Source organism: Gymnoscopelus microlampas, assembly GCF_963454915.1.
Source record: "Gymnoscopelus microlampas genome assembly, chromosome: 6".
In the NCBI taxonomy this organism is placed as follows: Eukaryota; Metazoa; Chordata; class Actinopteri; order Myctophiformes; family Myctophidae; genus Gymnoscopelus; species Gymnoscopelus microlampas.
Window position 1 is genome coordinate 43,385,083 of NC_139943.1, and position 72,089 is coordinate 43,457,171.

The window sequence follows — 72,089 nt, forward strand, 5'->3', positions numbered from 1 at the left end:
TGTGGGTGTATTAGTGTGCTACCTGTTCCTTAACATTGTGCACCACCTGCTCCTATTTTCCATGAATCTTAAAAGATTTCTGTTCACAGAGGTCTGATTTTCTCGTTAAGTCTGAGATGAGATGAGATGAGAGGGTGGGGGGCTTTGTGTGGGGTGGCTGCTGGTGGGTCTGGATCGAGATGGGGTGGGTGGGGGGGCTGGGGGGGCGGTTGGTTTCCCGAGGAAAGTTGGGAAAATGTGGTGATAAAATTTGTCAACCGCTGGGGGAGGCCATGTCCAGGGTCACGGCTAAATCTGTGTGCCGCGGGCAGGAGGCTAGCCCATAATTCCAGCACAGACGAGCAGAGAGCTGACCTGAGCAGAGCTGAGGCCAAGCCACACCGATTTCTGCTCACCCACAGGATTGTCAATGGGATAACAATGAAGAGACGGCAGGTCTCACTCTTCCTCTTCCTCGTGGCCTGTCTGACTGACTGGGTCTGTGTGTCCTTGTACACTATCTGCTCTCATCTCACTGCCAGATCCGTCTGCTCCATGGCTCTTTGCGACAAAGTAAATTCCTCAGTGTCAACTTGACTCTGATGTGTCCAGGTCAACTTATACATTCTTAGAGATAAATGGACAATGAGAATTTTATTGTGTAAATTGCTGCCATCTCTTCATTTTTTGCCCCCAAAAGACTGCAAATGTTCACACCATCCTCAGGCTGAGGCTTTTCTTTTTAAGCAGTGAGAATAGTTTTATAGGCATTTTACATTTACATAAAAGTTAGGTTATCAAAGAAACAGCTCGGCAGTGAGCTAATAAGGGAATTGCAATCTAACAGTTGCTTTATCATCTCCACTCACACCTCGTGTTGCCTCTGTATTAAAATGTCGCATCAACAATAACATGCAATCATGTTAATACTTCTTACCTATTGTGAGTCATGGCTCATTCAACTGATAAATGATGTAAATTAAAATGTTTTATAGTTGATAGCTTACATTAATCTCATTTGGATGTCTTAAACCAAATTAAATGAGAAAGTGTAGCACGTAGCAGTTTAGAAGAGAGTGTTGAATTCATCTCTGAATTAAAAAGGAAATGAGCACGGAGCAGAAGTTGCTTTTTTATTACAAGTGTTAATGAAAAATGTTATTGACTTGAACAAATGGAGAATACACCTTGAGATGTACATTAAAACCCCTTTCCAATTTCTCTCTCTGTGTAGTTTGCAATTATAGTTATTTCAACAATAGTGGGGGAATTAATTTTGCGTGGAGACTGATAATGTTTTCTGTGTAAGAGGAATGGATATTGTGTTGGATGGAGGGTCTCTAGGTATTTACAAGGAGTGGAGAGAGCAAAGCCTTATTTAATTGAGAGAATGAATCAATAATAGCAGCGGCGCTTTGTCAGAAAAGGCCGCCTGAAATGAGCAAGTAATTTACTGTGGACAATTCGAAGCTCATAGAAGACCTGATTGAATGAGACTATCCTGGGTGTAGGATCATCAGGGATAACTGGATTCAGAAGGAAACCTTAAAAACGTCAAATGACCAGAGCCTCTTATCATAATAGTCAGTACTGGCAATAGCAGTGTTAGAGGTGATTTGTCAATACTGACATTTCACCTGCCTGGGTTGTGAGTATGTTGGACTCTTTGTCATTTGTTTCTTGCCACAGTCCGACTGGTTTAGGGCTACAACTAACTATTATTAGAGATTATTCTATTGATTACTTTTTGATGAATCGAGAAGCGTGTTTTTCAAATATACTTTACTACTTATTTTTCTTTATAAGTCAACCACTTAAGCGTTATTTTATTCTTTGTCACACAATAGTGGCTTGCAAGAATATTGAAAATCGGAGCTCTACAAGTTTACAACGCGTCGCATGTAGATTGTTTGGCATTTTTGGATTTTTTTTGCCTAATGGCATGCTAAAAATAAGGATCCATTATTTATCGAATATTTTATTACATGATCAATTATTATCATTACATCGATTAGTTGGATTAACTCTTGTGCCTGCAACGGTTGCACTGGTTTAAAGGCCAAATCCATAACTTGAGCATGATAGCTCCATGCAACACTTAAAACATATTTGTGATTAAATTCTTTTTTCCCCTTTCAGATTGACTTGAAAGGAGTTTTGAGGAAGTATGAAAAAAAACTTCAGGGGTGGGCAACCACCTCTTTATGATCTAGGTCTAGGTGATCAGATTGGGCTAATGAGGTGATCAATTGAGTTGAGCAAAAATAACCATTATGGTTTAGTGCATAACAACTTTCTCCCCAGATATTCAGAATATATCTTACTAATATTATCTCATATTAAAGTATTGTCTCATTCTTTGTTAGGTTTTATTATTAAATGATTGAGTTATTCTATGCTTGTCTTATTCTAATTAGCAGCTTATAATAAGATGTAAAAGCAAAGGTGGTTTTCACTAACTGACATATATATTTGCCAGCCTTGGAATAAAGCAAATGATCTTGTGGCCAAAAGGTTTGTGCACTACTACAGTATGCTAATTAAACACTTTAGAGTGAACAATGAAAAGAGAAAATAGTGAGGTAGAGAGGGCAGATGACATACAACATAGCCCCTTTACAGGAATTGAACATGTAAGACAAGTTTTTCAAGATGCTTTTTTTTTTAAATTACATTTTTATTTCCATAACAACCTGTGACTATAGACAGCATTTCAATGTTCTTATCTTGCATCCCCAGTTTGCCAAGTTTTCTGACAAATGTTGTTAAATGTATTTCTACGCGAACTCATGCATCATTGCTCTACACCATCAATGGGATCCTTAAAAAAAAACAATCTTTAAGGTAAATTATTCTATGCATATTGGCAAGCATCCCAATATGCAAATTCATTTGCTAATTCACAACATGTGATTTCATTTCAACATCCTGGTAAATGAGATTTTAATTGAAAATGAGATTTTCTGCAGAGTCTCTCAGTGGAGGACGTGTGGCAGGGGAACAGTACTTCTCACACATTGTTTTAAGAGAAAAGGCAGACTTTTTCTATCTCCCTTTTCCCCTGAGCCATTTACAGAAAGATTGTATCTTTGCCTTTTCTCAACCCCTACATCTCCCCTCTACAACCTGGAGGTTAGTGAAAATGTACTGTGAAATTAACGTTGGGTTTCCTTCTCCTCGGCCGTATCAAGAGGCGGGCTATTAACATTTGTGTATTTTCATTATGTTAATGGTGTTAACACATGCACACAGATTGCCACCAGTGGTGCTGTAATTTTCTCTTGGTGATCATAAAGTGTCCGAGTGGGTCATTTTGATTATGACACGCTAATTACATATTGCCTCTCCTATATTCCGCGCTGCAAACTCAGAGCAACCTAGAATCTTTAATGGTGAGCTTTTATGAGTTGAAGGAACGAAAATAGGAGGGGAAAAACATCTCTGCCTGCGTTCCTGACGGCTATGTTGGTCCCATGCTTCAGTGCCTCCCTTTAAACTTCCTAAATTGTGTTTCACAATAAATAGATGCCCAAGCCTTTAACTGCCAGTATTAGATTAGATACCATTAGATGTAATAGAACATTTTCCCCCTGTAATATTTTCATAAGAGTTTGAGGCATATGATTAATCTGACCACATTTTATTGCATTAATGATTTTTTTCCTCTCCACTCTGCTGTAAAGACATTGTATACAAGCTAATGCTGCAGCCCCCCTTCCTCCTCCCTCCCTCCCTCTCTCCTCGCTCTCATTCATCCTCGCCGTTATTGCAATGCATTGTTGATGAGGTGAGTCGGCGTCTTATGTGCTTTCACTCCTAAAGTCATTCCTAATGGAGTGGAAACCTTATATTTTGTTTCCTAATGAAGCACAGGAGTGGCAGACAGCTCCGCTCGGGTTGTCCTGTGGCTGCCTGCAGGCAGGAGCCAGTGCCCTGAGCCAAGCTGCTCCGAGGGAGCCAGCATGGGGCCCCCTGGGCTGGAGCCCAGAGGTTAGAGAGAGGGGAAGGGCAGCCCACAGCTTACACATGAACTAATATGGACAGGTCATTTAGATTATAATAATCAGGGTAAAACCAAAGCTAGGTTTCACACTGTCAGGAAGCAATTGCTATACCTTCCACTTCACGTTCTACCAAGCTTATACTGTAGCTAAAGAACACAGCACAATCTGGAGTGTTAATACAACTCTCAGAGTATAAAAATGGACCTGTATTAACACTGATTTGACTGTGAAGGTAGGCCACTTTGAGCAACTACTGTATAGCACAGTGTCACCTCCCAGTCTTTTACCTTGATGAAACTATACGTATTTATTCTGCACAAACTCTCTCTCTCTGTGATGGCCCCGTTCACTGTTTGAGTCACTGTTTAATCAGAAGCGGCAGTGATAGGTCTGTGCACCGAGAGTCCACGGAAAACCATCAGAGCTATTCTGAGCGGAGGGTTTCAGAGCAAGGTCACTTTTAAAACAAAATGTCTCCGCTGCTATCTAGGTCACGGCACACTCTACTGCTACTTTCTCCGAAACTTCCTTCCTGCATGGCTTATAATTAAACACGCACAATTATCCCAAATTTAATGGGATTTCAGTACCGGGCTTTTATTTAAGAGGTAATGAATAATATTTTAATTGCATATGTAACTGTGCGATCGAAATGTGCTTCTCTCATCACATTGTAATTACCATGCCATTCTCCAAGACCTGCATGGCATGGTATTCTGGGGATGTGATCAATAGCTGCAGAATGTCTTTTTTCCCTGTGTTTTTTTTTAAGGTAAACTGTGTGACAATTGCTAATTGTGAAATGATCCAGTAGGGGTGAGAGGTTTTAGGGTAGCCACACTTGAGACATATGGAGGATGTCCCATTGTTTATTGATGTCTGTAATTAATGATATAATGCTTGCCACTGAAGTAGGTTGACCCTTGAACCGATCATTATTCAGAGTGTAGAGGCATCAATCAAAGTGTTCTTTTCCCAACTCTATTTCTGTACAGCCCCTCAGGGATGGACCGAGCACCCACTGTATCCTCATTTGTATGCGACTGGCCAAGGCCTCGGCAAGAGTGATTTAGAGTTGTGTTTTTTACAGATACTGAATGAGACTGAGAGAGAAATATGAGATTCATAAGCTGCCACTTGAACTGCATAAAAGTCTCACTGCCTCTCATTTAGAGTTTACAACAACAACAAACCAAAAAAATCAAAGAGTCATTCTCCCTGGCTGAGTGGTTACTGTTTAAAATCTCCTTCGCTTCACCAATTGGAGCATGGATACAACATGTATATTTTCTTGTGACGTGGGTGTGCTTAGTGCTGTATTTTAATGATGGGCTTACCCTCTTCACCCTGACATATCAAAGCTGCCATAATGACTACATGAATGTCTGCCATAGGATGGAGTGTTGGCCAGATTATTTGGATATCTACAAAGGAGGGACACGCAACACTGTCCCGCCTGAGGACGAGAAGTTGTGTGTGTGCGTGTGTGTATGTGTGTGTGTGTGTGTGTGTGTGTGTGTGTGTGTGTGTGTGTGTGTGTGTGTGTGTGTGTGTGTGTGTGTGTGTGTGTGTGTGTGTGTGTGTGTGTGTGTGTGTGTGTGTGTGTGTGTGTGTGTGTGTGTGTGTGTGTGTGTGTGTGTGTGTGTGTGTGTGTGTGTGTGTGTGTGTGTGTGTGTGTGTGTGAGTGTGTGAGAGAGAGAGAGAGCGAAAGAGAGAGGGATGATGATGATGATGATCTACCACTCAAGTAAGTGTCTGAGGCACTCCAGAGCGCAGGCCTATTAGAATAAGTCATTCCATTGTTAATTTAAATGGCTTAATACATCTCTCAGGTAACAGAATCATGTGAGCAGTGGGGAAAGAGCGAGAGAGAGAGAGAGAGAAAGAGCCAGAGTGAAAGACAGAGAGGGGGGGGGGGCGGAGACAGAGAGAGTGATGCCACGGGGTGTTTCTCTTTAATATCAAATGGAATTGAATCCTGCATTACCTCACCTCTTGCCGTTTCTCAAGCAGCTCCCAGGCTATTAATAGAGCACGGGAGTGGGATTGGTTCGGTCTTTCGGTTCTTTAATTTCACAGCAGCTCCCAGACGTTAGGTCTTTGTCTCATTGCTGATCCCCGGCTGATCTATGGTGTTGTCTTTATCCCGCCTCCAGTCCATTGTGGCGGTGAGTGTGTGCGCACGCAGTGTTATTGGGTCAGGTGAATCTATCAAGGACGGAGAGTTGGGCAGCTTAGACACCAGGGGGATAATTATGGGGTGATTGGTGTCCTCGCGCTCATTGCTTTCACTGTCTTTGTCCCCTCACTCTTAGCCCTGCCCTTACATAAACACACACAAACACACATACCTGCAGCTTGTCTGTTCGCGCTGGACATCGACCAAAGGCTCCTTAGTCCCAGGGACCCCGGCTCCTGGCCCGTCGGATCTCTGGGGCCCCCTCCTTGCCAGCTGTGTTTGTTCGATAGAGCATGTTAACACTGCTGTTTACAGATGTTTGTGGACTTATTTACATCAGCCGATTGGCTGGAACACAAGTGAGTGCAGGGTTCAGTACTGTATCATCACCTTAATAGCTATTATTAGCCTAACCTCCTCCCATATATAATTCATCACAGTTACCTTCCAATCTCTCTTTCTCTCTCTCACTCTCTTTCTCTCACTCTCTTTCTCTCTCTCTCTCTCTCTCTCTCTCTCTCTCTCTCTCTCTCTCTCCCCTCAACCCTGCGTCTCTTGCATGTCTTTTTCTGGGTCAGAATGACACTCTCACTAGCTGCTGTTGAACGAATCTAACATTGAAGTGATGGCAGCTGAATTAATTATGAGATATAACCGGGTACATGTGTGAATCATTATAAGCAGTTCAGTGTTATGCCTTTTTTAATAGACCCTGGTCTGTCAGGTGCACGATTTTGAAAGTTTTGTCATGTAACCTTGAAAGCAAAGTTTTGGGCCTCATACTGGTTTATTAGGAGAGGTTTCCCCAATCCCTGGTGCTGACAGGGTTGGTGCACACATTCCCACTTGCCTGTGGTCTAGATGGAAATCTCTGGTACTCTGTCTCACACACACACACACACACACACACACACACACACACACACACACACACACACACACACACACACACACACACACACACACACACACACACACACACACACACACACACACACACACACACACACATACATACACAGCCCCAGCTGTTTGCACTTCCTGACATTACAGAGAGCTGTTTACAGAGCAACAGCGGGGCCATTTCAGTACCCTGGACAGCTCCTCCACAGAGACCAGCACAGAGAGTGTTCAAACTGAAATTTCACCCAAAAAACTCTGGCCGGGGGCGCTGTAAGAGTGAGTCCAACACAGTGATTTGCTATTCACAGACTACGATTGTCCATGGTGTCGCCGAGCCCTTCCCCCACACATAGGCTTCACATATCATCCTCCCAGAGCCATTCGATCTGTATGGAAATTCAGGCTCCACAGCTGGAATCCCACAAAGCACTGTCATCTACTAATAGTTATTATCTCTTTGGCCTTCTCCCGCAGCAAAACCCGCAATACAAGCCCATCGCATCTTTATGGTAATGCCCCCCGATACCGCCTCAAGCTATGGTGCATAGACCTTTGTTATCATTACTATAATTCCCATTCTCTCTCGACTCCTCATTACACTATTGAAACTGCTCGCTGGTTGGATATAAACAACCTCTTGCGTCCCACTTTATTCTGTTATAGCCTAGATGCTAATGCACAAAACGTAAAATGAAAATCGCTAAATGTGGTGGCAGTGTGTGTAAGGTTGAAGATTAAAACAGTGCAGTTGTCATGATGAATAAACAACAAAGAACACTGTTTTGTGAGATGTTGGAGAAAGGGCTTAATTGGTTGTGACTATATGTAAAAGTATGTTTTTTCATTTAAATAAAGCTAAATCTTGATCATTTGTGGAGGGAAATACACGAGAAATCTATATAGTTCTCAAGTAAAGTTTTAGCAAGACTGACATTATGAACTTCTCTTATGGTCAAACAAACTGCATGGTCACTTTCACTTGGATATTCTTCAAAGGCAGATGATTCTTAGACGTTTTATCAATATTTCCATAATCCAAATCAACAGGATGGCAAGCAAGTCCCTGCAGATTTCTGGCCTGTTGTGCGTGGAAGGGGAAGTTGGGAAAGACTTGTCCTTGTGTTGAACACAAGAATGCCCACATCCGACCCTCTGGATTGTATGTAATAGTAATTGTGGAGTGATTGGCACGGGCCGTCCTGTGCAGCCTACATCCCCCACTCATGTAGGTTCTCCTCAGAGCACCCCTCATTGTCACACAGCCTTTTAGCACCTTTGTTCGTCTCTTCCCCCAGGACCCTGCCACTCGGCACTGGCAGATGAGTCCCTGTCTGTGACAAAAGGGTCCCTGAGCCCAGCCTCATTTGATGCAGTGACGAACCCCCTCACTACGCACACATGCACACACACATGCTCGCACGCTCGTGCGCGCGCACACACACACACACACACACACACACACACACACACACACACACACACACACACACAGTCCACTCCTCCATCCACTCCCCCCGTGAGATGAAATGTTCCGTTTAGCGGGGGAGAATGGGGGGGGGGTCAGGGCCCAGGGGTGGGCTTTTAGGAGGCAAATAAACATCAGGCCGGGAGAGGACTGATGTCTTGTTTACACATTAGCAAGCCTTTAGCCACTCTTACTGCTTTCACCATGGTTCTCCGGTGGCCTCTGTAAAAAGCTGATCTTCCCTCTTTTGTTGTCCTCACAGCTCGAGTTTTGGCAGAATCTAGATTGGGCTCAGAGATTTGGACTTGTATCGTATACCAGGCAACAATGAGTCACTTGCAGTAAGTTGCTTGTCTTTCTCAGGCCCCAGTCTGGCAATGCTGACTCACTTGGTCAAGGATCATACACTATGATTTTAAATAATTGGCCAATGACACTCAGGCTTGTTTGTCTCATCAAACGCTATAGCCCCCCCACCCTCCTCTCTCTCTCTCTCTCTCTCTCTCTCTCTCTCTCACACACACATGTTCACGCGTAAACAAACAAACACATGCATTTTAATGCACTGTACATCCATGTATATCACACACACACACACACACACACACACACACACACACACACACACACACACACACACACACACACACACACACACACACACACACACACACACACACACACACACACACACACACACACACACACACAGATAGACACAGGCAAACTGCATCTTTTCAGTGCCATCTAATGAGGTGATGACCAACCACTTGTTATAATTGCTTCAGTCTCCTTTTAATTTTCAAGCTTATTAATCATATGTAGAGTTATTTAAGAATGCATAAATTAATCTTAGATTAAAAAGCCTATCAAAGCCTCAAAACAATTAAAGAGTAAGGTGAGATTTCCCCTGGGCTGGCACTTTTATTTTAATAGAGTGTTCAGGTGATTATCATACTTTGATGCAGCACTGTGATTAATGCAGACACACTTTTAAATTAGCTTTTTCTTTAGCACACAAAAAAAGGTAGTGTACGCATGAGCCAGATAATGACCCCACTGGCTGGCTTCTGCATCTCTTCATACCTTTCCTCATTCCCCATTCCCCTGCCAGGTTCTGGTCCAACTGCACTGAACTATTGTAACACACACACACACACACACACACACACACACACACACACACACACACACACACACACACACACACACACACACACACACACACACACACACACACACACACACACACACACACACACACACACACACACACACACACACACACACACACACACACACACACACAGCATAATCCCTCTCGCTCTCTTCATCGCTCGTGCATGTGTTAGAATGTGGTTTATTAAAATATAAAGTATGTGTGAATGTATGGATTTCATAATGTAATTGTTTATTTATAATCACATTGTAATTTAGGATGTGGTTAAAATTGTAATAAATAACATATAACCTCTTAAACAACTATGCCTATCTTCTTTTTTTTAAAACACATTCAAAAGACCATTTTTGAAAACACAGTTATACAGGGCATTTTGTCCTTTGTTGCCTATTTTTAGTTTTTAATTTATTTTCTGGTGAATAATTTCTATCTGATGATGCCAAACAGTGAAGTTTGTTTGTGATGGATTATTGGCATAGCCTGCTTAAAATAGCTGGTGGAATACCAATACATTTTTTTTCTCCAAAGCTGCAAGACAGAGGACAGATTCTCTCTCTCTCTCTCTCTCTCTCTCTCTCTCTCTCTCTCTCTCTCTCTCTCTCTCTCTCTCTCTCTCTCTCTCTCAAGAATGTCCCCTCTCAAGCAAATTGATTTTGTTTATATCATTTTGAGAGATTTTATGCCCAAATTCCTGTTCATTTGTCTTCTAAGCTGTATAAATTTGAGGTACTGCTCCTGCTCCTGTTTCCTCCTGAAACTTAGTTTCTTAGCCCTGTGTGACAATAATGTGGGATGTTTTACTGTTTAATTTTTACTTAGTATATCATCAATGCTGTGACCTATTATATATATATATATATATATATATATATATATATATATATATATATATATATATATATATATATATATATATATATATATATATATATATATATATATATATATATATATATATATATATATAATGTGTTCATGTTCAAACAAGGTGTTTGTGTTCAAACAAGCGAAGATGTATAGCAGTAAAATGATCATTTCGTTATATTAATATATAGCAACGGCCATATGGGTATCTGTATTGTATCATCTTGGTGCCTGAAAGTTTAAAGGAAGTGGATAAATTGTAATTATTCTTGGAGTGTAGAAGAAAAGTATTCCGTCCACTTAAGTCAATAAGACCAAAGGGACCCCCCAAAGTAATCATATTTGAACTGGGGAGTGGGGACCCCCAACCCTGATAAGCATTTGGAATGTAGGAGTTGAGGCATTAGATGTTCGGTTCCACAGATAAAAAATGTGAAAATAGCAGATCTACAAGCTTGCTTTGCAAGACGTCGTCAGCTTGTAGATTGGCTATTTTTAAAAAAATGCCTCTCTCTTATATTTTACAATTTGGTCAATGTTTGACCAATGTTTGACCAATTGTAATTATTCTTGGAGTGTAGAAGAAAAGTATTCCGCCCACTGAAGTCAATAAGACCAAAGGGACATCAGGCTCCGGTTACCTTCATCAATATTGCATTGGGCTGCGCAATGCATTATCCAAAGACATTTTTGCCTTTTCGAAGTTCTAGGCTTATTTAGTCTAAGACAGTGGTTTTGAACCTTTTTCATATCATATTTATTTGGCATCTGAGGAGCTACGGATTCACCGTTTGATGAGATTTAGACTCTCAGACCCAAGACTTAAAATATTTTGTTATCGTTGGATACGATTTTGTCCACAATTCCATCCATGTTATATTGATGTGGTGCTATAGGAGAGATAACAGGCAAACGTTGATCAAAATAACAATTATTCTATATTCTCTAATTGTGTAGACTTATTGTAAATTAAGTAATGCAGATATTTAACAATAATTTAACACTTGAGAGCGTAAATCATTTTACACTCTCAAGAGTTAAAGACCTATAAGGGGCCGTTTGGTTACCAGCTCCCCATCATTTAGCTGGGGACCACCTAGAACCCCCTCAAGGACCACTGGTGGTCCCCGGACCACTGGTTGAGAACCACTGGTCTAAGACGACACACGTTGATCAACAACGTCATCCTTTTTTTTTAACTCTTCTTTTTCCCCCCAATGCAGGAAAAATCTAATCACAAATAAATAATGACCTCTTGAGCAGCTGGTCACTGTCAAAACCTATTGGCTATTGTTAATGCGTATCTTAAACTGTGAGTCCGTGGGAACCCAACACATGACCAAGGCCTGGCCACGCATTCATCACTGCATGGGCCACTAATGTTTCTTTGTTTTGTTTTTCTCAGCCAGATCCCACTATACAGGCTCATGCATGATATGAACAATATTAGTTTATTAGTTTTACACATTTTATACATTTACACATAGTAACATCAGAAATCAATGACTAATAATTGTTAATATGTGTATACCACACAAGACACAATCCCACATCCCACCCTTATAATACACAATTAGACAGACGATACAAACTAAACAAAGACAACAAAAAAAAACACACCAAAAATCATAAGAATGCATAAAATACAGAATTTTTAAATAAGAAATTGCAGGAAGAATATTTTTCAATCAGCCACACAATTAAGTCCAAGTGATCAAACTAAACTTTCATTCAAACTTGTAGCCTATTTATACTAGTTGAGAATTCGTTTATTTAGTCATATCTGACAATTGAATAAAAGTAAATAAAATAAAATGTTTAACATTTTACTTGTTATAATATGTATTTAGTCATACAGCCACATACATTAATTAGGCTACATTCAAACCAAGCACAGCAAAAATATTAATAAAAACGGGCGCGACCCGATCCTCGTGCTCATATCCCCACTGTCGGCTGCCTGCCTGTGTGAGTGGGAGTGGGAGCCTTGCCATAAGTTTGGCTGTCACTTGATCTCTGTGGAAAGCCTTGGGATGTCATAGAGCAGTGGTTCCCAACCTTTTGAGGCCGTGATCCCCCAAAATAATCATATTTGAACTGAATTTTTTTACTCGGTTCCACAGATGAATATTGTGAAAATAGGAGATCTGCAGGCTCACAAGTCACAACGCCTCGCAACATAGGCGTTGTGAGCTTGTAGATCGGCTATTATCAAAATGTTTGCCTCTCTCATATAATATATGAGAGATAATATTATTATCTGACAATTTGGCCAAAGTTTGACAATTTTGAATAGTATAATTTGTTGATTACTTTTGATGCAGTAATGTTTTTTTTTCTGTCATATCTTTTCTTTTTGAGGTATAAAAAGGTCTTAAAAGTATTTCAATCGTCACTTTACTGTCATCATCCGCCAAAAAAGAATCATGTGGGGACCCCCTTGGGGGTCCCGGCCCACAGGTTGAGAACCCCTGTCATAGAGGGGGCTGTACCAGTACCAGACTGCCATGTGGACACTACTGATCGCACCACGAACCAGGCGCACATAGAGCTCAGCGCAACGCAGAGGACACACGTTTCCTGAGGAGAGGGAGCTGCTTTTGGACAAGCATTGCGTTAAGGGTTATATTATATATTATATTATAGTGATCAACATTTTTCACAAACTGGACTTCGTTTAGGCTCGCCGTGAACTTGATCACTGCTTCTTTTATTTCTCAGAGGAACAAGAGGAGAGCTATTAATACTGAGCGTTCAAGGTGAGTTTATGGGAACTGTTTAACGACAAGGCTTCTGCTTGTATTTTCTTAAAGGAGTAGTTCACCCCAAAAATGACTTATTTTCTATCAATTACACACCCCATGAAGCCTTGAATTCATGGAGATTTTTTTGTTTTTGTCGCATTCCTGAGCCAATAACTTGATGACCGGCGGACTCAAAGAGTTTCGGAGTGTCCTATTGACCGATGACCAGGTCATCAAATTATTCTTAGGAATGTGAGAAAAAAAAAAGAAATCTCCATAAATTCAAGACTTCATGGGGTGTGTAATTGATAGAAAATAATAACTAGCCTACTCCTTTAAGTGTGAAGAAATGTAGGCTATGCGTCCGATGCAGCTATCTCGTATCTTTTAAAAGGCTGCTGAAATAATTAGCCTATAAACGAAAAACACAGACTCTGTATGACCTACATGTTAGGTATTTTTAACGACGAAACGATCCAAAGCACAGTTAAATTAAACTCCTCTCTGGCTTATATTTTGGCTTTATAGCTACTTTAAGTAGGCTATTTCGAATTATATATAGCTTTTGGACTTCTACCTCACTGCCTACCTTAATGATGCGCCAATAAAGGTCAGCCGGCTTTATCCTGATAAGAACAGAGACGGCATATGCAAATAGCCATTTTGGTTATTTGTTTTCTTAATACGAATATGACATTTCTTTGTCTTTCCTAATGACAGATTCTCTAGACAATTTAGTTTCTGGGCCTATCTAAATGGCACAGTGAATACCACTGCAATTGCAGGTCGAGGCTATATTTAAACAGCTCCTGCATGTCAACATTCCTTTAAGCAAAAAAAAACTCAGTTGTTAACACTACACGTTGTCTTGGCGATACACAGGTTTTCAAGGGATGGAGTCGTTGCCTGCAGGACGGGACGCCAGCTCTCCGCCAAGCTCCAAACAAGAACTTTCATATCCAAGCACAAACCTCAAGCCGAACCAAGTCAGCGAGACGAATCTGTACGGAATAAACATCGTATCTCTGGTTATAGATGGCCAGGAGAGACTTTGCCTGGCGCAGATCTCGAACACCCTGCTGAAGAATTACAGCTACAACGAGATCCACAACCGACGCGTGGCGCTGGGGATCACCTGCGTCCAGTGCACTCCGGTCCAGCTGGAGATCCTGAGGCGCGCCGGAGCCATGCCCATCTCCTCCAGGCGCTGTGGTATGATCACTAAACGTGAAGCCGAGAGACTCTGCAAGTCGTTCCTCGGTGCCCACGCGCCCCCGAAACTACCAGAGAATTTCGCGTTTGACGTCTCCCACGAATGCGCCTGGGGCAGTCGAGGTAGCTTCATCCCGGCCAGATACAACAGTTCCAGAGCCAAGTGCATCAAGTGCTCCTATTGTAACATGTATTTTTCTCCTAATAAATTCATATTTCATTCGCACCGCACGCCAGAATCGAAGTACACGCAGCCAGATGCGGCGAATTTTAATTCTTGGAGACGACATCTCAAGCTGTCAGACAAAAACTCAGCAGACGATGTGGCACATGCATGGGAAGACGTGAAGGCCATGTTCAACGGTGGCAGTCGCAAGAGGATTCTACCAATGAGCGGCCCAGAGTCCAGCTCTTCAATGAAATCAGGGGGATCCAGCGGCCATCCCCGACACACACCCGAGATCCCTAACAAAATTCTGCGCTGCGAGGATAACCGGGCATCAGGCCTGAACATAACGGGCACACGCAGCTACCCTGTCATCCCCGTCCCCAGTAAGGGCTTTGGCATGCTACAGAAGATCCCACCACCGCTCTTCCCGCATCCATACGGATTCCCAGCCTTCGGGCTGTGTCAAAAGAAAGAGGACAGTATGATGGGAGAGCAAACTAAGCCTAGTTTATCGGGTGTCCTTTGGCCAGGTACCAAGGACAGCGCCTACCACCCTTTCCCCATGTTCTGGCCCACAGCAGGCGGTCTCTCCATGCCCCCATACCCCCAGCCTCCACACAAACCACCCTCCGAGCTGCTCTGCCCCCCCAGACAGAGTGATCTTGACATATCTGAGCTCAGCGACCGCAACACGAACACTCCGAAAGACAGCCTGGCTGACAGTGAGCGATGCTCCAGCACCCAGTCGACGCGTAATGAGGAAGATAAGTCGGGGGATGAGGCGAGGCCGATGGAGGGGATGACCCTCGTACCCAGAAAAATAAGCTACATATCTGCGTTCAGGCCTGTCATCAAAGACGCTGACAGTATTGCCAAACTGTACAGCAACAGGGGCGTTTACACTGGCTCGCGCACCGGCTACTTATCGCCCGATTTCCTAAGCGAGAGCTCGAGCTACCGCTCAATGTCCCCTTGCGTGGACAGCGAGGGCGAGCCAGATGTGGACGTGGAGACCAATAAATCACCCAGGGACGATGAATCAGTGTCTCCTCGGACTCCTCCTGCACAGAGCATGGCTCACAGTGTCTCACCAAACCAAACGGAGTCCAAACCTGTGCAGGAAGCTGCTCTTGTCGACTCTCGGAGAATGGGCTTGCATGTGGCACAGTCGACAGACAGAGACATACACAGCAAGCAGTTGCCAGAAAACCACGCAACCACATCTTTACTGGCTGAAGTGAGTGACTTGTACAGATTTGACCCGTCAAAACTGAGATACAGTGACATGTACGGAGGGTTTAATTTCAGAAGTTTTCTGCAAGTGGGTTTGTGTCCTTGGCATATTTTATATAATATTTTGACGTTAATTTAATAATCCCTTAATCATTCCAGGCCTATGATAATTTCTAAGAACTCAAAGAGTTAATTATTCATTCCTTCAGGTTTATACACCGGAAAGGGCAGATCTGCAACAAAGAAATAGTCCTTATCACTTCAGACCTACAAATTACCAGAGTGGACTGATCACATCAAATGGTTAGCGATTTTGCTGTTGTTGACCTTAATTCGCCAAATTATTTGAGATGATTTGAAATCGAGTGGAAACTTACATACATTTATTTTTTATGTTCTCTTAAGATGAAAGTGCAAGCAAAGAAGAACCATCCTCCACCGTAGAAGAGATAGAAACGAAATCATTTAACGAACAAAGCGAGGATGCCCAGCGATCAGCGGACGAGGGTAAGTTAAATATAGGCCAAACTTGTCAAGAAGAGTGTCATGTTTTGCCTTTGATTAAATTATTTTGGCAAAGCCTAGAGCAGTGGTTCTCAACCTTTTCAGACCGTGACCCCCCAAAATAATCATATTTGAACTGGGGACCCCCCCCCCCCCCACCCTGACAAGCACTTGGAATGTAGGAGTTGAGGCATTACATTTAGTTTGACTCGGTCCCACAGATAAATATTGTGAAAATAGCAGATCTACAAGCTCACAACCCCTTAGTAGATTGGCTATTTTCACAATTTTTGCCTCTTTCTTCTATTATTTGACAATTTGGCCAATGTTTGACCAATTTTTATAGTAGAGTTTGTTGATTACTGTTGATGCAGTATATGGTATTTTTTCTTTTTTATTATTAGTATAATTGTTTTAATTAAATTGTCACTTCACTGTCATCTGGGGACTCCTCAAATATCATGTGGGGACCCACAGGTTGAGAAACACTGGCCTGTATACGTTTTCTCTGTGTACCTATAGGCGAGGAAACAGCAGTCAGAACTCCACCAGCACAAAAAGATATCGAAACTCTAGCAAAAGGTAAGACAGTCGCACATGCGTTTGCTAAACGCGATATTTAACTGAATGGGTCATATATATATATATATATATATATATATATATATATATATATATATATATATATATATATATATATATATATATATATATATATATATATATATATATATATATATATATATATATATATATATATATATATACACTACTCTACACATATATATATATACACTACTGTATTTAGTTTTTCCTTCAAATTATTACAATTGGTATGCTAATAGGTCTGTTTGCTTATTCCCTTTGATTAGAATAAGCTATGAAATGCAGACCCCAGATATTAGGCCTACCACCTCATACCCCTAAAAAACATGTCCACTCCTTAGCGTATTGCATTGTGCCACCAGCAAAAGGGCCACTCATTTAAGCATGAATCCCTGTGCTTACTTGCCAGATCCCATGGGGGTACATGTAAAATGAGCAAGGCCCTGCCCTGCTTTTATGCCATTACTGGAGGTCCCATTCTCGTTTTCATTCTTGGTCTTGCTTGGAGTGACAAAGATTAGGCCCTCAAACCAAACAAAATATGAGTGATGCTACCCCCCCCCCCACCCCCAACCCTGATACAAATGACATTTTTAAAGGTCAACTTAAAGTTTTCCTAAATAGCAAATAATGAATTGCCTCAACTCTTTCTTTCCAATTATCAATAGAAGAGCTACAGAAACAACTGTTGGAACAAGTTGAGCTGAGGAAGAAGTTGGAACGTGAGTTTCAAAATTTAAAAGGTAGGCCTTTCCCCACATTGTTTTATTGTCATTTGTTGTTTATCTCACTTATTTGTTGATTATTGAACACTTTTGTACTCTCACACTACTTAGGAATGTTTGGGACAACCCAGAGAATAATTCTGTTTCTTCTATAACATGAAGATGATCCTGACCCTTTACAAATACTGTAGCTGTATCAGTTATGAGCACAGACCTTCTTAGGTCAACACATTCTGAAAAAGAATGAAAGAACAATTATGGCATAAACTAGTTTTGAAACAATTTGTATTTTCACACATACACGTCAATCCTTCATGGATAAAAGTTTTTAAAGGTGTTGTAAGTGATGCACACACGCACGCACACACACCAAACACACACACACACACACTCACACACACACACACACACACACACACACACACACACACACACACACACACAGGCTACAGTATATATGTATATATATATATATATATATATATATATATATATATATATATATATATATATTGTAGTGTAAATAATAAGTGTTAAACATTTCTATATTCTGTAATCGTTGCTAGGCCTATAAAGTGTTTGACAGGGTTCCACCCGTCTCTGCAGCTCTTTAGTAAATAGAAAAGACATTTTCAGATTGGTATACAAATTTGATCAAATCAGGAGAGAACCCTTACACAATAAGCATGTGCAATTAGAAGTGATTGAATAATAATTATTATTATTATAATTATTATGATTATGATTAATTTGAGCAGACAAAATTGGAACTGGAACACTATCAAACTGACAGCCTTTCCTGATTGGATGAAATAGGTGTTCCTCCTGAAAATGTATCTTCTGTTACTATAGCGCTGTAGAGATGGGGAGAATCCTGAACAGACTCCATAGCAATGATTACTATCAGAATACAGGCTTTAAATTCTTAACAAAATACTTTGTTACCAAGTGTGTTTTTTTGAGAACAGGATAGACAATGTAATATTACCAAATAAGCACATAATTTCAACATATCAGGTTTTTGTTCCCCAAACAAACAAAACTTACAGCACATTTAAGGAAGACATTTAATATGTGATTAGAGACTGAGGTCAAACTACTCAATAGTTGTTATAGGTGCTTAATATCTGGGAGTTGAATTTCAGGAAATGTTGAAATTTTAAATGGTGAATTAGGTATTTTAATTGTAAAAGTTAACATTTCTCTTACCATATTTTAATTCCCAAGTGTTGGAGTAAGGGGAGTTTGATTCGTTTGAATTTACAATAATTCTCCATCCATCTAAAAATACTGAAAATCAAATCACCCTCTTGAAATGTTGTGCTTAGCTCCAGATTATCACAAAGAAATGTGGTCTGAAATGAATTAAAATTATTTTTTTGCAGGAATATAATTCTAGAAAAAGTTTTTTTATCTTTATATTGCATTTGGATGTTTTGAATAATATTGTCCCTTTGCGTTCGTTCATATTTTGCTTTTATTCAAGACAAATCTCATGTTATCAGTTACAGATACTTATGGTATTTATGATGGATTTTGCTTAGAATATTAAACATTCATTGCCATTTCAGTCTAAATTGTGAAGTTGTTTTTTGGCTCTTTGAAGCTTCATAACTCAAATGACATTAATTCCTCATACCTCATATGCCACAATGCCATCCTAATTTTCGAAGGGATCTATTTTTGTTACCAAATATCAGATGTAGTATATTTAATAAAGTATCTGCCATTCTGATTTGTTTTAACGCTCGAACTGTGACCAAAAAAACTATACAATTAAAACGGAAATATTTTAACCATAATCTATCATGCCATAGGCTCTTATGGCACCATCGGAATCCTTGAAATCTCCACTTCAATTCGGTACCTCGTTTTGCCGCTATAGCTTTAAAACAGCGCCATCTGTAGGCGAATAAATTCGCAGAGGTCATGGCCACCGGGAGCTTGCAGAGAGAGTGCAGAGCAGAGATGTGTAGCCTATTTGGCAACACCTGCCTCCAGTAGGCCTACATCTAAAATTGAACATTCTAACAAACGTAGACTGGGGGCATCCGCCCTGTAAGTCTGTTTGTTGACTAAAATGTGTATTTTCCCTTTGCGTCTTTATAGATAATTTTCAAGATCAAATGAAAAGGGAGCTTTCCTACAGGGAAGAGATGGTCCAACAGCTTCATATTGTCAGAGGTGAGAACAATAACAAAACAAAAAATTAAAACAAACAAACAAACGATGGCAACAAGCGCTGTAATATGCACGATGTGCTCAAAATTCCACCAAATAGCTTGATATAAAATGGCATAGTAGGCTATTGCCTTTGGGCCTATAGGCCTACTCAAAATATATATGTGCTCATGTGGATTTTACTGGCCAATTGTATTATGTTTAGGCTGTATATGAGATAGGCTATGATCTATAGCCTATGTTTAAACTATCCTTTCAAAGAGATCAGAGATTCAAATGGAAAAAAAACATGTGTTCAAATTCTATTTTGAGTGGTCAAGTCATTGATTGTCATCAGTTTGTAATTATTGTTTGTAAAAAAAAAAAAAAGTATTATTTATTAACATATATTTATATATAATAATATTAACATATAATAATTAATTCGAACCAAATACGTCTTTATTTGTCGGAATTCATCCGTATTAGTGTGCATCAATGAACGTTATCACTCGATCATTTCTGTCTTGCAATGAATGGACACATTATGCAGCGAGTTGGACCAGAAAAGAAAAGAAAAGAAAAGAAAAGAAAAGAAAAGAAAAGAAAAGAAAAGAAAAGAAAAGAAAAGAAAAGAAAAAAGAAAGCTATTCAGTAGAAGTTTAAAGGTTGCCTATTAAATGCAATTGGAATCCCGGTGAAGACATATAGGCTGCTGTTCTGCCCTTGGGGCTACAGTGTCTGTCTTGACACTCCATGGTTCTATTTTAATAGCTAATAGGCCTATTCGTTTTATTTTTTACACATATATAGCAGCCTATCGTCGATCTTGTTTCACTGCATTTTGAACATGGCATTGAATCAACTGATATAACTGACTGACATCATGGATGTTTGTTTTCTTCGAAACCCAAATGGCGAAGTGTCTCACGGAAAAAAATGGGTTTCATGGGTTGCATATTTTAAAGGGAAACTTGATCGATGCGGACATGCAATGCCTGCAAACACGTGTCATTATCCCCTCCAAAACACACACACACACACACACACACACACACACACACACACACACACACACACACACACACACACACACACACACACACACACACACACACACACACACACACTGGTCTGGAGTATGTCTATTCATTGTTTTTTGTGTTTCTTCCTAGAAGCTCACGACGCATTACACCATTTCTCGTGTAAGATGTTAACTCCGCGCCACTGCACTGGAACCTGTACCTTCAAGTCTCCTCTGCTGCCTCCTTAAACCCTGCAACTCCTCATAGGAAAACTCCTCATAGGAAAGGACATGTCAAGGACAGAACGACTGCCTCTGCTGGATGAATGAAAGGCCACACAAAAAGATGATTTGAGAAAACAAGCTTGTAGCCTGAAGTTGTTACTGGCCCTCTTGTAATTAACTGTAACATACTGGACTATATGTATCTCTCCACACTCAATGTAGCCTATCATTTGGCATAAGGTTGACATTTGTTTCACTGAAAATATACCATCAATATTTATTTAGTGGCAAAGTGCAATGACAATGTATGTATATTGTAATAGTTAGATTGTTATTTCAGTATTATTTTGTCATTAGAAGATGCAAGTAGCCAACTCATTGCTCTTTATTCGTCTTAGTATTGTGAATTAGCCTACTACTTTTGCTGTGTTCAACTTTGTAGGCTTTAGCTTATAGGCCTACATATTTTTTTTGATGTTATGCACTTTAAACTAGTGATGGAAATTACTTACCCTGTGTGTATTGAAATATAATATGTGTTTGGGGACTGATTTTATCACAACATGCACCAAGGGACTATTTGCTTTGAAGGTTTGCAAACACTTAAGTTAGTAGGCTAAATTACATCTGCTAACTTGCAAGTAGCAACATATCCTACTAAGAGTAGCCTATTTGTCCATGTAGTCTGTTTTGACAGCTAATGAATGAATAATTTTATTAAATGAAATATAAAATCCTTCCATGTGTGTTCAATTAATACATAATATCTGATGTGCCTAGCCTACTTATTATCTGAAAAATATCACTGGCTGCGGTAGGCCATAGAGTTTAGTCTACATTGTAGCCTATATCATTATTGTTAATAATTATTATTAGTGTATAGGCGTGTATATGCATGGGTGCGTGCATGCGTGCAGGCGTGCGCGTGCGTGTGCGTGCGTGCGTGTGTGTGTTTCATTGCTGTTACAAAAAGTGACCTATACGTTCATATTTAGGCTACGTTTTGCAGCGCGACATCGCCATCTAATGTAGGCCACTGGAAGTGTCAGACAATGGGCATATTTAGGTTCCCATAGCCCAATGGGACGGTTGGTCTCGTTGTGATTGGCTTGTTGGTTGTTAGGCAACGCAACGGCTGCAGATCGACAGCAAAAAAAAGCGTCACAGTTGAGATGGTTTGATATAGCTCGAGTAAAAATACTTAAAATTAAGTACTTGGAGTAAAAATACTTAAAAGTAATTAAAGTAAGTCAAACGTAACTAATTTTAGTATAACTACATACAAATTCATAAAATCATTAAAATACTTCAAAGTAACTAAATAAACCTAAATTGCACACATACTGTATGGGGCACTACAGCAGTGTTCTAACATTTCAAATGGCCTTAAAGGAGAATTTTGGACTAAGTTTTTCTTATTTTTTCTATGATGTTACGATATCTTAGGATGAATGGTAGAGTAGAACATTTTCATAACTCCATCCTGGGTTCACCACAGCTTAAAACGTGCGCCGATAGGCCTTGCGTTAGATCACATATTTTAATAGCTTCTTTTTTCTTTTCTTTTTTTGTGAGTTCTGACGTTCATAGTGACAGAACACTGTAAAAAAAAAACAAAAAAACCCAGAAGTCTTGCTAGACGAGATTGAAATTTCGTCTAGCGAGACTTAGGTTTTTTTTTTTTTTTTTTTTTTGGTTGCATAGTGTTCTGTCACTATGAACGTCAGATCTCACCAAAAAAAAAAAGCTATTAAAATATGTGATCTAACGCAAGGCCTATCCGCGCACGTTTTAAGCTGTGGCGGACCCGGGATGGAGTTATGAAAATGTTCTACTCATAGAGGTATGGTTCTACTGTACCATTCATCCTAAGATATCATAACATCATAGAAAAGGTAAGAAAAACTTTGTCCAAAATTCTCCTTTAACTGGGTGACAGTGACCATTGCTCTAATCAGCGCAAATAGAGTTGTCCCGTCTGAATACCAGCTCCCACACATCAAATACAGTAGTACCGTCTGAATACCAGCGCCCACACGTCAAATAGAGTAGTACCGCCTGAATACCAGCACCCATCAAACAGAGTAGTACCTTCTGAATACCAGCGCCCACACATCAGATGTGTGGGCACATCTATTTGCGTGAATACCAGCACCCACACATCATATAGAGTAGTAGCCTACCGTCTGAATACCAGCACCCACACATCAAATAGAGTAGTACTGCCCGAATACCAGCGCCCACACATCAAACTGAGTAGTACCATCTGAATACCAGTACCCACACATCAAATACAGTAATACCTTATGAATACCAGCACACACACATGAAATAGAGTAGTACCGCCTGAATACCAGCGCCCATACATCAAACAGAGTAGTAGCTGCGGTAGGCCATAGTTTAATTAGTCTACCAGCACCCACACATCATATCGAGTAGTAGCCTACAGTCTGAATACCAGCACCCACACATCAAATAGAGTAGTACTGCCCGAACACCAGCGCCCACACATCAAACTGAGTAGTACCGTCTGAATACCAGTGCCCACACATCAAATACAGTAATACCTTATGAATACCAGCGCACACACATGAAATAGAGTAGTACCACCTGAATACCAGCGCCCATACATCAAATAGAGTTGTACCACCCGAATACCAGCGCCCACACATCAACCTGAGCAGTACCGTCTGAATACCAGTGCCCACACACATCAAAAAGAGTAGTACCGCCTGAATACCACCAGGTGACCTACCTTCAAGTGGCGCTGTTGAGCAGCCTTGAAATAAATTGACAGGGATTTAACATTGTTCTTCTAGTTCATATATAGCTTAATGAAATCAACTCATCAAAGGCACCACTCACTTCACACTGGGTGTGATTTTTATCATATAGGCCTAAATGGCATTGTTTTGTAATATAATTACGTTTATGAACTAGAAGGCTATTTGATTGATTGATTGAATACTTTATTAACAGTTTGCAAATGGTACAGTGGTAAGATTATACAATGGTGCTAAAAGGATAACACAAAAAGCCCTAAGGGCTTGTTTCCATTGTGGTCCTGTGTATTCAATTCATAGAGACATTAAAGAGGCTACAATAATATACAACACATCAATAGTAGCAATACAAGTAAAACGTGTACTGCAAACAGTTGGGGGAGGGGGGTGTTAAGTGAGGACCAATTACATGAAGATAGGTTGAAAATGGGTGAAGTCGTCCTTTAAGCTTAGACTTTGCACAGGGACCAGTTACATTGCAGCAGGTGCTCTTTTATGGCGGTTTTGAATGAGGATGAGGAGTCACCTTTTGATGTCTGTTGGTAGGCATTCCACATTTTGGTGCCATAGCAGTAGAACAAATTTAACCCCATGTTTGTGCCGAATCTGGGTTGAGATCACCTCTGGTGCTGTGCCTGTGTGTGCCTTTAACGTTATTGAAGTTTTTTGACAGGTACATGGGTGCCCCTGTAGTCTTGCATATCTTGAAGACCAGGCCCATTGCAAGTTGCTGTACAATGTCCTCTACCCTGCGCCAGGGTAGAGGATAGTTTGGGCCCAGGACATTTTCAGAAATTGAGCCATTACAAAAACGCCTTTAATTGTCCAGATTTTAATGACTATAGGGCAATTCTCGTTGGGGACGCATACCCCTTGGTCATGCAATAATACAAGTTGACCTGTTGTCAGATAGGCTACAGAGATTTGTGGGTTTTCGGTTCTGGACCAACTGACCACTCGGCACTGTAGGCCTACCCCCTCTCCTCGTCAGAGATTCCAGACACCTGAAGAAGTCTGGACTGGAGTAGGCCCCCACATCTTCAAGCTGTACTACAATACCTCCATTGAAAGCGTTCTGTCGAGCTGTGTTACTGCCTGGTACGGAAACTGCACCGCCTGCAAACGAAAAAACCTACAGCGGGTGGTGCGGCTGAGCGCATAAAGGGAGGTCCCGGAGGTGAACTTCTCTCCCTCCAGGACCTGTACAAGGTGTGTAGTCAAAGCTCAGTGCATCATCAATGACAGGTGACAAGGAGGACTACCGTAGTATCAACGGCACGAACAGCTTCCCCCCGGCTGCCATCAGACTGTTGAACAAGGCCTGCCCACCGCCTGTCACAAGGCTGGCCTGGACTTTACTTTTTCTGTGTGGATCTACCTTGTGTATTTTATCGCTCTATGTGATCCTGATCATCCTGTCACCAGTCACCATGTGGATCTGTGAAAGTTACTGCCCTTTGTGGACAATGGACATGTGGTTGAACCTGACATTGCACTGATACTCTCTTTGCACCTTAATCTCATGTACAATGCGCTCATACATATATGATATTCTTTTGTTGACTAATACTATGTACATACCGGTACCTGCTGCCATTTATGCAACTTATGTCTAACCTCATGTACATACTGTACCAGCTGGATTATGTTATGTGTAATGTGTTAGATTTCCGCCTCTCCTCATGTCTTTCTATTTTCTCTTCGCTCTTTTCTTTCTCTCACTGTCCCCCACAGATATCTACATATACACATAGCCTAGCATAAGACCAGCAGAGCAGATACAGTATGAGGTTAAAGGTGTAAAAGTGATATAACACATTGGTAGGTCTACATAGCGGCAGGTATATGCCCAAATATGTCCATAGACCATATTACAGCCTACACATCATGTAGGCCCTACAGATATGCAGCAGGAGGACCACATTGAAAACAAGTGTTTCATTACGCCTTTGTGAATATCCTTCCTGTTATAAGTTATATTGTGATTACTTGTATTTATTTGACACAAATCAAATAAAAAACAGACAGAGTCCTGAAATGTATGTGTTGCTCATTTGATGCTGACCTACTCTCATGTGGTGGTGTGTTTTGCCAGCAATTTCCACTAGCACCAACATTAAATGTAAAAATCGTTGTATTTAAAGGTAGTTCAAGCTACAATCTGCACGTTCTCTTTACAAAGGAAAGAGAACAATTCATTCAGCGGTTGCATCATGACACCCACGACCGGACCGAGACCCCCTCTCTGCTGTCGTCCCACACTGTCCCCTGAGGATGGATATTGCGCGTGCGCACCCAGAGTAACAAGATGGCGGAGAGTGCGGAACTGAAGGTAAAGCGAAACCCAGCGTTACATTTGACAAATAAACGGTTCACGCTCAAAGGCGTGTGTTACCCATCATAGAAACACGATTAATTGGCGATACACACGTTGTTCCAAAGTTCACGGTAACACCGCGGTAATTTGCGGACCGGCCGGACTGTTAGCTTTCTGCCTAGTTAGCATTAGCTTTGTTATTGTTGCCGAGGTTCCGTTAGGTAAGGGAAGGTTCCTCTCCTGCAGACAAGGCCTCACAGGCAAGCCTGAATTTAAACGAGATAAAAACCACACTATTGTCGTCCGTTCCACTTCGGTTATTGGCTAGATTAGCCACCAAACCTAAGTAGTACATTGTAAACTGTGCTGCCATGTATGCTACAACGGTATCTGTGTATTCCCTGGTAAATCAACGCAGTTTATGAACATTAGCTACATTAGCTCGTAGTAGTCCACTGAATATAATCAAAAACTGAGCTGTTCGTTCCCGATTCATGCGATTTACAGATTATGATCAACGTTGGTATGATTGGGTTAAAGTCGCAGAATTGTTACAGTTTTCAATTTAGTCAAAGAGATAGATAACAGCATCAGTCAGTTAATTCATTCAATTCCAGATTGCCCCTCCCCCCGTCATCTGAAATGTACTGAATTTGGCTTTGAACAAACGGTGCTGTGAGTCTTGATAAACTGTGTCTTGCGCTAATTAAATATTTAAATTTCTTTATTCTGATCTCAAGATCACCTATCATAAACTCACACCTGTCCTGTCACTCTTGTTTCTCTCTTCTCATGCACTTCATAGTTACAGTTCTGGTACCAAAAGTGGCATTTGGTTTGGATTTACATGATCAATATGATCAAAACATTGTGCACGCCTGAAAGGGTTAAGGCTGGTTGGCCAAGAATCACCCGCTGATGTCTTGTGAAGGATTCTTATTTTTTATTTATGCAACCACATTTCCAACTATTGCTATCTGCTGTGAGAGTGATGATTGTGTGAGAAACCTAACCTGTTGCATCTCCACACCTGTCTTTCATGTACTCTTCTCTTAGGTGAACGAGTGTAAGTCTATATTTCTGATGTAAAAACAAAACTATTGATGCTGTCTGCATCTTCATTAGTCAAGGAACAAAGTGAACTTGAGAACAGAGGTATCTTTCTGATGATATAAACCTGCACCAACCAACCACACCACTTACCTCTGGGAGAGGGAGTGTTGCACACTGTGTACTGTCGGTGTGTACTGATATGTAATTGTCTCTCAATGACCCCCAACTTTGAATATACATTGTCAGTATAATTGTGAATGTGTGGCCATGTTTCTCTATTTTCAGGCACTGTTCAACTCAGCACCAGCTTGAGATTTGGGATATGTGCAATATGTCATCATATCGATTATTGCGAAATGATATTACAGAATTAAAACTATGTTGGCATAACAAGTGGTTATGATAAGATTTATTTTTAGGAATTTTCAATTACAAGTCAAATCAATTTGGTTATTACAACATTTATTTAAAAAGGAGTGTGTTATTTCTGTGCTTTCCACTATGTATATTTTGTTGACATACTGTAACATGTTTCCATCCTTGGGATGGAGACAACTGCTTTACCATATTGCTTACCGTACTAAGCTTACAGTGAGAAGAAAGATGAATGGTTTGCATAGCATGTCACCTTGGCTAAAATTATTCAAAACACAAAAATGTGATTGGCCAAACACTGTTATTATATAGTCTGATAACACTTGTTTTAAAGACGTCATAGTAGACTATGCTAATATCAATTATCAAATAACAGTTTAACCCAATGTTTAATATGATCCGTACCTAATTGTTATACTGTAGGTCACTGAAAATAATGATAATCCGCATGTAGTACAATTTGTAGTTAGTATAATGTAATATAATAAGTTATGTTATGGAAAAAATATCAAATCGTTAGATAATTATCCACTCAACTTTAGAAGTGCTTTTCTGTTTCTATGTTTAACCAGTTTTGACAAAAAGCATAGGGTAAGAATGCATAATTCCAATGTTCCAATTCTTCCCTTTTCTAAGTTTAAAGTTAATGATTGTCGCTCTGTAATTAGAATACCCCCTCAATGCTTCTAGTTGGAACACTAGCGAAGTATAAAATAGGGCTTAAGTGGTTAATTTAATTGACAAAAAAAAGCTTAAAAAAATATATATAAAACAACATCCTTCTTGATTATTCGATTAATCAACGGTATCAAATCAACAAAATAGTTGCAGCCCCAGTTTCGCACTGTGGCCTTAAACAACCTAACAGTGTTCAGGAGGTTCACAGTGTTGCTTGCAATGCTGTTGCATTTCTGGACATAATCTGGACTGGAGTGCACCAGATGATTTCTTGGTTCAAAGATTAAAGACACAATTAGAAAACAGAATTATGTTAAAGCCTAAAAAAAAGAAAAAGAAAGAAAGAAGTCGAAGAACACAGCCTTGTTCATTCCTTTATGTGTCAACAAGGGAAACTAGACTTCCATGTTATTGTGTTATAGGATGTTTACTTTGTTCTTTTTATTTTTTTCTAGCAAATGGTTATGAGCCTTCGAGTTTCGGAGCTCCAAGTTTTGCTGGGGTACGCAGGCCGGAATAAGCACGGACGGAAACACGAACTTTTGACCAAAGCGCTACACCTGTTGAAGGCTGGCTGCAGCCCCGCTGTGCAGATGAAGATCAAGGAGCTATATAGACGACGCTTTCCCACCAAGATGGTGTCACCGGTGGACCTAGCCCTGCCCAACGTCCATTCCACCACCAACCTACCTGCAGGACTTACTCAGCTGGGCTATGACAGTCACGGCGCCCCCTCGCCCCTGCTGCCTGTGTCTCTACTTGGTCCTAAGCATGAGTTGGGTTTGCCTCACCTTCCCTCCGCTCTGCACCCTGTACACCCAGACGTCAAGCTCCAGAGATTGCCCTTCTATGACATGCTGGATGAGCTCATCAAGCCCACTAGCCTGGGTGAGTCCAGTCTACCACCACCACTTGCTCAGCAATCTGATAATGGGAATTATTTTACCAAACTCATGTGCTCACAGTAAGAGCAGGTTAACAACGGATATCTAGACTGTGCCATGTCATGTTTGGCGCTACCAGGCCCATTGATACTAAGATTTGATGCAACAACTCAACAGTTCCCTCACAAGGTTATTCAGAATGTTCTACTTCTCATGTAGTGGAACAGATTAGGCTCTTAGAAACGGTATTATTTGTTAAATGTCAGATTTATGTGCGTTTAGGTCAAATAGCATCTTTGTTTTTACTTAAGTGATAGCTACTATTTTTTATTGTTTTTAAATCCTTCTTTTTGTCATTTGTAGCCTCCGACAATAGTCAACGGTTCCAGGAAACATGTTATGCTTTTGCATTAACACCACAGCAAGTTCAACAGATCAGCAGTTCAATGTAAGTGTGGAACTGCATAATCATGATTTATTACATGAAGCAAAAAGCTGCAATTAATAGGTACCACAAAAAATATATAAGGTATATTTGCTTAGATGTTTGACCATCAACACTTCCGTTTGTATACAGAATAATCACATTCATCTGACTTCTATGTTAATCCTATAGGGACATTTCCGGGACCAAATGTGACTTTGCTGTTCAAGTACAGTTGAGGTAAGATGAACATTCTCATGCTGACCTTCATAAAAGTTTTTTTGAGATGATGGAAGTGCTCACACTGTCCAAATTTCCCTGTATTATATTAGTACGGTACCTCTCCAAACATGGCATTTGGTCTTCTAAGCACCTCAGCAGTACTGCCTTTCTACCCACAGATTTTGGGGCAGTTCTTTCCACTTTGTTTATTGTGTTGAATGTAGTGCTGGGCAATACTTTATATTAAATTATCCAAGATGACAGATACATGTAATTGTATACAGATGTAAAAAAAAAATATCCTCATGTTCACTGTATTTTTCAACGGTGTAAGGGAAATTGATTCACTAACATTGTACATTTAATTTATTCCAACTTAATTCTCGATCATGTTGGGGAGAGTGGGATTAACCAAAATTACTGGTACACCAAAAGATTTACCATAAAAAATTACTGGTTTGAAAAAATTACATTTTAACACTAAGTACTGTCTAAGAGAATATTCAATTGATTTCATATGAGATATGAGATGCAATTTTATTCCAACAACACAGATATTGTTGTGACTGTATACATCCTTACTTCTGGTATGTGTATGTGTAAAAAGTGAGTTGGATTTATTGTGCACTCCATTGATGTCATTTGCAGCAAGCAAGGGATTAAAATGATACATACTGTATGGGTGCACACGGTTAAGGATGCCTGGTACCCTCCCGGTCAAATGACGGGTGGAGAACGGAAAGGTGGAGTGTGTTGCACGTGTATAATGAGCGTGTAGTGGTTGCGAAACAAACATGCATGTGTTTACTCATTTGTTTGGTCCTCCGCCATATGGGATTTATTTTTTATTTGGATATAAAAGGCTACATATTGCCACTGATTCCGTGTGGCCAGGTCAGGCCTCTGCTGCCAGGAAGCCCCATCTCGTTTAAGGGTTACTATGCCCTTTATAAGGAAATATGTTGGTGACAGACTAATGTCAAACACGAAGATTTTCAAAAGAACTTAGAGTAAAAGGAGGGATATGGATATGTGCCCTGTGATTAGGACATTCCCAATAAATTACACAGAGCTGCATCATGCGCTCTTCATAATGAACCTTGCACTAAATCCTGAGTTTCATACATCCACGGTAGAAACGTTTCAGTGTACTGTCTGCGCTGGGGGACCAGTTAATGTAATAACCACCGTTTTTCTCTGTCATCAAGAGTTCAATACATCCATTCTTCTGACCAGCAATACTTTACCAACTCAGCCAAATTTGCTGTGGTATTTCATTAGATGAGAGAGTTTCAACACGATTTAAAAAATCTTCATCACTGTTGGATATAGTCTGAAAGCTTGGCTACAACTTAATTCAAATCTACCTCCATGTCTATCTGCTGTGTTTTTTCAGCACTTACTGGTTTTCTTGGCACAAGGAAAACTCTTTTGTTAGTTGACGCCGATCTTGCACTTTGTGTTCTTAGTAGTAGTTTTATGTTTTTGATCATCTGGAGTCGGGGAATTTCAACTCCATAGTCATAGCAGAAACATTTCTTCAAAAATCCTTCAAAAGTTTAAGCGGAAGGAAGGGCAGAGAAAGAGTGTGATGAGAGAAAGTGTTGCTAATTTGAAACATTGCTGTGCAAATTTCGATAACTTTTGTTAAAATCCTTGTGATGATTTTGGTAGAGACTTAGTTTATTCTGTGAAACTTTGAATAATTCCATGACACCTTAAGTGATATGAAGTGGTGGGCTGATAATACTGGCAAGTACTTCTACTTTCACTGCATACAAACCATTTATATATATTTTTAAAACTGCGATACTAAGCTTTCTAACCATGTGTGTAAGAAAAACTAAAAGGTGTAGAAATGCGTGATTGTAATGTTTACGTATACTACATGGAGTATACATACATATTCGTTATTTGTCTGTATATCAGCATACTAGTTCCAATATTAGTATGGTTTTCAAATTATGTAGAATTAGGTTCATAGAAGCACAAGTCATCATTTGTATGTAATTAAGGTTTCAATGTCGTTAGTCCTTTTGTGTGGCTGCAGTGAGCAGAGCGGTTTGTTGGCGTACCTCATTTTAATTTGACACAAGTATAGATGTAACTGAAATGAGTCTCCAAATATTTGAAAGTCTAAACTCTTAAAACACTAGCTACAGTGCCATGTTACAACCTGGTTGCTATGTCAAATGTAAATAAACCATAATTTCATATGATGCTCTTAACACATCGGGTGCCAGAGATTTATTAAAATATTTTACGTTCAGTGCCTGCATTTCTTCCATCCACTTACGTTGATATGTTTCGTGCTGTAGAAGCCCCGACGCGGAAGTGCATGTAAACAAGCGTGCGTGCGAGACGGCGGAGGGTCCCGACTAACGCCTGGAACAATAATATTTCCAACGCGATCCTCCATTGTAGCGTGATCGCCGATCGAAAGCTGCTCGCTTCCACCACGTTAAAAAGAAATGGAGATATTACGTTTTTAGTCAAGGAGATAACATTGGAAAGGCCGACCGGAAGGATTTTTGACATGGATCCACATCCGGCCTCTCCTTCTCAGAAACTCCTTGGATGATCCCAAAGTTTCGTTTTAGCGCCCCACGTGGGCCCCACGTATAAAAATAAAATTGGGTCAAAAACGGACCGTTTTCGGCACTCCTCGTTTGGATTATGAAAAACGGTCCGGACCGTTTATGGCACTCATTGTGTTAAACATGGCAGTGGTTTACACATAATCCATCACCCCAACCCTTTATAGATCCTTCGTATTACAAGAGTGAAGAAATGACATGTGAATTTTATAGTAAAGCTGTGTTCATGAAGTCATGTATTAATTATTTGTAGCAATATAATGCAAAAACCATGACGGCTTGCATAAAGTTTTACTCACCTTTTATGTTTATTGAGGTGTTTTGTTTATACTATACACTTATTTGTTTTTGCATTTTTGACATAAGCTCACAATATAAAATAATGTTAATAGGATCACAGTGTATTGAATCGTTAGTGCTGCATCATGATGTGTATTGTATTGATATTGTGTCGATGGGTGGTCCATGGTCAATGTTGTAATACCGCATATGCCTTTTAAGCCATATCGCCCAGCTCCAGTTGTAGGGAGAGTTAAATGCCAAATGAATGGCCATTATTTGCGCAGTATGAAAATGACGCTTGTGCAGCCAAGTGCGGCAGCAGCATAGAAGTTTCCAGAGAGGCTGGATTTCAGAAGTCAAAGCATCCATCTATAAATTCCAGGAATTTCTGTCTGTATGCCTTGCGTATCTCGAGAACTGTTCATCCAATTGACTTCACCAACAGGCACGCGTTCCAGAATTTAGTTTACTTAATTGTTTATATTGAATAGAGTGCACTGCATGCCTGTGGTCCCGCAGGGATTTGTGGCACTGGCTGAAATAAAACTTAGTAAATATCTTTATGTTTCTGAGTCTCAAACTTGTAGATGTCTCCACACATGCTCGTCTACACCCTTCCACAACTGTTGGGTTAATGGTGAGAAACTACTTGTGTCGGGAAAATTAGAAATTGTCATAATAAATTGGGAGAAAATAAAACAATAGATTGAAATCTAATCTAAATCTCACTGGAAAAAAAGTCCAGTGTTGTAGCTAGATTATCCAATCATTTAGAAATGCGTTTCTGACAGCTATCTGAGTTTACTTCTCACACAGTCACTGTTCTTTTGTTCCAGATTTTGTTTATCAGAGACCAGTTGTCCCCAGGAGGATCATTTCCCCCCAAATCTGTGTGTTAAGGTGAACGGCAAACCCTGTAACCTACCGGTGAGTTCTGACAGCGTATTTTGTGTCCAATGTTGCATCTAATTGCAAAGGATTGGCACTAATTTGCAATATATGCCTTTCCTTCCTCAGGGATATCTTCCTCCCACCAAAAATGGAGTTGAACCAAAAAGGCCAAGTCGCCCCATCAACATAACCTCTCTGGTGCGGTTATCCACCACAGTCCCCAACACGATTGTGGTGTCATGGACCTCAGAGATTGGCAGGGTAAAGAGATTCATGCCACTGTGTTTGCATTCTAGTCTCTATGAAACGTCTTTGAAGGACAATGTAAGGTTGTGAAGTGTGATAATAGTATTAGTTACTTAAGCATGAACCACCCACCTTATTGATTTCCTTTTTGGTCTTTTTCAGAGTTTTTCCATGGCTGTGTATCTGGTGAGACAGCAGTCATCTACAGTGTTGCTGCAAAGGCTACGGGCCAAAGGAATTCGGAACCCTGACCACTCCAGGGCCCTGAGTATGTGGTTACTTGATTTTGATGTAATACCATCCAGCTGATGATGTCACACCAAATAACTACTTGCACAGACTTGCATACACATACTGTATTCCTTCTTCTTTCAAGTTTATTTCCATTTTAATACACGTTAAGTCCCCACACGCTCTGTATCGCAAAGGCATCAAATCAAAGGCACCACAGATTGTCCACATGGTGATATATTGTAGTTGCAGAGACATCAAAAACAGCCATTTCTCCTCTGCCACTAACAGTGAATTCTGGTTTAGAATGGGACAAAAAAATGGCGTTGTTTCTGCCCGTATTGAGTATAATCATATCATCGAACTACACACAAACACTGGTGTGTTTGTGTTTGTATTTGTTTGTGCTGGCAGGGTCTCACACAACAGTAAGTCCAATTGCGACCAAACTCTCTAATAATCTCTAATAATGAGCAATTTGCGGTTCCAACATGATAAATTGCTTGTGAATGTGATTAAACGACGCAAGGGTTGTTTATAAAAGATTCTGATTGCATATAAGTTATAAGATATATAAAATGGAATTATTTTATTATTATCAATAGCTTACATAACAAGTGAAGGATAGCCTACAAATACCCACACATATTTATAAATGGTCGATGATTCTCGAGTCCTGCACTCGTGTGCACAATTGTGTTTCCTGGTGTAGCAGATATTTTCACAGGCTGCGCACAAGGCACGCATACATTGTTTGGTGTAGTCCTGGCGTAAGACTTGGTACTGAACAGATGCTCTGTTAGTGTGTGTGTGTGTGTGTGTGTGTGTGTGTGTGTTCGTGTGCATGTGTATACATATTGTTAATGACAAAATTGTTTATACAGTCCTGCTCTGTCATTCATTCAAACAAATTTGTAATAACATTGTTTTCATAATTCAATGACTCAACACATTATACTTCTGCTTTTCAAAAATAAGACTACATTGTTGACTACATCTTTGCACTATACTAGGTCAATATAGATTACACTCAAAGGTGATAGGGATAGTTGTAAGGACGCCTAGCAGTTTCTCGGGGTACAGGGGGCTTTCACGTATGAAGGGGCCAAACACCTAAAGGGCGCTTCTTTCTGGTTTTGTCACTAATTAACTAGGCCACCACAAATTTGACAGCCGGAGCATTTGATTTTAACTTTAGATTTGTAACGTATTGTCAACCGCCACTGTTGAATCAAATCAAATTTTGTTTATGTAGCACATTTAAAAACAACTGTATTCGACCAAAGTTCTGCACAAGTTCAAAAACAAACAAAACAATAATAAGTGTTCATAAATGTATAAAAACATGTATCCACATGTTCACGAGACACACACACAGACTTATACCTGTACACACATGTTAAGATAAAGATGAGAAGAGATGTGATAACATTTATTAATAAAAAATGACATATAGCCATATATGACTAAAATATTCGATTTCTTGTACGTACTAAAATGTCTGTTTTCCTTATGTTTATCTCACAGTCAAAGAGAAGCTAACGGCTGATCCAGAGAGTGAGATTGCCACAACCAGTCTACGAGTCTCTCTCCTTTGTCCGGTAAATACTGCACACTGCTTTTATTTTGAAGAATCTGCTATTACTCAATTTAACTATCTAGATTGATATACTCATGTTCGGTGTACGTGGTCAAAGTTGGACTTGCATGCCCCAAACTACTTTTTGGGCAACAATTTGTCTTCTAGGCCCTAGGACTATGCAAATTAGATCCGGGTTTCAAGGATATATCAAGACATAAAGTATTACTACACTACATTAGCAAAGGTAGTAGTAGCATCTTTTTTGTCCCCGAGGGGCAATCGCGCTGCAGATAACTGCAACTAACTAATGATGACATACATTCTAATAAAATAAATTAACAGAGAAATGTAATAAAATAGAAATATATGCGCCACCAGGCACGGTGGCGCAGTCGGTAGCGCTGTCGCCTCACAGCTAGAAGGTCCTGGGTTCGATTCCCGCCAGGGACGCTGTGGGCGCTGGGGGCGTGTTCTCTCCTCCACGTCATCGGCGCCCATACCCTAGGTGGGGTTGGTGAAAGGGCCTACTCTGTGTGGAGTTTGCATGTTCTCCCCGTGTCTCCTAGGGTAGTTAATACCCTCACAAAAACATGTAGTAATCCTGGTCACTATACTGCCTCCCCCTGGTCAGCCGGGGCGCCTGATGGAGGAGAAGGGAACTGGTTGGAATAACGTGTTCCTTCCACGCGCTATGTCCAACCAGGGAAACTCCCCCCTGTCGGGTGATAAGAAGCGGCCTGCTTGCTCCTCATGCATTGAAGGAGGCATGAGCTTCAGCTTGGGCTCTCCCTAGGCTGGCAGAGGGTAGGTAGTGCCCAGGATTACATAGGCAATTGGCACTGGGTGAAAAAATGTGGGTTACAAAATCGTGGGATAAAAATTATAAAAAAAATAAAAATAAAAAAAAAGAAATATATGTAATTACATAAAAGTGCCTGTTCACCCAGCAGTGCACCCAGTTCACCCAGCAGTGCCAGTAAACAAATATACCCTACCTTAAATATACTGTATATAAATCTCATATGTTTCATATGCTGCTATGATACCTGAATTTCCCTCCAGGGAACAATAAAGGTTTAACTTGGCTTATCTTATAACCCTAACCCTACAGTAAAAAAAAAACAAATCAATCATCAGCACTAACCCACTTTGTTCTGCAACATGCTATCATTAATTAACTTTGAGCTTATTTTATTTGTGTGTATGTGTATTTTTCAGCTTGGGAAGATGAGACTGACTATCCCTTGTAGAGCAATGACGTGCTCGCACCTTCAGTGCTTTGACGCCACACTTTACCTCCAAATGAATGAGAAGAAGCCAACCTGGGTTTGTCCGGTGTGTGACAAGAAGGCACCCTATGAACACCTCATCATTGACGGGTAAGCTAATGTTACACCCTGCTCCACAGCCATGGATCATTAGAAAATTGTAAATCCACACTGTGTAAGTGTGGACATAAAAGTCTATTTTGTCAGGTTTCCCAAATAAATGTATGTTTTTTTTTTGTTTTTTTTTACAGGTTGTTCATGGAGATCTTGAACAGCTGTACAGATAGTGATGAGATCCAATTCAAAGAGGATGGGAACTGGTCGCCTATGAGGTCAAAGAGAGAGGTGCAGGAGTTGTCTGCTTCGTACAATGGCGACTCTGGTACGTAGCGTGCAAGCAAATCTTTCACACCCTTAATGTGAGTCTGTTCCATAGTGATCAGAAGAAATATTTACTTTCATTTTTGTAGATTCGTGTCGGACGGAGCAGAAATATAGCTCGTCTAATGACAACGGCAGGAAAGTGGACGTCATCGACCTCACATTGGACAGCTCCTCGGACGAGGAGGTGGATGATGAGCCTCCTCCTAAACGCGCCTGTCCCTCCATGTCACCCTCCTCTTCACCTGTAAACAAGGGGTGAGTCTTCCAACCAGCAGTTAAACATGATCTTAGATAGGGCATCGACCATGGGCTCAAACAGTTAACATACATAGGCACTAACGTAACCACAACATCATGGGCTAAAATCACAAAGCCTTTGTTACATGTCATGCCCTTGATCTATACTGTACCAGCACTTCTTAGCTTCACAGCTTATCTGCTGTTTTATTTGGTTAATGTCTTACTGAAGCTTACCCATGATAATTCTGTTAGTTTCTTGCACTCTGCATGTCGCCTAAGCATTAATACTGTGTTCTACAACCACATCTGATATTTGGCCAATGTAACATGCAACACCAACAGACATGGAGAGGGGGACTTTAACTCATTTAGTGCCACTGGGCGTCTAAGACGTCCGTTGTATCATAAGCCCTGTGCCACTGGACGTCCAAAAAAAAAAAAAATTTCAGAACCCAAGATATGATGATTTGAAGTGTCCTTGAGCAAGACAATGAATCACTAAGCCCGATGAGCCGGCTGATGCCTTGCATGGTTGCCTCTGCTGTCATTGTGTGAATGTAACACACTTTGCAAATTCCTTTCGATAAAGGTGCTATAGAAATAAGTTGGTAAAAGAGCTAATTATATCTGTCAGTCGATCAACAAGGGCATCTATCCCCCTTGTAAGGCGCTAGATCAGGGAGATGGATTGCTGAGGTGGAGTGCCACCCCTGCTGTCAGCTTCCAGTACTTAGTACCCAAGATATGATGATTTGAAAATGTTCTGCTCCATTCACTCTTTGTTTAACTTCTTACTGAAAACGGCTCCTAAGCACTTTTTTTTTACAATGAATTTTGGCTCTGGCACTCAGAGCCAAACTGCCATAAATAAGTCAAGCACTGAATGAGTTAAAATAGTTTGTTATATGAACAGAATTTTAAGAAATCTTATTTTTCTCTTCTCCCCCCCCCCCCCCCCCAACCCTTCTGTGTTTCTGTAGTGATGTGAAATTTTCTCCACTTAGAGTGTTGAATCTACACGGCCAGTCCTCCCCTGTGACCAGAGCTCCCAGTATGCCGCCTGTGGATACAAGTTACATTCCACCACCTCCACCTCTCATCCAGGACTACCGCCACTACTATCACACACCCAGCGACCTGCCAGGTTAGAGCTTTCACTTAACCCCATCTTAAGTATCCCGTCACTATCTCGTAAACACAGCTAATACATGTTAACAAAGAATGGACCAAGCAGTAAATGGACTAAATGCACCTTCTTTCATTTCTTGCAGATCTTAATTTCTTCTCCTTCCTCCAAGGCGATAATCAGGTAAACAGACTTGTGTGTGAACTAGGGATGAGATTGACGAATAGTTTTACAAACATTTAGCCGACATTATTATGTAGTTTATTAACGGTTAGTAAGGTTGAAATAAAGTTATGACCCACATGTATGTGTACACAGAATTTATGTTTATCATGGTATGATACATTATATTTATTTAGGCTCCTTTCAAAATGCAACCTTAAACATGACAAATAAAATGTAGGCATAATAATAGCCTAAATTGTGTTGTAAACTGCTGGATATCAGGGCAAAGAAATACGACGTTGACACTAACTAAACAAAATCACATTTCCAGTGGAGTCAACAGATCAACACCGACCCAGGCTTCTGGCTGCTTGAGGTTGGCCTACATATTTTTTTTAAGGACAATTAACGCCTCAATGTGTTCTGGTGTCAATTTTAGTGCATAATCTGTTGACCGAGAGAGACTGAGAAAGGGATAGAAAGGGATTGAGTGAGAGTCGGAGAAAGAAAGACAGAGAGGATTGAATGCGATAAGAATTTTACAATCAACTTTGTCATCGTTCCTTCTTCCTGAAATGATCCCAAACTGAGCTACACTTAATCCATTTAATTTTCATCTGGCCATTGTTTGCTTTTTTGGCTCGCTCTAGGTGCACTCTCGCTTGCTCTGATCAGCTGGCAGAGTATATAAACCTTCCAGACATTTAAGACTAAAACTAATGGTTTATTGTGTCTCCCCAAGTGTGATTCAAATAATAACCTCTCCCCCATTATTTAACAAAATAATATTGTATAAAATAGATAACATGTATTTGTTTGTATGAAACATTATGCAAATTAACCAATACGCTGTTATGCATACAGTATATTTTGTTTTGTGGGTAACAGTGGCTCAGATAGAGTGGCCGTTTTGGAACCCTCCTGCCTTTTATGTCGAAGTGTCCTTGAGCAAGACAATGAATAACTAAGCCCGATGAGCCGGCTGATGCCTTGCATGGTTGCCTCTGCTGTCATTGTGTGAATGTAACACACTTTGCAAATTCCTTTCGATAAAGGTGCTATAGAAATAAGTTGGTAAAAGAGCTAATTATATCTGTCAGTCGATCAACAAGGGCATCTATCCCCCTTGTAAGGCGCTAGATCAGGGAGATGGATTTCTGAGGTGGAGTGCCACCCCTGCTGTCAGCTTCCAGTACTTAGTGCACATCTTAGTTTCCTTTGAGCCAGGCTACCCATACACCGAGTTAGTGCTGCCCAGTATCTAACCCAGAAACTAGCAATTCAAAGACACAGGTTGGACCGACTAGGCTGCCCGGCCATACCTATAGAAATGCGGACCATTTAACTGTTGTCATCACTAGTACACACCATTGAACGACAACATAAATGTATCTGCCGATGTCATCATCCCCACTCTTTTCTCTGTGTCTTTGTCTGATCCATCAGCATTACAACATGGTGATGGCGGCGGCAGCGGCCGCGTCCGCCTCTGCCTCGGAGGACCACGACTTGCTCCTCAACCGCTTCCTGCCCTACGGCTCATCCCAGATGTTCCTGGAGCAGCCTGGCACACCCGGTGGCAGCACTCTGACCGGTGCCAATGGGGGAAGCAACAGTGGCAGCACCAGCAGCCTGGTGTCCTCCAGCAGTCTGCGGGACCGTGACAAGGATCGGGAGAGGGACAGAGACAGGGACAGCCACGGCATCTCAGCGGTGTCGAGGTCTTCGGCGGAGGCGGCCGCCATGGCTGCAGCGGCGGCCATGTACGGCTCCATATCCGACGTTATCTCGCTCGATTAGAACACACACACACACACACACACACACACACACACACACAGAACTGAGAACCAACTGGTGGGAGAACTTGGGAACAGGAGTTCCTTTTGTAAATACAGAAGAAGTGGAAAAGACGAAAGAATACAATGCTATGTACAGAGAGAAAAATCTATTTTCAATTTTACTTATCGTATGTATAAAGACTTAGGACGCTTCCTGTCCAGTGAGTTACTTCAGTTGATATTTTTCTGTGAATACTGAAGACTTTTTTCACACCTTCATGTGGTCCTTTGATTAGATTGTACCTTTTGTACTTGGTTTTTACGTTTTATTTGTTTCACTATTCCATGTCAATGGCATTATCTCTATATAATGTAAAGTGCACACACACCTGTACAAGGTGACAACTTATGGAACATAATACTTAGAATATAAAGAAAATGCAGATAAATGCATAACATTATTTTTATTTTCTAAAGTGCGTACTCATACATTTTTCGACAGCAGAAAGATCTATGATTTATTTTTACCACAACGGTAGATTTTCTTTTCTGTTTTTTCTTTTTTTTTTCAGACATTCAAGCTGTGGTTGTTATTGTTATTTTGTTATTTTTCATTAATTATTTATGATGTAAGTTATGTTGGATATGTGTTATTTTAAGAGCATTCCCAACGCCTTTAGGAGTTGTTGCCACTAGAAATGCAAAAACAGATGCTAGATCCTTCTGTTGTCATAAATCTGCACTCGTATTTGCTTGCTCAATTTATCCGTGCTCTTCTATAGTGAAATAACATGATTGTTTTATAGTTCAGAGTGTGATTAATATGTATACATATTAATTGGAAATTGGTCAATATTGTTGGACCAGGCATTTGAATTTGTGGGAAGGAAGTGTATTGTTTAGCAAAGAATCTATGTGCTTCTGCCTGCTTTTGTCACCAAATTATGAATTTTGACTATTATTTAAATGTAAAATAAGGGATGAGGACAAGTTGTTTTGTCACAAAAACATGAGACCACTATCTGATATTGAGTTATACACTTATATTTAGTGAAGTACCATTGGTACTTGATGTTGGCGTTATCTCCAAACCTGACTATTCAACATCTGCGACAAGGCTAGCCTCTGGTCCACTCAGTTTTTTTATTTTATTTAAAAGGCATACAAGTGTCGAGTTCAGTCAGGTTTTTAGTACTTGCTTTTTACATAAAGGCAATTTTGACCAGTGAAGGGTTCACAATTATAGAATACAGTTATGGCATAGTTCCTGGCTTTGCATGCCTGATGTTGTACTCTGCAAACCACCTGGAAGTTAATTTGTTGGAACCTGCTATGCTTATTACTTTGTGAAACCATAACACGGGAACAGCCTACTTTGTGTTCAGTGTATTTGCTGCAGCCGAATACTGAAATCACAATTGTGATGGTTGAGAAAAGAATCATTCAAGTTATTTTGCTCCCTTTGCTTTTTCTCCTGACTTGTGCATATAATTAGGATTATTTATTATCATATATTTTTTTGCATTTGTTTGATCTGTGGATATACATTGCTGTCATTGTATGTGATATTTCTTTTGTAATTATATAATTAATGCTATTTAAAGATACTGTTGCTTGACATGCATTGTAACATTTTTTGTTCTATTTCCCTCTGTCCGTTTTACTATGAGATGTCAGTAACACAATGGACTGATCATTTTGACTGCCTCCCAGGTCTACTGTGCTGTTTGATATTTGTATGAATTAAACAAATATAAAAAAGCACATCTTTGTAGTTGGTCAGTGATTAGTCCTGATGCAGCTCCCCATGTTTTTAAAAATAATGTACTAAGATGTGTTCTTAATAAATACACCATGGTCTCTATATGGCTCCTTTCAGAAATATTAAATAAAACAACCACTTTGAATATTGTGAACTCCAATGTAGTAGTCGTTACCAAATTCACCTGGCCTGTAACCAGTAAGATGCCCATAGGTTCCAATTGATAATTCAAACAAAAAGAAAAATATATATTGCCTTGGGGACTGAATCAGGGCTAGTGTCATAGGTATGGGTAGTGGGGTGATATCATTTAAGCCTGTGGCTTAGTGTTGAATATTAAAAGGGGAGTGTGACTGTGACAGTAACATAACAGCCATATTATTCTCAGGTCCAAAATAGCTTGTGGCCAGCGGTTCAATGTATTGGATTTGGGGAAGCTGTGGTCTTTGTTTTATTTTTATCAATTCTATGGACTGGAGGTTTGTTCCACGAAAAAACCTTGTGCAGTAGACTGGTTGTTGGTGTGACGTAACAGTATAACCCGATTGATTGAATACTTTATTAACTGTTTGCAAATAGTACAGTGGTACGATGGTGCTAAAAGGATAACACAAAAAGCCCCACGGGCTTGTTTCCAGTGTGGTCCTGTGTATTCAATTCATCGAGACATTTAAAGACATACAATAATATATAATAATATATACACGGCATCATCATCATTTGGTAGCAATAAAAATGTATAAGTACAGTAAACAATTTGGGGGTGGGGGGGGGATCATTTCATTTCTGGTGTTAAGCTTAGACTTTAATCACTTTATACAGGGACCAGTAACAAATTGCAGTCAGGTGCTGTTTCAAGGCGTTTTTTGTTGGTAGTGCATTCCACATTTTGGTGGCATAGCAGCAGAACTACTTTAACCCCATGTGTGTGCCGAATCTGGGTTGAACGAGACCAGTGGAGCTCCCTGGTGCTGTGCCTGTGTGTTTGTCTTTTACGTTATTGAAGCAGTTTGATAGGTACATGGGTGTCTCTATCTTCCGAGATTCTTTGACTTCCAAATCAGAAATTGTAAATAAACTGGTAAAGTGGTGCCGTCTTATCCTGATGGATAATAGGGTTTGTCCAAATCAGAAAGGGTTCAGCGTCAGTCACAATTAATGTGAGGAAACTTGTAACAAATCATGAACAGGATAGGTGGGCACCAAGGAAGAGCGGGCACCACAGTGTTAAATTTGCTATTTTTTCCAAAAATGTAAAAAAAAAAAGAGTAAATATTTGAAAATGTTTTTAAGTAAAGTAAAGTATACATGATTAGAACATGCTTAAACATTAGACAATTAAGATAGATATTATTTCTACAAATTGATACAAAACCTGTATATCCAGTCATTTTGGTTCATAAACAAGAAGTTGAAGGATAATAACTTGATTATGATGTACCGCGCATGTTCACATCATGTATACTTTACATTGCTTAAGACCATTTTTCAAATATTTAATCTTTTAACATTTTGGACAAAATATGTTAAATTATCGAGGTGCCCAGATGTCCCTAGTGCCCACCTATCCTGTATGCCAGTGGTTCTCAAACCTTTTCATGTCAAGGACCCCCAAATTGACACTTATTAGCCCGCGGACCCCCATTTCAAAAGATATGCCAGCGACCCCCATAAGAGAAGATTTTTACGGCTCTAGCAGTGATTCTCAACCACTTTAATTTCAAGGACCCCCAGTTTGACATGCATTAGGGCTACAGACCCCCATTTAATGGCATTTCTATCACTTGGACCGCAATTTATATTGTAAAATCTATGTCATTTTAACTCTGAGAGTGTACAAATGTGTACACTCTCAGAGTTACAGACCCATAAGGGTCCATTTGGTGCCTAATCTATCATTTAGCTGGGGACCCCCTGGAACTCCCTCCAGGACCCCTGGGGGTCCCCGGACCCTACTTTGAGAACCAATGCTGTATGCCATGAAGGCATAAAGGAAGGATGTTGGGCTGGTCTGTGGTCGCACGGTTTATACGTCACGGACGAGAATTACGTAATAGAGCGGCGCCGTTTCTGAATGGAATGGAAGCTGGCGATGCCTGGATTTGATTTTCAGATATTTTGATCGTTTAATCTGTGAATGGCGCCGAAACAGGACCCGAAGCCTAAATTTCAAGAAGGTATGGACTTGTCCATCGCATATCTGAGGTGTAATGTAGCGTAGTGTAGTGTTGATGAGACGATGGTCACGGTTTAGCATCAATACAAACATGGTCCTCCCGCCGCTCACTAGCTAATGTTCATGTTAATGTTATCTTCCTGCTTTAGTGGCTCTAGATCACAATGATCGGCCAGGTTCTCCTTTCTAATCTGATCGATATAATGGTCTAATAGGCCTACGCATAAAATAAGATATGCATGCTGTCCCAGTGTTGTTGCATTAATGGTACCTAGGAACTAGCTGATGTCGAGATTATACTAGCAAGCTAGGAAGGTTTCTAGTACCGAAGTGCTTCTTTGTCTTAGCCTTGGATCAAGACTATCATAGATGTATTTGATCGATTTTGACATTTGCAGATACGAAAGTAAAAGTCAGACTCGATCAAATATTCATCTATGATGTCTTGATCCAAGGCTACTTTGTATCTTTAGGGGCCGTCCACATAAAGAACTATAACTATAAAGATAACTATTATGTGGCCACCACAACTACAATAACAGCTACAGTGGTCGTGAACAATACGTTGGGATCCATTGATGATCGATAAAAACAGACAGCCAATCAAAATCCAACCACATTTTTAGATGCCACACGTCACTTTCAGCATGTTTACAGAACGTTGTCACGTAGTTAACATTATAGTTATCATTCTTTATTATCATGGACGCCCTTTACTGGTATGTTATCAAGACTGTCATAGATTTCTTCTATCAAGTCTGACATTTATTTTGCTGCTTAGCTTACGTATTTATGATAACAAATGTCAGACTTGATCAAATAAATCTATGACAGTCTTGATCCAAGGCTATATCGATATGTCAGGTAATATGTTATGGTAATATGTTGTGTAATCTAGGTACTATGCTATGGTAATAGCCTGTATATGTATAGGTCAGGTAACATGTTATGTCAGGTCACTCGGGACCGGGTACTATGTTACGGTAATATCTATATATCGGGTACAATGTTATGGTGATATGTTTATGATCCTCATTATCTACAGTATGTGCAAACAAATGACCCTGCAGCAAAGGCCTCCTTTAGCCTGTTCTCATTGCATGTTTGAACTGTTCTTTATTCAGGTGAACGAGTGCTGTGTTTTCATGGGCCATTGCTCTACGAAGCTAAGGTAGGCCTTTAGGAGGTTTGCCCAGTGGATCTCCCTTGACCATTTACATAACCCATTATCTATGACTCAGTTCATAGTTTGACAGTCCTGTCTCTCTTCACAGTGTGTTAAAACAAATATCAAGGAAAAGCAAATCAAATACTTCATTCATTATAGTGGATGGAATAAAAAGTAAGTTTTCTGTCAAATTCAAATATTTTGATATTGTAAAGCAGTAAAGATTACACAGGTGCTTGATTTGTTTTCACCCCGATCTTTTTCTTTATTTTTTCAGCTGGGACGAATGGGTTCCTGAAAGCAGAGTGCTTAAGTATGTGGACAGTAACCTGCAGAAACAAAAAGAGCTTCAGAGGGCTAATCAGTGAGTTGCTCTTTTCAAATGTTTTAGACTGATTTTCTTCATGTGTTTTGAAAGTGAGGATAGACCTGTCATGCTGATGTACAGTAGGCTTCAGTCCTGACAGCATAGAGTTACTCCGCAAACTGTCTTTTCACTGAAATTCACATGTCATGTGCACTGAAATTAATATTGGGTTGTATTTTGTCGGTATAGTTTAACACAAGAAATGGTAACTGGTGGATTTATATTGTGCCTTTAGCCTAAGTGCTTTACAATGTGCATTACATTCACCCATTCATGCGCACAAACACAGCGACGGCAGAGGAAACCATGCAAGCCACCAACCTGCTCATCGGGAGCAATTTAGGGGCTCAGTGTCTTGCTCAAGGATAGTTTGACACTAACCCAGGGGGAGCCGGGATCGAACTGGGAACCTTCCAATTCCCAACTGGCCACTACCACCTGAGCCACAGCTGCCCCAGATTACTCGTTCAAACGTCGAATAATAATATGTCATTTACAAATGTTCAGTATTTAATTTATGTAAAACGTAAGATTTCTGATGGATGAATTTATACATCAAGTAACTATCACAAATTCATCACATTGTGGAGACAAGCAGCCACAACACTTTTACTCTCTTATGGCTGCAGTAAGCTACTTCTGACCACTAGAGGGCAGCAAGTATTAACTATTGTTTTAATTGGATAGATTTAGCCCATCTAATAAACAATAATCAAGATAGTCTAATAAAGGCATATCCAACCTGTCCAATCTTTAGCTATTGGTAGAAAGTTACTAGGTCTGCATTGATGAACTGTCTGCTTGTGGCCATGTCAACTAGTGTGGTGACGGTCTCTATGGAAATAGTAATCTTTATACATCAATTTATATGTACAAAACTACTTCACAAGAACAATATTGATGTAACTAAGAAATACCATATACCACACCATATATCACACCCATTCTTGAGAATTGGGACAACCTTTAATTTTATTTATTTTCAAATTAAAAGAAAGAACTCTTCCATTATGCCGGGAAAAGATATTTAAAAAAATCAAAGTGTTGACTATTAAACCATGTAATGGGCCAACCTCCCACTGTGTTTTTTTGATTTAGATGTAAACTCCATAAGATGGCATATCTGATGGAGTTGACATCTTATGGAGTTGAAAACATTTTCTATATTTTTTTCATTCAACAGTTTTTTCCTGCTGTGCATTTCTCAGAAATGCTCAGCAGAAATGGGCTGGCACTCTTCGATGGACCATTAAAAAGTAAACAATGACATGGTAGATGTATACAACAGTAGATGAGTGAAATGTTTTGGGATCAACAGTGCTTTTCAACCATAGACTGTATAAATGAGATGGACAAACCCACTCCGCTGCTTTCTACAGACCGAAAATGAAGCCGATTGTACCACGACTGTAGGTCCGCCATCTTTCAATATCGCGTCAGAATGAGACCAGACCATTATTGGTTGGGTAGCTTGTCAATCAAGAGCGGGGGGGCGGGGAATGAATGTAAATGGTTGTGTAGCTTGTCAATCAAATCATCCCGCCCCTCCTAGAGAATAGCCTACTTTATCGTCAATTTTAAAATAAATAGGACCATAATTTAGCAAAACGCATATCCTGATGATTGAAAGGAGACTTTAAACTAGCGACTGGAAGCATATAGAATTTATGACAATTTTTATTACAGTAATAAACTGTAAAAAACCCATTCACTTGCGTTAAAATACATTCTTTCTGACACCGCAGGTCGGCGCAGGGCAAAACAGCGCCACTCTGGCCATTTTGTCGGCCTCATCGTAAATATCTAAGACTTGCCCCTTGTTTTCAACACATTATCATTACAGTGTGTCATTTGATTCAATTTGATCATAATGCTCATTTCATCCTTATATTCTTAAAATCTCATAGAGCAGACTCCTCTCTGAAATTAGGGTCTTGGTATAATGCAATATTTATGTCACAAGTTAACCAAAACATTTTTTTTCCAGAGACCATTATGTTGAGGGAAGGATGAGGGGTGTAGCACCGAACAAGAAGATACCTGCTGTGCCGCAGAAAAATGATGTGTGAGTACAGTTTTCTGTACCTTTTTTATTTCTAGAGAAATATCCTTTTCATCCTTTTAGATACCGTAATATAATTGATTTTGCCTTCTGGAATTTTAATATATCCACACTGTTTTACCCCTGCAGGAAAACCAAAAAGAACAAACTCAAGAGTAAGTATCATATACTGTACATGCTGTGTATTATCCCATCACAAACTATACTGTCCATCTTTGACACAAAGATATATACTACATTGTTTGAATATTGGTCTATGAGACAGTAATGCAGTTTTTATATGTATATGACCTATAACTGTAGGTGGTAAATATATTATATTAACAGTGTGTTATACTCAAAATAATAGTTATCTGAAATGAGCCAAAACTCCATAAATATACAATTCTCAATTTGTAGAGTGTAAAAATGTACTCGAATGGACCCTTCAAGGGTCCTGGGAGTTTTAAAAGTCAAGATGAACCACAATAATCATTAATGTCTTTAGTTCTATTTAACGGGTTTGTGCGGATCTGCCTGTCCCTTGTATCCATCCAGCTCCAGGGGCAGGAGAAGGCACTAGTTCAGGGGGAGACCCAGCCCACCCACCAAGGAAGAAGAGGGCACGTGTTGACCCAACTGTTGAAAGTGTATGTACATGAAAAACTATTTTAATATACTGCATGTATCACAAAACCCAGGACGAAGCGTGTTTTAAAGAACGTTGAAATTTCATTTTGATTTTACTATTCAAAGATCTGCGGATCCAGTCTAGGACTTCTCCTTATCTTTAGTGTGCCAAAAGAGCTGTTTCAACATACAATGGAAGTCAATGAGGCACTATTTTTGGGTTATTTATATCTAATCAACTGTACAACGGAGAGATACATCTCGCCAATTGGACTAAGTTACATCATGACAACTCAAACCTCAAGTGTCCTATATATTGCCAAATAACATAACGTCTTGCTTAACCCATTAAGACCAGGAAAGCCTATACGTTGTTATACCTTTAAAACCGGGAAAGCACCTGTGTCATTTTAGATGTTTCTATGTATATAGCAACAGGATTAAAAAAAGAAAGAATAAAAAATAGTTTTTAAAATCGGCCTCGGGTCTAAATTAGTTAAAGTTGATCAGCTGGAATTTGTGTAGTTAAAAGCCATGTGGCTTTAACTACACAATGTAAGCCATGTGTTCTGTCACTGAGATGCATACTGTATTGAACTAGTAGTTACTGCTGCGTGGAGGATTGTAGTGACTACAGTGTTCCTGTGTATGTTTAGGAGGAGACCTTCATAAATCGAGTGGAGGTTAAAGTAAAGATTCCAGAGGAGTTAAAACCATGGCTCGTGGATGACTGGGACCTGATCACGCGGCAGAAGCAGGTTCATGACCAGAATCGGTTTAACAATTACACAGCATATCCCCCCCCCCTCCCTGCATCACCCCAGTAGCTGCCTTCTATCAAATCTATAAAGATCTTTCTTCGTCTTCTTCAGCTTTTCCACCTGCCTGCCAAAAAGAATGTGGATTCTGTTCTTGAAGATTATGCAAGCTACAAGAAATCTAGAGGAAACTCTGACAGCAAGTAATATACACACACAATTTTGATATGTTTTGATCTTGTTGCCTATGTTTGGGCTGGGCGATATGGACAAATATCACGTAATTATTTAAATGCCTATATTGATAATGTGAAGATAATATTGTATTGTGACAATAATGTACATTTTCTTTAAAAGAATTCAAAACATTTCAAAGATAGCAAGAATAGCTCACCTACAGGCTCACAATGCGTCACAATGCATTGCGTTGTGAATTTGTATTTAGGCTATTTTTGCTATTTAATAAAAATAAGGCATGAATGATTAAAACCAGGAAAAGACAAACATTTATGCCGTATCACAATATTACGATATCCCAAACGATATCTAGTCTCATATCATGATATCCACTTGATATCGACATATTGCCCAGCTCTTATCTTATATTATGAGCCATTCTTGTTGGTTTACCTTGCAGTTGTGACATATTCACAACGTATAACAATATTTATTCTAATAATAATTTGATACTTCATCTACAATGACTCATCTGTTTATTGCGCAGGGAATTTGCTGTGAATGAGGTTGTTGCTGGTGTACGGGAGTATTTCAACGTCATGCTGGGAACACAACTTCTGTACAAGTTTGAGAGGCCACAGTATGCAGACATCCTTGCCAACCACCCAGATACATCTATGTCTCAGATCTACGGGGCTCCGCATTTACTCAGACTATTTGGTACAAATATTTCTATATGATTGCATGGCTATGTTATTACAGGGATGTGCTTTGATTATGTACGGGTCAAACGGCAACAATAATAATCATAATACATTTAATTAAATACATTTTTAAAAACACCCAAAAGGTTAATGAAGAAGGCATGTTCATGACAAATTACAAATAACATTATCGTTTTGCCAAGAATAGGCAGAAATTAGCCATCAAACTCATTAAAGGTTACAAGCTCTCCAGTGCTATTTGACCTGGCAGCAAATGAATATGCCAGTTGTATCTATCTAGAGCTAACATAATAATAATAATTAGTATGTTCTTAAATCAGTCAATCAAACTTCAAATGTCTCTCAAAATTGTGGGTTAAACCAATTTGAATTCTGCCCAGATGCCCATCATTAATTTATTTAATCTACAGTCTGTCTATCATCAGAAGCTCAATTATTTACACGCTGGTGTTTTATCGATCTATTTATCTGTTTGCATCCTGTTTTGGGGGGAATTTTGGGGATTTTTATTTTTACGGTGAATAGGATGCGTTCTTTCTTTACTAAATGCAAATATGAATGCTGTGGAAATATTTGTAGAACTGTTGGTTTATGTAAAGCTAACAAAGTCCAAATGTTTCTGCCGGAATTAACTGATGAGCCTTCTGGAGGTGTTGCGGGCCAAATTCAACCCAACATCTGTGATTACTGATGAGGTGCCCAAGCTGAAATCAGAATAACCAGCGCACTTTTTGAGCAGCTGTTTCCTGAAGTAAATTTCCCATACATTTACTCCATAGACATTTCAGAAAATACAAATGTAAGCCTGGAACCAAGCCATTCAACTATGAGATTAATCATGACCATAAAGCATTTGATTTGTGTCGAAAATAATTAAATTGTAAAATGCAAAGAGTGAAGGAACTACTCATCCCATAAGCCATTGCACATACCTTTCCAATGTTCCCAACATAACGATAGTTCAGCTTACTACTTTCAAAATATAACCTTTGTATTTATTATACTTGTAGTGATTTTATACGATGATGAACGCCAGCCTTCCGGGCCATGGGATCTGGTAGCAAAAATGTAGGGCTAAAGGGTCTTGCCCACTGAAATACAGAAGTTTTTTAAATCGTAAAAGGTACACCCACCTTGCACATTGAGGGTGATTGTGCAGACCTCTTACTTACATATAAAAAGGAAATATTGGATCGATTCTGAGATCGCTATGAGCAAGGAGATGCTTTGCTGTACTGGAGTCCCATTAAAAAGAAGAAGACTCCCGCGATCCTAAACGGCAGCTGACAGGAGACAGGCACACACACTCTTGAAGAGCATCGCCCCATCGGAAAAGTGCGTGCTATGAGCCTCTCCTCAGGCTGTAGGCTACAGCCTTTAAACACTGCAACATGCACACAAGATGGTGTGTAACAGCAACATTGATTATTGACTCATTTTAAGTTTATCTCATACGAACTTGTGGCATCTACAGGAATATAACATTGTTTCACAATCATAGCTCGTAAGGCAACCTTGAATGGTTAGGATATGGCTAATAATAGAAATTCTCTATGCAGAATATCAATGGAATTTTTACTTCTGGAAACTCACTGAAAGCTCTAGTGTAGGTTTTTATTTTCATCATGTGATGTCTATGGTTTAATGTATCAAAGAAAGTGTAATGATTTATACCCCCCCCCCCCCCACTCTTGTTTCTGACAGTAAGAATTGGAGCCATGCTGGCTTACACACCCCTGGATGAGAAGAGCCTTGCACTGCTGCTCAGTTATCTGCAGGACTTCCTCAAGTGAGTACTGTGGGTTTCACAAAGTTAACTTGAAAGATCATTTTCAGTCTGTAGTACAGTATGTAAGTAACTGTTTTGTGTCCTTTCTAGGTACCTTGTTAAGCATTCTGCATCCCTCTTCAATGCAAGTGACTATGAAGTGGCCCCTCCAGAGTACCACCGCAAAGCAGTTTAAAACCCTGAATTATGTTTCGACTACAGTGTTGTGCGACGTGTTGCTAAAAAAAAACTTGTTTTTAACTGATAAAAGTGTTTATGCATCGTCTTCTTTTTTTTCTGTTGGAAATATGTCAAGCGACATATCGCACAACACTTTGTCACCAAATCATAAAGCAGGCTTAATGTTGATACGGTTAGAAAGTGAGGTATTGTCTGTTGATTTGCAGACTATGTTCTTGCCACCTTTTTTGGAAAAGATGTCACAAGAGAGTTTTCAGAACAGATCGCCTGAGATCTTATTGATTGTTATTGAGAGTTTATAAAAACCAGTCCAAGATTTCAGACTTCTCCCTGGACAAAAACTCATTTACTTTCATGTGGAAAGCTGCTGAGAACGTGTGTGTTTTTGGTATGTTCTTGAGTACCACTTTTTAGTTTCTAATTATGATGCTTGTTCTCTTCTGGTGTTTACTGAGATCTTTCAAAAAGAAAAGTTTCCTCATGTTTTGTTTCTGTTCTAACGCTGGCTAAGTTAGTCTTGTTGGCTGTTGTCATTTTATAATAAAAGTTTTTCATTCTCAGTTTACTTTGTATACAGTAGCTCTGTTATGAAGCAGATTCAAATTACATAATACTTTTTTGCAAAGGTCAAACTTTGCCTGGTTCCAGCCCCTGAATCGCTAGTCACAAGAAATTGTCCATGTTGGATGGAATTAAATGGAAATTCAGGCTGAGTGTCAGGCTAGGGCAAACAAGATGCACATTAGAAGTAGCCTCGCCATTGGTGTGAAATCCCCTTTTGATAAATATCTGTCATGGAAGGTGCTCTCTAATAAGTAATGTTATTCAGTTGGAAAGCTCTTCAGCCATGATTTCAGTAATGGAGGGTGTTATTACTTATTGGCCGGATCATGTTTTTTTTCATAAAGTAATGTATGCTACAATATTACTTTATGTGCCAAGTAAGCATTAAATCACTTAAGTTACTTTCACAAAAACCCTCAAATGAACCGCCAAAGGAGACAGGTAGGCTAAATGGTAAATAGAAGAATGCCACAATGTTATTGGCATTAAAATGCTAATATAGCAGGATCATTTGAAGAAGCTGCAGCACCATCTATTGGTACAGGGTATACTGTATTTTGAAAAATCTAATACAACTCTTAAAGGGATATTTCACTTTCAAACATGTTTGGCGTCATTTTAAAGGGACACTTCACCCAAAACCTTTTTTCATGAAGTCTAGGACCCCATAAACATGATCCTGGTGTTTTTTTTGTGTTGTATCTGTGTTTTTAGATTTTTGATCCGTTTGATCCGTGAGACACGGCTGAAAGCGTCAAATGACGCGGAAAATGACGTTTTCAGCCGTGTCTCACCTTATGTCCGAACTACATACTGCAGGTGACTACAGGTGTAGTTCAAACCCAAACCAACGCCCATGGTTCAAAGGACCGGCCCCTGAGGGTGTCTCCCAAACATTTCCCCACTCGGCAACTCCCATTAGCTACCTCACACATGTACTGTCATGGCGTGTGTAAACATATCAGAGTTATACTTTAGTACCCGGACCCACACGCAGCTAAGGCGGGCAGTGAGGAGCAACAACCCGTCGGGGATGTTTCTTAGTGGAACTGACAATGTACACGGACCGTGGACGGTGGACGCTTGTCTCTCGAGTAAGTAAACATGCTGTAAAGTTGCCACTATCACTATAATCTCATGTTGTATATCCCTTGGGTAGACTAAACTAGCTTGTGGAGCCTGGCGTGAACGGAACGTTTGTCATTGTTGACTTTGATGTAGCCTCGGTGTTGGCACTTTTTCCATTCACAGCCCTTTCATCTACATAAACGTTCATATTTCAAATATAAAATTCTTACCCCGTGGCCACAGATGTTACAATTGGAATCGGATGGGTCTAAGTACATGTATCTTCCATATTGTTCAATAAAAAAACATTTAAATCCGAACGGTGGCCATTTTCTCATAGATGTTTAATGTATCAGAGTGCAATACACATCCCAACCGATAGGGTCGCGTAATTGAAAGCATAAGGAGAAAATGGCCACCGATTGGATTAAAATGCTTTTTATTAAACAATACGGAAGATACTGGTACTTAGACCCACCCGATTCAAATTGTAACATCCGTGGCATGAGGTCAGCACTTTATATTTGAAATTTGAACGTTTATGTAGATGTACGGTCTGTACATGTAGAAAGTGCAAACACCAGGTTGAAGCTCCGCCATGACTGACATGTTTCGTCCCGACTGACGGCCGTGTGCGTAGAGTAGCACAACGTCACTTTACTTACTGATTGCGTTCGACTCGTTTCACTAAAATTAAAACGGACTGCGGGTAATGGGAGAAGACAAGTGTCTCTTGTTCACAAAAAAAGTATGGTTACATGAAATTAATTAATCTCTGTGCAGGGAGGGAAAAAGAAAAGGGTGCGTCGTTTGTCCCCGCCTTATAGCAGATCTACAAGCTCACAACGCGTCGCGGACTCAACACTTTGTGAGCTTGTAGGTCTGCTATTTTCGGTGCGCATGCAACTAAGAACAATTATGTATCACGTCGGATGATATCCATGTAAACTACAAGTCTAATCTAATGTGTTCTTTCCAATGACAGGACAGAAAGTCGTCATCAGCCTGCAAAAATGGAACTGCTGTTGAAGACCTGGGACTACAGCCATATATATTATTTTTCTAAATAAAACGGTTACATTTACACACTGCTTGCTCTACTCATTGGTATATTCTACATTGTGTAAGCATTTATAATGACAAAATGTATGAACACCCAAATCTATAAGGGTTCTTTTGAACTGTTTCATGATATAGGATAGGAGATGGTCTTTCATTTGGCAGAATATGGTACATAATTACATGACTTGTAAGCATTACAGATATAATAGTGAAAAACTCTTGTTCATTCTCTTAGTATTTACTTCGACATGCAATCATTATTTTTCTGGGGACCCCAGCACGTTGGATTCAACTTTACTGGTCTTAGATACAATAGGCTATAGTAAAACCTAACATTATCCATATACACCAATTGAAAGCATGAAACTGTCTCAGTTGAAAATAAAAAGAAAACGATTCGGCTGTGTATGACAAGAGTATTTGAACATTAGCATGTCATCTATTCTAAAGTAATGGCCAAGTTTAGTCCAAAGAATATAACTGTAAATGACAGTGAAACATTATGTTATCAGAAATAAGGAAAAATGCATGACATGAGTATGAAACGTTTTGTTTTATTATATTGTTGACTATGCCTCAACGCCATGGATGTCCCGACTAGATGGACATCACCAGCACCGGACTGTCTTCATGGTGGGAACTGGGAAGGAATGTTGAACACACACACACACACACACACACACACACACACACACACACACACACACACACTTTGTGCTACTCTGCTAATTTACACATGATATTTAGTTTGCTAAAAGATGCAATCGATACAGAATACAATACAACAGCAGCGAAGATTGAGTGTTGCCAGATCTTGTGAGAGAAATAAGCAACCAGATCTATGAAAACAAGCCCAAAAGAAAATACCTATAGGCCAAGAGCACTTGAAACCTAGACATAGGCTATTTGAAAATTGCCGATCTACAAGCTCACAACGCGTAGCGATGTGACGCATTGTGAGGTTGTAGATCTGCTATTTTCTAAGAAATCTTGAGTAAAAAAAGCACTAAATGTATGGAATATTTTTGAAACATTTTAACAACACAAATCTGGTACAGGGGTCCTTGGCAGAAATTATAATTTCAGATGAGGGTCCGTGGACAAGTACACAATTATTTTATCTATGTATTTAAAAACAAGCCCAAAAAAAGTAACCCTCAACTACCAATATTTACAAAGTCCCAGAGTCGCTTATAATAAGCAGACATGGCAACACTGGTTGATGACAACATCAACATGTGTTGATGTTGTAGTGAGAACTGGGAGGGGAAAGTTACAATGTAGACCACACCCCCACGCATTCTCCCCTCCCATCAAGGAAGGGCAGTGCCCCAAAGCATTATGGTCATTGTAGTAATACTGCAGTCCAGTCAAACCCCAGTCAAAAACACATACTTCTATATTGTTCTGGCCATAGGGTGCAAATGTCAAAATTTGCTACTGTTATCTACTACAAATATTATACTACAAAAGTTCTTCCAGGGGTGAAGTGCTCCTTTAACGTCTACTTAGGCTTTTGTGAGCATTCCAGGCAGTTAAGTTGCTTTATTCAGTATTTAGATATTTGGTATTAATTTTATCAGACATGCCCCTTCCTACAAACCCATTGTAACTTCAAACCATGATGGATTTATCGAAAACACCCGTCCTTGGTTCTGGTGACTGATTCTTGTCATTCTAATGTACTGTATGAGGGGCCGTGTTTTTTCAATTACTTTTAAATGTATTCTCAGATTTTTTTCTGCGAAAATGATTTGTTTGAATACAAACAACATTTTGGGTTGGGGGCTCATCATGGCTGTTGTGGTGGATACAGAGAAGCGTGTATGGCTGCTGCAAGTCTGCCTCCTGATCCCAACTGTGCATGATGAGCAAGGTTTGTCAATCCAACTCATCCATATGTGTAGAAATGAGCCTCACACCATCCCAAGTTGGATGTACTGTGCTGTGTCCTTATCAGAGCAAGTTTCCCCTCAACATTTATAAATTATTATAAATAATTTATAATGATATCAGTTGATGCTTCATATCCATAAGAGTAAAACCGCCGGGGTCATTTGTTTATTTTTGGAACACATTTCTTATTTGACACGATATTGAATACGTCTATGGGGATTCAGAATGGGGGTGGAAAACCCTGAACCAGGTAGACAAACCTAGGATGTGTAAATTACGCCAGACTTCGGTGCTCTTACGTTATTTATAACAAAACCCAAATTATATGGAAACCACCTCGACACACTTGGTTGATAATATACGGCTGTGCATGTGCATGTCATCATTAATAACATTTGACTAGCCTGGTAAACCCTCCCTCCGGAAATCTCATTTCCATTTGATTCCAGGAGTAAATACAATTGAGATTTCTGGAGGGAGGGTTTACCAGGCTAACATTTGACAGGGCACCAGAGAAAATGATGGAGGCCGGCATAAGGCATTGTTTTTGCATATTTTGCGTTTGTGGTCCCTCACAGCTGACCCACTAATGAAATAAAAGTAGGAAACAATGACTGACGTTTAATCGGAGAACCGGGTTTTATTGCCCTTTACAGGCAAGATCTGGGTTGGGAGGGTGCTGAAAAATAACAAAGAGGCTGCTCTGTCTCTAGGCTCTCTCTCTTTACCCACACTGTGTAACAATAGTGTCTCCCGCTTCCTTGTTTCCACTCGCAGGCTTTTTTCCTCCAACCTTCCTTCCCCATTGTTTTACCCCCCCCCTCTTAGCCTGACCCTGACCTATAGCTGCATGAACTAGGCACCTGCTCCCCTCAAGTATCAGGTGGCCGCCCATAGGCCACGAAGGCCAGGTGGTGTCCTCAGCTCCCTCCCCAACATCAACAAGGCAGGAGTACAACCGGTGGACCCTTGAACCGCATACGACACGCCATGAGGATATAGTCCATGAGCCATAGCCCCAAAATTGAGCAATGATTATCGAAAGAGTGGGAAAAACCATACCTATATTAAATTGTTTATAGGGTCAATATAAGTAAATAAGTATAGGATAACCTTTCCACAGGAGTAGCTTCTTCGTATTTATCACACATTTTGTTATTTTCCCCATACGTACATGACAGGTGAAATAATGACAACATTTTAAAAATAGTTATCAAAATGAAACTTCCCCAGTTGATTACTTACATGAAGACAATGATTTATCGTATTACAAGTTTTCTGAAATTGTATATTTAAATATACAAATTAGGCATTCGGACATCTATCATATAAAACAAACATAATATCATTTGCCTCTGTCTGACTATTGAACACAAAAGGTGGAAGGCTCAACACAGTCAATATGGAGCAGGGCAAGTGTGACGAACAAAAGGTCAGTCTCAAGAAGGGCAAATATACATGGGGCCATATTTTTGCCAAGGCTAAACCCGCAACCGCTGCCCACTACCCATGATTTACTGCCCACTACCCGTGAATTAGGGAAGGGAGCTGGCACTGTCCCTAAACGCTATTTTGCGGCCACTATACCCGCTATTCATTATGCCGACTCCCCTATTTGCGCCTAGAGGTGTGGCTGTGGCCGTGGGCGTGTTGTTGCATTAAACCAAACCTATGCATAATGTAACTGGGAAGTGCAGATGTTTTGCGGGTAAGGCAGGTGTCCCAAAAATATCAGCTTTTGTGGGGGAATGCCCCTAGCCCAGTCCTAAATCCCCAATTAGTGGGTTTAGCCAGTTCGGCCTATTATAGAGCCCATGTACTTTCACCCATTACCTACAATATACACCTACCCAGGGCACTGCACAGAGCAGACGCAACAGAAACCACAGAGGAAAAAGCCTATGCCAAGTGTGGCTTTTATAGTGAACCAAACAATCAAGAAGTGGGAGGAGTCATGGCCTGTCTATCTCCACAGTAGCCCAGGAGAGACACTTCCTGACAGTCAGGAAGTACATGCACACACGCAACACTTACTATTTACCTGTTTTTGAAGCATGCTTGTCTGAGAAAGTGAGAGTATGCTTCAGGCATACTTATGCCTTAATTAACAACAGTGTGTTTGAAAGTGATGCTCAAATGCCATCTTGTTTGTACTTCTTCAGTCCTCCTGACATCCCTACATAATGTACACATGTTTCGCACCCTGTCCGTCCGTCCGTCCGTCCGTCTGTGGACAGCTAATGTAAGTATTAGCAAATGTAAGTATAGACCCCTTAACAGATGACGTCACACTGGCTCCAAACGTCATACTGGCTCCAAATGAAACCCATTCTGTCAGGTCTCGCTAGGACGCGGTGCGCACCCCAAAACAAACAACAGGCTGAGAATTGATTGCATGAAACAATCACCTGTGCATCCAGTGTCAATGTTGGTAAACAAATAATTGGTCTATTGGCAGTAAATATGTTACGTATTTCGCGACCAAATTGTATCTACGCACGTTTTCGTGTTGTGGTCATCATTACTTAATTAGTGTGGTTGCCCTAACAGGGCAACCAGACTATAGTACTCTTTACTCTTTATATCTTTATTTATAGATAAACTTTATTTCAAACCGCATCTCCTCCCACAGTTTTTATCCCCTAATGTTGTGCCATATATCAAAATGACCGTCTTGAACGGGAATCGTGCGCTTGTATTTATTGTATATGCTAAGAGATTGGTTGAATAGTTTAATTGATATTAATTTATTAGTGCATTAAATTTCCCCATCCACTTTAATGTAAAAGTGAAAAAACTCAAATTCAAGTATTTTTTTCTCAGAAACCTTAAGAGCTAGAGTTATCAGATTTGGAGGGAAAATTCATAATTAAGTCCCAAATTATTTAAAAAAATATCACACCATTCGGCCTCATGGTGGCGCTATAACAGCCCCCTTTACGTTTTGGCCCGTAACTCTTGAACCGTAGGTCCTAAAATCAAAATTTCTTTTCACCTGGATGCCTTGGGTCACTACGCATCTCCCCATATAGGCCACGCCCATTTGCGTCAGGATAGATTTTTTGATATTGATTTATTAGTGCATTAAATTTCCCCATCCACTTTAATGGGAATTGCAAAAACTCCCATTCAAGTATTTGTTTCTCGGAAACCGTAAGGGCTACAGTTACAAAACTTGGAGGGGAGGTTAATAGTTTTTTGAAAAATTATTAAGAAAATAATCACACCAGTCGGCCACATGGTGGCGCTATAACAGCCCCCTTTACCTTTTGGCCTATAACTCTTGAACCGTAGGTCGTAAAATCAAAATTTCGTTTTCCCTGGATTCCTTGGGTCACGACGCATCTTCCCATATAGGCCACGCCCATTTGCGTCAGGATAGATTTTCCGCCATTTTGAATTTTCTTCAAAACACACTTTTTGCTCCTTTTCCTTCAATTTTTTTCCAAATCTCACACAAATCGGTACACGTGATCTATGGACCCATGCGATAAACCTATCCAAGCGGAATTTTGATAGTCCGTACCGTCCGTCCGTAAATGGCTTCCAAAGTTAGCGGGAGGGGCCCGTTTGACCAAAAATGCCATAAATCACGAACGAAACGTCCGGTCAATCCCACATTTGAATCACATGTCGAGGGTGGTATACTAAACCAATCCCCAAAAGCATTTCTACTTTGATCCATAGGGGGCGCCACGAATGCACAAAATGTAACCGTTCGATGCAAAAACCTTATTTTTGGGGGATCGATCCTCTCAAAATGAAACGCAAGTGATCTCAGGAGTGACGTGACAATGTAATTGGCGCAGTCTCCGACGGTATTCCTCCTGGCGTATTACTCGAGTCCCGACCGGCGTCGGCGCAACCACACTTTGCAATTGCCAATTGCAAGGCGTCTAGTTTATTTACGTTTTGCAGTTGAGATCGCAGGCTGGATGCCTAGTGTTTGAAAGTGATTTCCAAATTTCATCTTGTTTTTACTGTGTCGTGAGTCATGCAGACTGTTTTTTCAAAGAATAGCTTGACTTTATCTTCTGTTGTTGTAGCCTTTACTCCAGTTTTGGATCTTCTTTGCTTTGAGAATCTTGGCAGCGTAGTATGCAGCTTCTGATTCATCAGCAGCTCAGCAGGTAGGTCTAAGTCCACATTCAAGAGGCGATGTTCTGTAGCTGAGTAGAGCAAAGTATCAATCTATGAGTCACTGCCAGCAGTGTTCTTCTAGCCTGGTAAACCCATGAGATTTCCGGAGGGAGGGTTTACCAGGCTAGTGTTCTTCAGGTGTTGCTTGACAATCTGGAATCCTTTTCAGCTTCCCCATTGGGATGTACATACAGGGGAAATGGGGCCCTATTTTGCGCGCCTATTAGTGATGCGCGGGTCGGGTTTTTTCATGACCCGCCCCGCCACGCTAACCAACCCGCCTCAGCCCGCCCCGCGAACCCATATATAAATCTATGGCTCAACCCGCCCCGCGACCCGCGATTTTTTTTTGATTCTGTAAAATCATGGTTAGAAAATAATCCCCAAGTGTAGTCAAACTGTTTTATTGTTATTATTCTTATCCTTATTAGGAATAAAGACAAAACAAGAGCATGTGATCTTTTATTTATTTTTTGCGTGTGAGAGCGGCTGACCCGCTCACCCGCAGGGGTGCAATACGTTAGTCCGACAGCGCATTCCTCCGACAGCGCAGTGCTCCGACATTAAACAGTAAACCCGAACCAAACCCACACCCTAACCCTAACCGCACGCGGATGCCACATAGTCGGAGAAAAGGTCTGTCGGATTAACGCATGCCTCCCCACCCGCAGCCCGCATAATTGCCTCGACCCGGGTTGACCCGCGGGTTACGGGTCAACCCGCGCATCACTAGCGCCTATGCCTAAACTTTTTTACTATTTTCAAAAACATTTTAAAATCGTTCAAATAGCCGATCTACATCAACACGTTGTGAGCTTGCAGATAGGCTATTTGAACTATTTTAAAGTCAAAAAGGTTTAGGCATAAGGGGTAAGGCGACTTGCAAGACAGGGCCCTTGATGTCACATGCTTGAAGTATACTTTTCTGTAGTCTTGCGTAGCCAGACAACTATTCCACAATCTCTGAATGCTATATATAGAGTCTGGAACTACAACTCCCGAAATCCGAGAGAGGAAACTGGCACTTCCGTTCACGAAAATATATTTTAAAATATCTTTACATTTTACTTTTTAATTTCCATTTCTGCTAAGCAGCAAGCTAAATACACTTAGATCATTTAGATTTATATTAGGATAAATTTGCGCGACTGTAAAGACGAAACGGAAGTGGGGAGGAGGCTTCACATCCGGTTTATATTCTAATCATGATCAGAGCTTCCGAGTCCCAGACTCTATGACCGGAAACATTTGAAAATTGTGGGAGGCAACAGTCTGGCCACGCGAGACTAGCTTTTCTGCAAATCCCTGCCATTCTCTGCTGTTGAAGCATGGTCTGGTATCACTCAGTAATGTGTTTGGTATGCCTTGTCTGATAAAGATCGAATGTGTGTGTTATGACAGGTTGGTGATGTGTTTGATAGTAATGCCATTTTAGGGAAGTTTGAAGGGAAGTAGATAATGACCATGACATGAGATACTAGTCTTTACGCTTGAAATGAAACAAGTTAATTGCTACTTTATGCCATGGTGCTGTTGGCACATCAGCTATTGTCAGAGGCTCTTTGGTTTGCTTATTCCTGTGTTTGTGACTTGTTTCGCAAATTTGCTTATTGATTGTCTCAATGTTTTTCTTGATTCCAAGCTGGAAGACTGATTCTCAGCTTCTTTCATTTCTCAAACCGAGATTACCTTGGTTTCATGGTTTCTTTGTAGTATATCCCATCTTAATTCTTATGGAATGACTGTTATTTTTGTGTCCGAGAGAGTATGTTTTGCCCCCTGTCTGTCCGTGTGTCCGTCCGTCCATCTGTCTGCAAGCAGCTAATCTCTGGCACCATTGGCCCGGTCGCAGCGAAACTGTGCACACACACTCCCTGGATGCCAATTCAGAACCTCTGCCCCAAGTTTTTCACATGGGCCTTTTATAGCGCCACCAGGAGGCCGATTTGTGCAAAACACATTTTTTGACAGTACTACAGATTCTGTCCAAAAATCCCACAAATTGGTACACAGTATCTCTATAGTCATTAACAAAACAGGTCTTTCAGATTTTTCATATTCCATCCTGATTGGCTAAAATTGACTTCCAAAGTTTGCAGGAGTACTCCGTTTTGAACAAAATGCCTCAAATCATGAACACAGCATGCAATTTCTGTGACATTTTGCACACACATTCCCATTAGGCCGAGAAAGAAATGCCACTTGTTTTCAAATTTCAAAATAGCCTCATGGTGGCGCTATTACAGGCCGATTCGTGTTTTTACCTATAACTGCACCGATCTGTTTAAAACTTTGTATGCACACTCTTTAGAGGACAATATTTTTGATATAAAGATGTTATCCAAATTTCACACAAATCGGTACACATGCTCTCTATAGTCATGTGATCAAGACGGATCTGTTTGATTTTTCATATTCCATCCTGATTGCCACCCTTTTAACACTGCCCTATTATAGCGCCACCAGGAGGCCGATTTTTGTAACACTTTTCTTTTTTATATTACTCATACAAATTTTGTCCAAACATCATGCAAACCGGTACACATTATCTCTATAGTCAAGTAATCAAGATGGTTCAGTCTGATTTTTCATATTCCATCCTGATTGGCGAATTCCAAAAATTGCTGGCCCACAATAACCTACCTGACCTGGCGGAGACCTGTGCTCCGAGGAGCACTTTTTCTAGTTTGCTTCTGCAACAGTCCAATAATTCTCTGTTCACCTCTGATGTGGTAGAACACTGGGCTGGAACCTGTAGGCCATCGATTTTGTATCTTCTCAAAGATTTTTGTCTGATACCGAAGGTTCAGCAGACGCCATGTTCACGCGTCTTAGAACATCCTTGTACTTCTTGTGTGTGAGTGGGGCAGTGTGTCAGCAAGTATCAGGTGCTTTCCTGGCATGTATATCAGCTCAAAGTCGTATCTGTGCATTTTCATTATGAGGCTCTGAATCCTTGGTGACAATGTATTGAAGTTATTTTTTATGATGGGGACCAGTGCGGACGATGGTCTGTCACCCAAAGGGTGTAAAGGTGCAGTGCTAGGTGCAGCATTAATCTAATTTCTTCTTTGTGAAGTAGGCTAAGTATCTGGCACCCATCATCTCACTGGTGATTTCTTCATGATTGGGTATTTGATAGTGTTCAAGTTAGATTTTCTCAAACTGTTGGTTCCTCAATCTTTTTTCTTTTTTTCTTTTTAGCTCCAGCTCTTTCTTTAGATGGTCTCTGGTGCGTGAACTCTTCATGCAGCATGCACAACTGGCTGTATTCTGTGTGTAAATGAATTACTCCCTTTTCATTTACCACCCAGCAGTGAATCACGTAATTCAGGATGCCCTTACCTTATTTATTGCATTATTGTGTTGTAATATCCATTATTATCAATAATATCTTGTCATATTGTAATTGTTATTGTTAGCACAGTCTTGCGGAGCATGCTATACCAACATTTCACTGTTGTACCTGCATGAATGAGTGGTGCACTTTTTCTTTCACAGTTACTTTCAGCTTGCATGTGCCTAAACTGTAGATTCTTTCAGCAGGTAATCTTGTTTAATAGCATTCATTTCTTTCTCTGGCTCCTTTTCACAGTTCTCCATGCCAGTGAAAAATGTCTCACTCAGATCAGTGTCCTCCACCATAAAGTTGTGCGTTATATGTTTTCTCATCATGAAAGAAATATCATATAATGTGTTACCCCAGCAATAGTAATAGTATTAACAGCATGACAGATGTCGCTGCAGTTTAGTTTTTGCCTGAAAACCTAGACATTCCAGAGCAGAGCTGTGTTTGGTTTTATACCTGAGTGTTTATCCTCCCCCTCCCACTAACTGTTTATTAAGTGTAGATGTCCTATTCAGTTGTGCTAGTGTGTAATTCATACTGACTCATGAAATATTGCTTACATATGAAGAGGACATGTGGTGTTAATTTAAACGCTTTAAAACACTTTTAAGAGGAATGTGGCCTGGCAGTGCAGTCCCCTCAAAGCCTTTATTAATGCAGCTAATACGATTTATTTCCAGTGAAGTGCTGGACGTGGCCAAGCTCAGGGATTACATAGACACCTGTGAGACTTATATTGTCTTGGATGATTTCTCTGTTTTCCTCCTCTCCTGGTTTGAGTGGGTTTGATTCACCAAAGCACAGTCTACTGGCGCGGGTGGCCAATATGTCATTCCCCTGATGGAAATCAAGTTCTGAGCCTGGGCCACTTTATAGAAGAAAGAAACTTAATATGCCACTGAAGAGTGGCTGCAAAACCTTCCTCCTGTCACCTCTGTCTAAATGTGTTGAGTTGAACGGTCCCAAATGCTTTTTCCTTTCTTTCTTTCTTTCTTTTTTAGCAACCATTAGTTTCTTATTATTTGGTCATTTGTGGTTTCATCAGTGTCAACCGTTTTCAGTAGTTATGGCAAGTACAATTCAGTGTGTTTGAAGAAGAACATCCTTTAATCTCATTTCCAGAGCTGTAACCAGAACCGCATGTCCATTCTGTGACTTGCCTCAGGTTATTGTGCTTTTAAGATCTCAGCGCTGGGATGATGACACCAGAAACAATGACATGCAACAGCCTTCTCAGATCTTCTCTGGAGATTCGTTCAGCAAGCTACCCCAGATTTTTCCCCCCTCTCCGATCACATCCTGCTTTACAAGAGTGAGCCCACCTCTTCTGGATTAACACTTTGTTCAAAGCCGGGTCACAGAAAGGGCCCCCTCTCAGAACTATTTTTCACTGGGAAGGCTTTCATGTAACCTCTGTGACACAGAGCCTGTCGTCTGCGCAAGACAAGTATGCCGATGTAGCCATGGCTAATGAGGCTGGTTCAAGTCTGATTGATTGCTTCAACAGGTTTTCTCCTGATGTCCCCTTCTGATCTGGAAATCTAAAGGAACACGTGAGATCTGGAACAGACGTTTGACAAAGGGATCAGAGAGTGCCCCAGTGTTCTGAGTTCAGTGTGACACAAGGATGATCACAGACAGACTGCTGTGGTCTCCACCATTTCTATGTGTTTTTGTTAATGTATAAATGTCTCTCTTCCAATAGAGAAAAGGATAGTAAAAGCTGTTTTTATAATATGATGGATGTAATGCCATTTTGTGCCCACTCGATGGCAGCATTGTACACATCAGATATGGCTTCATCAGTCTTGCATTGCTAAAAGAATTGTAGGGTTTGTGATGAGAAGGGAGGCATTTCTGTGAGGTGCCGTGGAAGATTGATTCTTCAGGATTGTCACTGACTACAGCAGGCCCCTCTGGTGTTTAGTTTTTTTTTTTACAGCAGCAGATTGCAGACTCTCCAGGGAGTGATTGCGTTACTGTGGGGATGTATCGCCAAAAAAGAAAAGAAAAAAGGTTGTTATCTAATCCTTGTTGGCCTTCCTGCTTCTTTCAGTCCAGATTGACCAGGGGAAGCAGAGCCAAGCTCCTGCAGGGATCATTGAACGTCCCCTCCCATTAGGCAGCAAATATTATCAGTTTAACCGACTGACGAAAGCCATTTGTAGCCTCTATATGATTCCTCTTGAGCACAGCCATCTGCTTTGGGCTCTGTGAGGTGAAAAACCGTCAAGGTTTAATGTGGTTGTGAATGTTTCCCCAGAGTAGGAGTTAGTGGTAGACTAATTACATAGTGGGCGCAGGGCCTTAGTAGCACACTGATGCCAGAGCAGTGTGTGACTGCATGTCATTAGTATTGGAAAATGCATTGGCCACAAAGGGCTGCGGTCACTCCGAGCCATTAAAACATGAAAGAACATACCCCCGCTCTTCTGGAGGAGGAATTTGCAAGACATAAACAGCCTGTAAAATGGAAAACTACATCTGTGTCCATTTGTTTTCCTGAAAGGCGGCCACATTTGGTAATCCTTACTGACATTCTTTCCAATAACAGTGCGCAGTCCAAAAAAGGGAGTTGCTTTGACCATCTGTTTTCAATGCGGTGTTGTGTGTCTCTTTTTTTCATGCACATGGGTGTCTTAGACTTACGCTGCGGGACAGTGAGAAATTGTGGAGGCTTCAGAGCATGTTGGGGCCTTTACTCGATTTACACATAGGGCTTATCGTCCTTGTGACGGCACTTTAACTTGGCTGAAACCGGATCCTCCCCTGCGAGTACTGGTTTTGTTTTGATCTGAATGTAATAGAGGAGAGTCTGCCCTGAACTGCATGAGGTCCTGTCTGCACCACTGCTCCATCCAGTCAACCCCCCCCCCCCCCCCCCTCCTCCACGTCTGTCCAAATGGGCCATAGTTGTGCAGCTGTGTTACCACTGCTTGTTTTATTTGGCCTTTTAAAGCAGATAGCATACTGCAAACAAGCAATGAACAGATTGTTATATGATGATAGTTAATCAAATCCAACTCCAAAATCATGTTGCCTAGAACAAGATGACTGATGGAAACTCATGTATTCAAAATCAAAAGGCATTTGCTCAAGGACTTTAAAGGACCACTTCACCCATTTCATATCTTCATATAATTGATCCTCATTAATGCTCATTATAATATGGTACCATTTTTGTCTACTCAGTCAGTCTCAGAGGAGGGCTGTGGACAGTTCAGAAACCCGCCTACCAGTGATATCATCGATGGGAATCATCATAATAAAAAATAAAATACACATTTTGAAATCTTTGAAAACCCCTCTACCGATGATGTCACTGGTAGGTGGGTTTCTTCAACGTCTGAGACACAGATGGAGTATTCTTTTCTTTTTTTTAATATTAATCCTACAGATTTTGTCCAAACATCACGCAAATCGGTACACATTATCTTTATAGTCATGTGATCAAGACGGATCTGTCCGATCTTTCATATTCCATCCTGATTGGCTAAGATTGGCATCTAAAGTTTGCAGGAGTGGGTCGTTTTGAACGAAATGCCTCAAATCATAAAGCAGCATCCGATTGCCGTGAAATTGATTGCTATTACATCCTGATTGGCTAAGATTGACTTCTACTACCTGGCCTGGCGGAGACCTGTGCTCCGAAGAGCACATATTTCTAGGTTGTGACTGAACTAAACGGACTCAAATTTAATTGAATGAATGTAAATTAACTGAACAATATGCCCATTCAAACTGATTTTTTAAATCTGACTTTTTAATATCAGATTTTCTTCATTTCTGTATTTCTAAATACTGTATGTTGGCCTGAGTCAGTTCAGTCAGAGTCAGATAACTCACAGATACATTAGAAACATTTTATTTATAATGTGTGACAAATGTGACTATTATAAATTGATCTTGGTATTCAGGCTCTGTGGTGCGCATGTGTGTGAACCTCTCGAGTATATCTGCTTGAGCTTGAAAGCTATCCATATTTTATGTTCATTTTAGATTATATAAGTTACATTTCTCCTTCTAATTATGCCATACCTCTAAATGTTACCCCCTTTGCCCATAGTGTTGGTCTTTTCCATGAAGAAACAGCTCTGTGAACAACGCTGGAGAAATGGTGCCAAGCGGTGTGATGTTGTGGTCAGTAAAAGTCCTTTTCCAAACATGTAAAAATAAAGTCCAATGGATAATATTCTATACACACTTTACACACAAGTTACAACACACAACAACACACAACATCACACTACACACAACACCGGTTGTGTGATGTCACCAATCCTGCGAATGTGCAATGGTCCAATGAAACTTGCTTTTGGCAGTGGTGCAAGGTGGGAGCAAGGCCTGAGATATTTGAATATTCTTTGATCCAGAATTTCTCAGAAGGCTATTTTAAAACATATCTGCAGGGGAACTTTATAGCTGAAATCCAGGATGTATTTGAATTAATCATTATTATTTTAACCAATAATCTTATGTATAGTAGAGTTAGAGTATGTTAATACAATAGCACATCCGTAGTGGTTGAGGCTTCTCCCTACTCTTCCATTGAGAAATTTTGAACCTGGGTAGGACACTGACTTATTGACAATGTCAAAGTTATTTGAGAGAGACGGCATAACAGAAGTGACACTTTCTACGTACAGCAGTGGTAGACTAACACTGTTAATCAGAGATGTCCATAGCTCTTCCAAAAACTAATGTTAGCTGAGATTGCTAAACAGTTAAGGCTGCAACATAGTCCAACTGAAAAGGACTTTGTTTGGTTTCGGAAGGGCTTGCCAATCCAAAGGTTTGGATGATCAAAGTGTTTAGCTCCCACAGAACTCAGGGAGTACCAGACCTTGCCCACTCAGAACACATGGGCACCTTTTTATTACATTTTTTATTATACATATCCACATTTATTTTACAAACGAGGCGCCAAATACATACGATACGATATTACTTTATTATCAGCTCACACTGAAATTGTCTTGCAACTTAGCAGCCATGTATGCAACACATAATACACACATTTGACATAACACAGAAACACAACTAAATTAATTACATACATAAAAACATGAAGACAAGAGCAATGTCCAACGTTCACCGAAGGCCTAATAATTGTTTACATTTAAGGCCCAATATTTCTAAATGCTACAAAATGCTACAAAACCTGTGATAGCCAGTCATTTTGGGAATAAACAAGAAGTTGAAGGGTAACTTTATGTCTGATGATGTCCCGTGCATGTTAAACTCGTGTATACTTAATGTACATAATTCCTAACTTTTTGAAACAGCCAATTTAATGTTGAGGTGCCCGCAACATTTAGATGCCCACTGGACCTATATCCTTCTGCCCAATGAATCTGCCTAGCAACATTGTAGCTCACTCGATCACTTGAGCCTTTGAATCTAGGCCGGTGTTGGGCCAGTGTTTTTACCACCTGGATCTCCCTCTAATGCGCTGTGGCACATGTCACGGAGGTGAAGAGGTTTTGCCATTTCTTGCGACAGGATGTATTTATGGTCATTGGTCACTCAGAGGGGGATTACAGAGGTGTTTGTACCCCCTGGAGGTTGGCTCATGAGACGAATACCTTGATTGAGCAGCGAGTGCCAGCGAGAGCCCTGGTGCTCAGCGCTTCAAAGTGGTCAGCTGTAACCACGATCAAAGCACACAAAGGCAAAATAAATGCAGCCAATGGAAGCTTGCCTAGAACAGCTTGTTTGTAAACACTTTATACATTTTAGGCATTAAATATGCCACTATAGTTGCCCAATTCATCCATTTAACATCTACAACTGATAGTTAAAAACCTTGATTTAAAAAGTCGCAACTTATATACAGCAGCCGTGGCTGGCCGAATGAAGCCTTGGCCAGAATGTGGAAACAAAACTAAATAAATAACTCCCACATTGAACATCTGACCAATCACATGTTCTGCCCAAACTTTCTTTGGCTAGTTACAACATCTTGGAGGTGCAAGAATGTCCAAACTTTGTTCTGACAGGCAATGGCGAAGTTCTGAATTATGTCATTTTGTAGTTACAAAGTTTAGATGTCAATTGGTCTATGTTATAGCTTTAGGTGTTTTATAGTGATCTAATTGTTGTTGAGGACACTCTGCTGGATTGCCGGAAACAACACTGGATGATTTGGATATGGCAACGTGACCAGTTTGACAATAGATTTGCTGCCATCTGTAATGTAGTTAGGACATTGTTGCAATGTACAACTTTTGGATTGTGCCTTATATTTTTTAAAGGATAGCTATATGAACCTAAGTGCAGCTGAGTTGTTAAAGCGAACTTTGGAAGAACCTAGGATTGTGTAGCTACCTGGCCATGTTAATATTGTCAATTATATGTTCCGTCTGAACCGGGTATAGTGATTCCAGTCACAAGGAACCATAATTCCAGTAACACTTATTGAGAAACGGCAAACTCACCCTATTATCTCATAAATGATTGTAAAAAAAAAAAGGAAAAGATTCTTCCAAACTTTTAAGTCTTGTTCTTTATTCCCCCCCCACCTATTTCGCCTACTGTTAGCGCCGTTGCCACTTGTGATATTGTGACCAATATTGGCGATATTGGTGATATTGGTGACCAATATTGGTGATATTGGTGACCAATAGATTTTAGTTTGATTAGTAGCCTAACTTCTCTCAGGGGTAGCTGGTGACATGAGGTTAGTCAGGGCCCAGGGTGAGATGAATCCAGCCATTTCACTTCTCCAAAATGCAAAGGTCTATGGTTGACCCTTAAATGGGATCAAGTACTGTAGACTACAACAATTTACTGAGCATGCAAAGGTATGGTTGATCTGTAAATGGGATCAAGTACAACACATTTACTTACTGACTCACTGATAATTTAGGCTAAACACGTTTCAATTTGTCATTTGTTAGGAAAGTACAGGAAAGTACAGTTCAATACAAGGTCTGCTAAGAGGATTTAAAACCCAAGAAAGTCTATGGCTTGTTTCCATTGGGGTCCTTTGTACTCAATTCATAGAGACATTTAGGGTTTTACACTCCTTCACAGCTTTTGGTAGGGCATTACACATTGTTGTGGCATAGCATGGGGAGAACGAATTCAAACCCTTGTTAGTGCCAAATCTGGGTTGAACGTGATCAGTGGAGCTACCTCTGGTGTTATGATTGTGGACTTCATTTACATTTTTCTAAGTACTTTGACAGGTACATGGGTGTCTTATCGGTGTAGTGTATCTTGTAGACCAGGCCCATTTCAAGTTGCTGTCCTCAACCCTGAGCCATTCCACCCTAGCAAAGTGAGCAGGGGTTAGATGAGTTGTAGATGTAAGGCCAAGAAGTAGCCTTACCAGTTTGTTTTGGGATGTCTGGAGCCTTGTTTTTAAGGCCTTTGTGGTGTTGTGGTACCATGAGGTGCATGCATAGTCGAAGTAACCTTGGAGGAGTAATCCTGTTAGAGTCCTCAAAGTATTCTTACTGACCAGAGAGGAGATCCTATACAAAAAAAATGTGTTTTTTGGTTGACCTTTTTAGTTTTTTGATACTCTT

The 72,089-nt window shown here is 40.3% G+C and overlaps 3 protein-coding genes and 1 long non-coding RNA gene across 8 annotated transcripts; all 4 read left to right on the forward strand.

The window, feature by feature from the left end:
- Positions 1-14,211: 14,211 nt before the first annotated feature.
- On the forward strand, positions 14,212-21,200 carry skor1b (SKI family transcriptional corepressor 1b; the record flags this gene model as incomplete). Its single annotated transcript, XM_084059976.1, has 7 exons — positions 14,212-15,936; positions 16,142-16,235; positions 16,338-16,439; positions 16,959-17,018; positions 17,711-17,785; positions 19,877-19,951; positions 21,103-21,200. The coding sequence occupies 7 exons, from the start codon at positions 14,212-14,214 to the stop codon at positions 21,198-21,200; spliced, it is 2,229 nt and encodes a 742-aa protein (XP_083916102.1).
- A 5,055-nt stretch (positions 21,201-26,255) lies between these two features.
- On the forward strand, positions 26,256-42,312 carry pias1b (protein inhibitor of activated STAT, 1b). 5 transcript variants are annotated; one of them, XM_084059702.1, is made up of 16 exons: positions 26,261-26,291; positions 27,333-27,516; positions 28,838-29,270; positions 29,630-29,714; positions 29,883-29,930; positions 33,628-33,718; positions 33,809-33,943; positions 34,091-34,196; positions 35,687-35,760; positions 36,960-37,120; positions 37,261-37,391; positions 37,480-37,648; positions 38,614-38,777; positions 38,905-38,942; positions 39,256-39,300; positions 40,371-42,312. In XM_084059702.1, exons 3-16 carry the CDS (start codon positions 28,841-28,843, stop codon positions 40,722-40,724), a joined length of 2,031 nt encoding a protein of 676 aa, XP_083915828.1. In that variant the 5' UTR covers positions 26,261-26,291; positions 27,333-27,516; positions 28,838-28,840; the 3' UTR covers positions 40,725-42,312. The 5 variants fall into 5 exon arrangements, with proteins under 5 accessions (XP_083915830.1, XP_083915828.1, XP_083915826.1 ...); XM_084059700.1 differs by lacking the exon at positions 27,333-27,516 and having other exon boundaries at positions 26,262-26,291; XM_084059701.1 differs by lacking the exon at positions 27,333-27,516 and having other exon boundaries at positions 26,262-26,291; positions 38,638-38,777.
- Positions 42,313-44,522: 2,210 nt separating this feature from the next.
- morf4l1 (mortality factor 4 like 1) lies at positions 44,523-53,038 on the forward strand. Its single transcript, XM_084060444.1, has 12 exons — positions 44,523-44,644; positions 45,768-45,814; positions 45,918-45,985; positions 46,089-46,175; positions 48,166-48,243; positions 48,370-48,395; positions 48,778-48,869; positions 49,506-49,607; positions 49,722-49,810; positions 50,332-50,504; positions 52,214-52,298; positions 52,389-53,038. Exons 1-12 carry the CDS (start codon positions 44,605-44,607, stop codon positions 52,471-52,473), a joined length of 972 nt encoding a protein of 323 aa, XP_083916570.1. The 5' UTR covers positions 44,523-44,604; the 3' UTR covers positions 52,474-53,038.
- A 768-nt stretch (positions 53,039-53,806) lies between these two features.
- LOC311047393 lies at positions 53,807-55,194 on the forward strand. Its single transcript, XR_014600975.1, has 2 exons — positions 53,807-54,136; positions 55,096-55,194. It is a non-coding gene; the product is annotated as an uncharacterized lncRNA (long non-coding RNA).
- Positions 55,195-72,089: the final 16,895 nt, after the last annotated feature.

Excerpts from the sequence above, each read along its gene's own strand:
- pias1b (XM_084059700.1), top strand. The coding sequence starts at position 26,268 with ATGGCGGAGAGTGCGGAACTGAAG. Across the intron at positions 37,649-38,613 it reads TCTTCACCTGTAAACAAGGG|TGATGTGAAATTTTCTCCAC; the intron begins GTGAGTCTTCCA and ends GTGTTTCTGTAG. Across the intron at positions 38,778-38,904 it reads CACACCCAGCGACCTGCCAG|ATCTTAATTTCTTCTCCTTC; the intron begins GTTAGAGCTTTC and ends CATTTCTTGCAG.
- morf4l1 (XM_084060444.1), top strand. The coding sequence starts at position 44,605 with ATGGCGCCGAAACAGGACCCGAAGCCTAAATTTCAAGAAG. Across the intron at positions 44,645-45,767 it reads GAAGCCTAAATTTCAAGAAG|GTGAACGAGTGCTGTGTTTT; the intron begins GTATGGACTTGT and ends TTCTTTATTCAG. Across the intron at positions 49,811-50,331 it reads AGAGGAAACTCTGACAGCAA|GGAATTTGCTGTGAATGAGG; the intron begins GTAATATACACA and ends TTTATTGCGCAG.